Raw genomic sequence first — 72,089 nt, forward strand, 5'->3', positions numbered from 1 at the left:
CAGCTGCAAAACACAGGTTCATTTCTAACGTGCTTGTTCTAATACGTTTTCGTTTCTGTAGTAGCAGCTCATTCACAGGGTCTTGTGGATAAAAATGGAAAGCACGGTTGTTGAAGTTTCTGTAAGGAGATGTTTATTTAACATTTATGGAAGGAGTCTCCAGTGCCAGAGCTTGGTTACAGTAATCCCCTTTTCATTCCCTGACATTTTCTTTCACGGGAAAGTCTCATTTATTTATAGCTGCCATCCATGACGGAAGTGATAACCGGAACGAACTTGTTCGCCGGAGGTACGACAACGTTAAAAGTAACCATAAATGGATAATAAATAAATAAAATTTTAAAAATGTAAAAAAGTATGAACGCGTTGTCCATTACTAACCAATGATATTCGCTTGGGTCTGTGAACGTAGTTTCAACCGACGAAGGAGAAAATTCCGCTCCTACGAATACAACAGCATTAACACACAATAGAAAACCCAGTGCATTTTCTAATAAGGTTACAGTCGTTTGCAGAATTATTGGCACCCTTTGTGAAAATGAGCAAAACTTTACATCACATGCAATGAGAGACATTTTTTTTTTAAACATGCATTTTATTGTTTTCAGCTTGGTTCAATAGTTTAAAAAATGATTGGCACCCTTAGAACAAATACTTTGTAAAATCTCCCAAGAGAGAGAAAGAAAACTGAAAATCTTCCTGTGATGGCTAACAAGGTTGGAGACACTTACAGAGAATCTTGTTGCAGAACATGTCAAGCTCCCTTTTTTTTTTCCTTTTCGGTGCGCGTCTTTTTTTTTTTTTTTTTTTTTTTTTTTACATTCAGACCACAGGTTTTCACTAGGGTTGTAATCCAGAACCTAAGACAGTCTTTCCTTTAAAAAAAAAAGAAAAAAAAAAAAAAAAAAAAAAAAAAAAAAAAAAAAAAAAAAAGAAAAAGGGGATGCTTGGCTCATAATCTTGTTGAATGATCCATCTATGGCTCAGTCTGAACCTCCTGGCAGAGGCAACCAAGTTATAAAACAAAATATTTTGGTAGTACCAAATGTACGTAGCACCCACCAGCTACAAAAGAACCCCAACATCATGAATAATGATTTGCCACCATCTATTAGGGGCATTGGGGCCCTTTTTTTGTCTCCAGTAACCTTTTTTTTGTCTCAAGAGGTTTTTGTCCCTTTTGCAATTTTGTTCTCATCTGATCACAGCACAAGTGTAGATCCAATGAGGTTTGGTGATGTTCATTTCCCCCCCGAGGTTGCTCTCAGGATGGAGTTACAGAGATGGTCGCATTCAACTAAAGTGCAATTCTGAAACTGATCTTTGGGGGTTTTGTCTCTTTTACTACATTTCCTATTTTTTTTTTTATAGAGTATCTGGGGTGAACATGTTCATGCATCCTACTTCTGGCTATTTTTTCAGGCTTTTGATACTTTTCCATTATGACCCCCAGTGCACTTAATTGGATTTTTAACCGTTTATGCATTTTCCATATCCAATACCTGACTTATGTATGTCCTGACCATCTGTCTCTTGTGTTGAAATCTTTTCATCCTTCACCATAGTGATCCATCCATCCATTCATTTTCTGTACCGCTTTTCCTACACAAGGTCGTGGGGAGCCTGGAGCCTATCCCGGGGGACTTGGGGAACAAGGCGGGGGACACCCTGGACGGGGTGCCAATCTAGCACAGGGCACAATCGCACACATACTCGCACACCACAGACAATTCAGAGATGGTAATCAGCCTATAACGCATGTCTTTGGACTTGGGGAGGAAACGGTGGTACCCCCAAAGCATGAGGAGATCATGCAAACTCCATGCACACAGGGTGGAGGTGGGAATTAAACCCAGGTCCCAAGGGTGTTGAAGGATGCCAATAATTCAGAAACATTTTGACTGTCTCGGATCACAAGACTCACCGTTCCCAGTTGCTTTGCAAGAGTCTGATCCTGATGCCTGGTAGCTGTCGTCAAATAATCTACAAGTCAATGAGAACGCTCTTCTCAATCACTATAAGTTACAGCATCAGAAAACAAAAAAAATCACAGAATGGTCTGAAATTTAACCATTTGTTATTCTACAAACTATATGATTTTAAAGGGGGGGGGGGGGGGGTTATCAAACGGAGACATTCGTCATGTAGAAACACCTGTATTCCCCCCCCATGTGTATCTCTCACCCGTCCTGGCTGCACTGAGCGATCCAATTCCTCATGGTTGTGTGAAACGCGTCCCTGTCGATGGGTGGATCTCGGTCCTCTGGGTCCAACATGTGCTTCAGGATGATCAGCTTGTCCTGTCCACCACTGTGGCCCGTCATGGCCTGTAGAAACTGCACCACAGTGGAGGCCAGAACTTCTCCTGTTGGCGAGAGAGAAATTCTCAGAGGTTCGTCTCTAAAAACGTCTTGTCAATTTCAAGAGATCTAAAAAAAAAAAAAAAGAGAGAGAGAGAGAGAGAGAGAGAGAGAGAGTCTCTACCTCGTCCTGCAGCGTCGCACGCCTCAAACGTAATGTTCAGAAGCTCTTCTTCCGAAAAGCCATTCATGTCATGGTGGTCGCATATATACCTGTCGCCGAGTCTGAAGTCTAAAACAGAGAGCGTTGAAAATAAGAGAGCGATGCAGCGGCGCTTTAGTCCTGTAGTCTGAATGAATTGAATAAATGTGAATGGTGTCAATTTAAAAAACAAAAACAAACCTACTTTCATCATCAGAGCGCAGTTGGGAAAATTCAGCCGAGGAAATTCCAGACAAACTGGAAACGCTGTATCCGTAATGTTCACCATCCCGCACACTATCCTGCTGAGAAGGTGAGCCGGACTCACCGTTTCCAGTTTGCCGACAGGCCGAAATGTCAGGAATACTCCAGCCTGTGTTCACGTTCCCTGAAGCCATGATCACTGAAGAAGTCATCAACAAATGTTTTAACACCATAATAAATCAATCCACTTTGACAAGTCGCCATGAGATGGAAACGAGATTGCATTTTATCTCAAACAAAAAGGGATCGATTAAATGCCACTAGTCATCTTTTTCACACTCTCAAGCCTCACTGAAATGGAAACGAGGCTTTAAGAACACCCAAGGCAAAGCCACAACTTCAGTATGATTTATTTCAGGAGCGTCATCCTCTGCAGATATCTAGAGAGGAGCTGACACGTAAGAGTCGTACACAAATGAAAAGAACCCCCATGGTATCAATTCTGACCGAGTTTGTGTTTTCTCGCTTAACTAAACCCCAAATTTATCTCAGGAAGGGCTTGGTAATTAACCGATGAGTCGAATCAGGTGTGTTCAATGAGCAAGGTGGATAAAGTTTACATCACTGTGGCCTTCTACACTTCTGTTTTAGTCCAAAACACCTCTATAAAATCCAAAAAGCCATGGAGCTCCATGGAAGTGTGTATACAGACATGCCACTGAGATTCCCTGCAGGAATATATAACACTTTGATGCCAAGGGGGAATAAAGTCTATACTCACATAGCTTTTAGTTGACCACCACTATCCACATGAAACCTTCCATTTCAGCATCTTCAGTGCACTCTGTCCGGTCACCAAAGAATGATATATCAAATATATACACATCCCGTCTTGACTGATTGTGAAGGCAGAGTGTGAGCAGCATCCTGTCTGTGCTATTAAAAACAGAAAGCTGATCTGGAGAGACGCTTTGCTTGTCCTCATCTCGGCACACACATCAAGTCCAGCTGACATGACCACCCCCCTCCAACACCACCACCACCACCACCACCTTCACCCCCCCACCGATCCACTTATTCCCCCTGCCTGCAGACTCATAACAGTACACAATGTCATAATGGACCATTGTAACGAACACAACCGTGGTTTTCCATATCAAATGATTCCGCTTGGAGGATGCTGGGCAGTAATCAGGCTCCCACTCAGGGCTCAAAGGCAGAAATCAACTCCAAAGAATATTGATGACGAGGAGACACGTGAGATGAGTGATGGATGTGAAGCTAATATCTAACATGTCAATCTAATCAGTAGTATTAGAATGAACCTATTAAGGTTGGGCTGAAGGGTGGTTGAAGGGGTTAACACGTTTGCCTTGCACTTCCAGGGTTGGGGGTTCAATTCCTGCCTCTACTCTGTGTGTAGAGCTTGCATGTTCTCATCGGGGTGGTTTCCTCTGGGTACACTGGTTTCCTCGTGCAGTCCAAAGACATGCACCGTAGGCTGATCATTTCCTATTTTGTTTGTAGTGTGCGAATGGGGAAAGCTTTGATGACGTTTGGGAACACCGAGGCAGTAAATAAGAGGGCCATACAATAAGTCACTAGGTGGCTTTGGATACAGAGGGCGAAGCCATAGCTAGATGGGACTAGTAATGGGAAGTTCGGATCATTTTACTGACTCGGATCTTTGAATCTTGTTCAGCAAAATGAACGAATCTTTTTTCGAATCATTTCGTTCATTTCAGAGGATTATAATTAAAATGTTACACGTTAAATTCCTCAACACATCTACTACTTACTTAAGCAAACATTGATCACATTTGGAATAAAAAATAAACTACAGGCTAATGCAGCCAAGGCCAAATTATGAGAAGCACAAATGATTCATTAATTGCTTAGCTGGGTCTTCAGGCTATGTTATGTCTGATAGTTCACCTCACCTCTCGTTCGAGTCATTCGTTCATCCCGTGACTGCCCCATAGGCTGAATGCAGTGGGGCTGTGACGTAATGAACGAATGACTCGAACTGAAGACTCGAGAGCTGAACTAATCATTTCTGTTTCCTGTCCAGAACCTATGCGGATGTTGCAACACATGCGCGGTCAAAAATGAAGAAATCACTCTATGAGACAACTCGTTGTTCCCGAGTCATATTAAAGATTTGTTCAAAATGAATGAATCGTTGACAAAACATGCCAATGCTTTGAAGGCTGTGAATTGGAACAGAGTAATGTTATTCAATCGCAAATCTGTTTTTAGAGGATTTAAACCCAACATGGTGAACAAATTATATTATAGAATTCAGGCAATTTTACTGGGGTTATCTCCTACAGTGTGGCAAGTAATAATCTGGAAAGACCTTTGTAATATCACAGTCTAAAACTGGATTTAAAGAGAAGCAAATTAGTAAATGAATCACATGTAAATGAATCACATGTGAATGAATCACATGAAAATGTATCACGTTAATGAATCACATGAAAATGAATCACATGAATATGAATCACATGTAAATGTATCATATGAAAATGAATGAATAAATAAATAAATAAATAAATAAATAAAATGAACGAATCGTTCATGAACGACACATCACTAGATGGGACTCCATCAACTGAGGGAGTCTGATGTTGTTACCAATCCACCTACTGATATATTTTTGGGAGGAAACCAGAAAAAACCAACATGGACACAGGGAAAATCTATCTTTTGCCACCTGTCATCATATCTCAGGGGAAAAAATCAACACAAAAAAAAAATGACTATCCTTCTTTTAAACAGTAAACACCTAAAATTACACAACCTTTACAAAAATATTAATTAAAATGAACGGCAGAACATGTACCTAACTATTCCGAGCACTAAAGGACTGTTTTGAGATTTGTGCTTCCGTTCGAGTGTGTGCGTGTGTGTGTGTTTGTGTGTGTGTATATATATGTGTGGTTTTTTTTTTTCAGGACCTTTGCTTTGCTGCGTTTAGCGCGCGGAAGTCGTGACACCGGAAGTAAAAGACTTTGTTGTTCACATGAAAACCCATCTTCAATCCGTAGCGACGAGAACATTAGCGAGTTAGCCGAACTGCTAATCTGACGGAAAAATTGAAGATTTAAACCGTCACCATGTCTCGGGGATCCATTGAAATCCCCCTGCGGGACACAGACGAGGTGCGAAGACTTTTATACTCACTATAAATGTCACATTTCTCACAATTTATGTGTCGCAAAAGGAGCTTTGTTGCTTAGCAGACCACCCATGCTAACATGCTAACTGCTAGTGTCATGTCAGTATATTTCTATTTTCATTCTAACGCAAGGATTATTATGGTATAACTGATTCGTCTGAAAGGTTTTTACACTTTAATAGCAGGATCAAGTAATATTTGGTTACTTAAAGTAATTCAGTAGGTCCTTAATATTTATAATATCCTAGTCAAAGTCACTTTAATTATTATTTCAATATGCATTTGTATGCAGTTACATCCTCAGTTATATAATGAGTGTTATTATTATTAATTTCTTAAATAATTGTAAAATAATATCATCTGGACACTTTTTTAATAAAAGAAACGAGAAAAAAAGGACAAATGTGACTTAAAATGTTTAAAATCTGCTCTGTTTTATTTCCATTAGTAATATTAGTAGTAGTAGGAATAATAATAATAATAATTAAAGTTCAGGAATATGAATTGTTTAACGTACCTGATATTTGAATAAATTTAAGTATTGTTATTGTCAGAAATGTTTGAAGTAAACCCGTGCCGCAGTAATGAAGGTGTCAGCTAGGAGTGAAGTGATTATAATAATATTAATTAAGCAAAAATATTAACATTGTGATAGACTTTTATGAGTTTTATGGGTATTATCAGTTGTGTCGTTGCTTTGTTTTCCCTCAGTTTCCTCGTTAAGTATTTAAAACAGGTAAATAAAATGGAAACGTACTATGAACTTCGGTTTCATATTGTTGTCGTTATGCATGTTTGAATAATGAGCCGAATATTTGAGTAGTCGGAGCATAAAATAAGGGGTCCGTTGTCCATCTTTAGGGAAAGCGAGGACGCTTTTATCCAGTTGTATTTTTAATAGAAATAAATCCGCCGTAGTGTTTTGGTGCTTTCCGGTAAATCGCTGTCTACCTGAAACACGACATGACTGACGGCTGATTGGACTTTCATCCCTGTTTTTGTCCTTCAGGTGATTGAGCTGGACTTTGATCAGCTTCCTGAAGGAGATGAAGTGATCAGTATCCTGAAGCAGGAGCACACACAGCTGCACATATGGATCGCGCTTGCTGTGCGTATTTCATTTCATTTCATTTTTGTGTGAAAGAGAAAGTGTGAGTGAGAGTGTGTGTGGAGGACTTGGAGGTTACACACTTTCTTCCTCAGTCACTTGACTTGACCTTTTTCTGTTGGTGATTGAGGTCATGTTGGGAATAAAAGGTAACACTGAAGAAAGTCATTATCGGTGACTCTGGGTGTCTGCTAATGCTAGCGTGCGTATGACGTCATGCGCCGTCGACTAGGAAGCGGCTTATACTTCCGGTTATTAAAAAAACCCGCTAGTGTTATATTTGAGACGATATTACCGTTCTGATATCCACACACTAGATGGTAGAGTACACAGTGCATAGTGTAAGTGTATAGTACTTCATTTGTAAGGGTGTAGTACTTCAATTAGTAAATCTCCCCCGTGCCACGCGCAGACCAAACAATTGATAGAGATTCGTTGACAACGATTTTCATAATCGATTATTATCGATTAGTTGTTGCAGCTCTAGTTGTGTGTAAAAGTCTGATTAATCTCGTGTGTGTATCGGATGCGTTCGGGTGAGTTCATTAACCCGTTAGTGAAGCGCTTCAGTTTACCGCTGTTCATTCACTGTTCAGCTTCAGCCGACACGGCTCGTTCTTATATAAACAAACACGAGTGTAAACACAACGGGCGATATCCAGGTCGGTAAAAGCGAAAAAGGTCGCGTCCGAATACCATACGATAAGGTAATTACGTAGAAATGTCGTCTCCTGAGGTCATAAAGACATTTCGTAGACTCTCCTGCCTCTCTGTGTAGCTGGAGTACTACAAGCAGGGGAAGACGGAGGACTTCGTGAAGCTGCTGGAGGCAGCGCGTATCGACGGAAACCTCGACTACAGAGACCACGAGAAGGACCAGATGACGTGTCTGGACACTCTCGCTGCGTATTACGTCCAGCAGGCTCGCAAAGAGAAGAACAAGGATGCAAAAAAGGACCTCATCAATCAGTCGACGCTCCTGTACACGATGGCGGATAAGATCATCATGTACGACCAGGTGAGAGCGAACGCAGAATTACACACGGGACAGTTGTTTGTCCTGCAGATGATGACACACCGTTTCGCTTGTTGTTGTTTTTTTTTAACGTAACAGAACCACTTGTTGGGACGAGCCTGTTTTTGCCTGCTGGAAGGGGACAAGATGGATCAGGCAGACGCCCAGTTTCACTTCGTCCTGAACCAGTCCACTAACAACATCCCCGCGCTGCTGGGTGGGTAACTCCTGCAGGACGCCACTCACACGGTCTAGAGCAGGCGTTCGCAAACTAAATGTATTTATTTATTTTTTTTAAAACTGGAAAAAATATTTCATGCACCCTCTTTGTAAAATAATCCAACTATTCAAAAATCACACACGATGCGTCCGTCCCCGTGACGCAGCATGAGCAGCGGTTCGACAAGACGCAGTTGGCTGGCTTCACCCTCCTATTATGTTGGGGGGAAAAGTTACATCCATTATGTTATGGGTCAGAATGACTTCCACAGTATAAACACTCACAAAGAAACAGCTTAAAACAGTAAACCTTTATAAGAAGAAATATTTGCATGAAAGTTCAATGACCCGAAATGAGGAAAGTCAAAACATTTCAAAGAGAAAAGGAGAGATTAACCAGTATTTCGGACGTCTCATATGTGGAAATGGGTCAATTTGACTCGTAGCATAATAGGAGGGTTACTCGGAACATCCAACTTAGAGTGCTGTTGAAACGGATCTTTCTTACTTGTTCACGAACGCAGCGTTGGTCGTCACATTGCCTGGTCGGTAGCCGTCGTGTGATGACGGGGAGCCGACCGGGTGGTGGGTGGGAACCGGGAGAAGAATTGCTTCACGGACCTCGCTTTGAGAATCTATATTATCTTCAAAAATGCACACGGTAATACGCGATGAGTCCGTTTGTAACTATTATCTTGTTCCTCCCTCACAGGTAAGGCTTGTATCTCCTTCAACAAAAAGGACTACAGAGGATCTTTGGCTTACTACAAAAAAGCTCTGCGCACAAACCCCGGGTGTCCAGGTGAGGATTTCTTTCAGCTCCAACCCCTACAGGATTAAATAGATGCGATCGTGACGGACACGACGGAAACGTCGGCGCTTTCTTTGGTGCTGAGAAATGAACAGTTCAAGTCGAGTGGGGTTTTAAAATCGTCATTCCTCTATATAGCTTGTAGACATCGGAAGGAAACTGGAATGTCGTTTCTTCAGGACCACAAAAATGGTCCAAATGAACTTTTCCACGATATTCGAATTTTCTTTAGATGCACCTGTATCGTGTAACGTAGCAGCACAAGACCACAGAACACAAGACCTGCTTACTTTACTTTACTTAAAATATACTACATAAAATGTATAACGTGAGTGTAAAACTACAAGCCGTTACAGCGGAACGATAAACGCGACTGTCGGATATCACCTTCCTGTATCGTAGAACCGATTATCGATGCTTGCCGGTGATATCGTGAAGTTGTTGTTATGATTTATTATTATTTTTTGCAGCTGAAGTGAGGCTTGGGATGGGTCACTGCTTTGTGAAGCTGAACAAGCTGGAGAAAGCTCGTCTAGCCTTCAGCCGCGCCCTCGAGCTCAACCCGAAGTGCGTGGGAGCCCTGGTCGGTCTCGCCGTCCTCGAGCTCAACAACAAGGAGGCTGACTCCATCAAGAACGGCGTGCAGCTTCTCTCCAGAGCCTACACCATCGACCCGAGCAACCCCATGGTGCTCAACCACCTGGCCAACCACTTCTTTTTCAAAAAGGTAACGAGATTATTCCGCGAACACCGCACGAGTAACGTTTTTAGTTTACGTAAATGGAGCTTGCGCATTTCAGATGTCTTACCTTTTTGTTTTTATTTTTTAAAAAAAATAAAAAATAGGATTACAGTAAAGTCCAGCATTTGGCCCTTCATGCGTTCCACAACACGGAGGTAGAGGCCATGCAGGCGGAGAGCTGCTATCAACTGGCTCGTTCCTTCCACGTTCAGGTGAGAACCGGGTTCTTGCTCTCCGAGGCCTGTGAGATGTGGGTTCAACGTGTCGAAGCATTAAAAGTCTTTCTTTTTTGGTGTAGGAGGACTACGACCAGGCTTTTCAGTATTACTACCAGGCTACACAGTTCGCCTCGGCCACCTTCGTGCTGCCGTTCTTCGGCCTGGGACAGATGTACGTGTATCGACGAGACAAAGAAAACGCCGCCCAGTGCTTCGAGAAGGTCTTGAAGGCGTACCCGAACAACTACGAAACCATGAAAATTCTCGGTTCGCTTTACGCAACGTCAGACGACCAGGAAAAAAGAGACATCGCTAAAGTAACCCTCGGTTTCTACGAGTGACGTGGATTGTAAGTTAGTTTACAATAAATGAGCAATTAGATGTCGATCTTTTTTTGTCTTGGCGTTCTAGGGCCATCTAAAGAAAGTTACTGAGCAGTATCCTGACGATGTAGAAGCCTGGATCGAACTTGCTCAGATTCTGGAGCAGACAGACATCCAGGTATGATGGAGATGCTTCTGTAGGACTGTACATGGATTGACGCTTTTAAAATAAAAAAAAAAAAAAAATTCTAATCACTTCCTCCTTATATAGGGTGCTCTGTCGGCATACGGCACAGCCACACGTATTCTCCAGGAGAAGGTACAAGCTGACGTCCCCCCTGAGATCCTTAACAATCTGGGGGCTCTGCACTTCAGACTGGGGAACCTTGGAGAAGCAAAGGTAGTAATGGGTGATGGTTTGAGTGTAGAATAGCTGTTGCTGTGTGAGTTTGACCGAATATACATTTGCCTACATTTCGCGTTTGAGTTTCAGATGTTCTCCCAGTGTCTGTATGTGTTACCTCGGAGTTGCCTGTTTTCATCCCATCTCCCAAAAACATACTATGACTTTGAATCGATGGCTCAAATTTGCCCCTAGGTGTGAATGTGTATGTACGGTGCACTGCCATGAACTGCCACTCCATCTTGGGTGTATTCCTGCACTCAGGGTTCCTGAGTTCCTGATAGGCTCCGGACCCACTGAGATTCTGACCAAGATAAAGTGCTTACTGAAGATGGAGTGATGGCACTTGGATGGGATAGGATTGCATTGGGCAGGATTGGATCTGACGGTTTTGGGATTGGATAGGATTGTGTTGGGCAGGATTGGATCTGACGGTTTTGGGATCGGATAGGATTGCATTGGGCAGGATTGGATCTGACAGTATTGGGATCGGATAAGATTGCATTGGGCAGGATTGGATCTGACAGTATTGGGATCGGATAAGATTGCATTGGGCAGGATTGGATCTGACGGTTTTGGGAACGGATAAGATTGCATTGGGCAGGATTGGATCTGACGGTATTAGGATTGGAAAGGATTGCATTGGGCAGGATTGGATCTGATGGTATTGGGATTGGATCTGATGGTGTTGGGATTGGATCTGATGGTGTTGGGATTAAATAGGATTGCGTTGGGCAGGATTTGAATGGCTTGAGATTGGGATTGGATTGGGCAGAATTGGAAATAATGGGATGCAGCAGAATTGGATAGGATTAGATTGTTTTGGATTGGATGAAATGGATTTGGATGGTTTTGGAGGGGATCGGGCAGCATGGTGGTTTTGATAATGTCGTATAAATTTGAAAAGGTTTAGGGAATCTACAGTTTCTAATCTGAGTCATGATAAAGATCTATGCATTTTAAACATATCCATATATTTTTTTTCTAATTTATTTATTTATTTATTTATTTATTTAATAAATATTTTGCCCATAACTTCTCTCTATGGTTCTTTTATGTAATAACAGAAATACTTCCTGGCCTCTCTGGAGAGAGCCAAAGCGGAGGGTGAGCACGATGAGCATTACTACAACGCCATTTCCGTTACCACCTCCTACAACCTGGCGCGGCTCTACGAGGCCATGTGCGAGTTCCACGAGGCTGAGAAGCTCTACAAGAACATCCTGAGAGAACATCCAAACTACGTCGACTGTAAGAAATTAGAATCCCCCCCACCCCGTATATTATATACCTAGCAGTTCTTAATGTAATTATCATCATTTATAATTTATGATCTTTAATAGGTTACTTGCGTCTCGGAGCAATGGCCCGTGACAAGGGCAACTTCTACGAAGCCTCAGACTGGTTTAAAGAAGCTCTTCAGATCAACCAGGTAGTTATTCACTGATCTTATTCATCAGAAACTAATTAAGCCTACTAATTAATCAGCTTGTCTTTGGTTGGTTGTCTGACGTGTCGAGCGAACGATCTCATCCCGGTCACGTCGATTACCGAAACGCTCCAGACTGTCTCACTTTGCGCGAAACACGACTCGTGAGATTCTGCTCGACTTTCTCGTCGCATCTCTGAATGGTAGCTCCGCCTCCTATCGGTCTAGATCGCCAGCTCTCGTTGAGAAGTAACGATGTGTGTACGTCGCAGACCGCGTGAGCTCCGGGTTAATAACGTGTCTATGTCCTGGCAGGACCACCCAGACGCTTGGTCCCTGATCGGAAATCTCCACTTGGCCAAGCAGGAGTGGGGTCCCGGCCAGAAGAAGTTCGAGCGTATCCTGAAGCAGCCGTCTACTCAGAACGACACGTACTCCATGCTGGCGCTGGGTAACGTCTGGCTGCAGACGCTACACCAGCCCACGAGGGATCGAGAAAAGGTTCGAGATGTGGTTCAGGGTTTACGGATTAACGCTGGAGTCTTCTCGGCTCATCTTTTCTCGCTTCTCGTTCTAGGAAAAGAGGCACCAGGACAGAGCTTTGGCCATTTATAAACAAGTTCTGAGGAATGATTCGAAGAATCTGTATGCTGCCAACGGTATCGGTATGTATCCACCAGTTACTCGGTGTACATGTGAGCAGAGTGTTATTAGTCTTGTTGTTCAACTCCTAGCGAAATAGTCAGTATTTATTTATTTTTTTTAAACGAGCGTCGTTTTCTTCAGTACTCCCGAGCGGAGAAGAGTATTACGCACCCACACTGCTCTTGTGTCTTACCCAGGAGCTGTTTTGGCCCACAAGGGTTACTTCCGTGAAGCACGTGACGTGTTCGCGCAGGTCCGGGAAGCCACAGCGGATATCAGTGACGTCTGGCTGAACCTGGCGCACATTTACGTGGAGCAGAAGCAGTACATCAGTGCTGTGCAGATGGTGAGAGAGAGAGAGAGAGAGAGAGAGAGAGAGAGAGAGAGAGAGAGAGAGAGACAGACAGACAGACAGACAGAGAGACAGAGAGAGAGAGAGAGGCAGAAAGTGACAGACAGAACTGACCGACACAGAGAGCAACACAGAGAGAGAGAGAGCAACACAGAGAGAGAGAGAGAGAGAAACAGACAGAAAGAGGGAGAGAGAGACGGACAGAGAGAGAGAGACACAGACAGAGACCGACACAGAGAGCAACACACAGGGAGAGACAGACAGACAGACAGGGAGAGACAGACAGACAGACAGACAGGGAGAGACAGACAGACAGACAGGGAGAGACAGACAGACAGACAGGGAGAGACAGGCAGACAGACAGGGAGAGACAGGCAGACAGACAGGGAGAGACAGGCAGACAGACAGGGAGAGACAGGCAGACAGACAGGGAGAGACAGGCAGACAGACAGACAGACAGGGAGAGACAGACAGACAGACAGGGAGAGACAGACAGACAGACAGGGAGAGACAGACAGACAGACAGGGAGAGACAGACAGACAGACAGGGAGAGACAGACAGACAGACAGGGAGAGACAGACAGACAGGGAGAGGGAGAGAGAGAGAAGGAGAGAGAGAGACAGACAGAGGGAGAGAGAGAGACAGTGAGAGACCGACACAGAGAGCAACACAGAGAGAGACAGACAACGAGAAAGAGGCAGAAAGAGAGAGAGAGACAGAGACCGACACCGAGAGCAACACAGTGAGAGAGAGAGCGACACAGAGAGAGAGAGAGAGAGACAGAAAGAGGGAGAGAGAGAGGGAGAGAGAGAGAGAGAGGAACAACGAACATGATTTCAATGATTGTGATCAGAACCTGAAACTTGTGTCTTCAGTATGAGAACTGCCTAAAGAAATTCTACAAGTACCAGAACACCGAGGTGCTGCTGTACCTGGCCCGAGCGCTGTTTAAGTGTGGAAAGCTGCAGGAGTGCAAACAGATGCTGCTGAGGGTCAGTCATAAGTTAATACTTTTTATATAATACGGTTTCTAGAACGGCGTTCACGTATTGAAACACAGACCGTTAAACGTAAAAAATCTTGTATTAATATTGTGATAATAGCAATTCTTCTGTTATCTTATACACCACCGGTCAAAAGTTTGTGGACACTCGACTGAAACGTTTCTCATGATCTTTAAAAAGCTTTTGATCTGAAGGTGTGCGATTAAAATGTTTGAAATCGGTGTCGTAGACAAAAATATAATCGTGCCGGCACATTCGTTTCCTTCATTAGTAAACGAACTCGGAGCGAAATATTCCGAAAAGCAGCCGATAAGAGTCCAGCGTCGGTGTGAACTCCTTTAATACTGTTTAAAAATCATCTCAGGGAAATTCCTCAAGAAATCGGTCGAGAAAACGCCAAGAATACATTTCTGGAAACTCTACGGGAAAAGCGTGTCTACTTTGAAGATGATAAAATATTAAATTATTTTTTTATTTATTTGGGATTTTTTTTTTATCACAATATAATTCCCATAGTTCCCTTTGTGTTACTCCAGAGATTTGCTGACTTTATTATTATTCTAAAATGTGGGAAAGTAAAAATAAAGAATGAGTGTGTCTAAACCTTTGACCTTGTAGTATATATTTGCATATTAGTATTTGCGTTTGCATACTGGAAGCTGATTGGCTCTTACATTTAATGATACAATAACACGTCAAAACTGATGACTGAATTCACGGTTTTATAAAGTTTAAGGTGATTTCACGTGCAATTTTACGATGGTAATTAACGTCACGACATGATATAATAGCATAACACTACGCTGATATTTATCAAATGAAAAGATTTATAATGGTGGTTTATAACGAGGAGCCGGGATGGTTCTAGATTGTCGGAGCACGAAAAGAAGCGAACGGCGGAGTAATTATAAATCCGTACGCGCTGTTTATATAAAACCACGTCGGTGTGTTTCCTCAGGCCCGTCACGTGGCTCCCAGCGACACGGTGTTGATGTTCAACGTGGCCTTGGTGCTGCAGCGGCTCGCCACACTGGTGCTGAAGGACGAGAAGAGCAACCTGAAGGCCGTCCTGAGTGCGGTGAAGGAGCTGGAGCTCGCTCACAGGTACACTCACGCCACCAAATTTACAGCACAGATTTACGACAATTATTTCATATTCCGATATCCCAACGGTTCAGTATAACGCGTCTGTTTTTAACGTCTTTATGACTTATCTAAGTATTTCCATGCTTTTAGCGATTTAAAGGTGCAGTCTGTAATATTTATGGCAAAACATATCATAGTATTTTTCTGCAATAGATTTATGGTTTCAGGCTTCTCAGTCTTGTATCTCTCTGGCCTAAAAATGAGTTCCCCCCCCCAAGCCAAAAAAGAGCTGCTGTACCCTGACCCGCCCCCTTTTTCCTTATAAGGCAAGCGGGGTGGGTGAGATGCTAAGAAGGCTTTTCTTAGTGGATCCATTCTAATTGTAATTTCACCTCGCAGGCAGAAGAGGGTGTTACAGCTCGAATAAATATCCAAATCGAATCCGTATCCGTGACTCTAAGCCCGCTCTGTCCTCCTGCAGGTACTTCAGCTACCTCAGTAAAGCCGGAGACAAGATGAGATTCGACTTGGCGCTGGCTGCGAGCGAAGCAAGGTGGGTTCACATGGTGATTAATCGCGGTCGCGTGACGACCCCCCCCCGTATGTTTTATTAGAAGCGCCGAGATGCAGACCGGGCTAAGCTGACCTAGAACATGTGTTGCGATTGTAGGCAGTGCTCTGACCTGCTGAGTCAGGCGCAATACCACGTGGCCCGCGCCCGTAAACAGGACGAGGAGGAGAAGGAGCTGCGAGCCAAGCAGGACCAGGAGCGAGAGCTGCTGAGGCAGCAGCTGCAGCGCGAGCAGGAGGAGAAACGGATCAAGGAGGCCGAGGAGCAGAAGAAGCTCCTGGAGCAGCGAACGCAGTACGTGGAGAAGACCAAGAACCTCCTCAACTTCACTGATGAGATGAAGGAGTCTGCGAAAGAGAAGAAGAAAGGAGGAGGCGGAGGAGGACGGGTCAGTCTCGGCCATTTTACCGTTTCTTTGTCATTTATATATGATTGTATAATTTATTTATTTTATTTTTTAACGATGACGCTGTCGTTCCTTCACTAGCTACTGTTTTCTCGTAAATGTATTTGATTGAAGTTGATCGGACCAAAAAAAAAAAAACCCGCAGCGTCACGTTACTGAGAAACCGCGAGGATAATCAGACTCGCGCTAAATAAATAAGCCTTCGGTTTTCTGCAGCGTGGCTCCACCCACTTTCTTAAACTACACGTGGCATGCGAGGACCTGTGCAAGGAAAAGGGGTGGAGTTATTTATTTATTTATTTATTTATTTATCTATTTATTCAAAGTCAGTAATTCCTCTTCTTCTTCTTTATTATCGATCAGCGTAAGAAAGGAGCCGAATACGACGACTTCGTCAACGACGACTCGGACGAGGAGCTGCCCATCCGGAAGAAGAAGAGGAAGGCGCCTCGCAGCGGGAGCGAGCAAGAGGAAGACGACGAAGATGGAGAGAAGAAGCAGCGCAGGAAAAGGAGGAGGTGAGGAGAACACGATTTATACAAGTACACAAATAAGCACGAGGTGATGAACAGGAACAAATTTTCAGTTAAACGTCAAGTTAAAGAGAGACGCTTTGAAAGCGCAGAGCTCCACGGTTCTGAGACGAGCTTCCGTTTGTTTCTTCAGACCGAAAGGTGGTGACGACGGAAGTGACGAGGACGAGGGCGGCTCGAGACCGAAAAAACAGCGCAAACCTCGAGAGCGCAAGAGGATCGAGAAAGTACAGACTTTTTTTTTTTTTCCCCCCTCCACTGTAAATACTGTACCTTCTACTTGATGTATCCGTACTGAACGTGTTTTTCTCCCGCCAGTCGAAACCCGAGCGTCTGCCGGCGTCTCTTAAAGGAAAGATCAAATCCAAGGCCATCATTTCCTCCTCGGATTCCTCTTCGGATGAGGACGGGCTGAAAATAGCCGAGGACCGGTGAGAGTCTGTGTATTTGTGATCAGTGCAAAACAGGAAGAAACCGTTAAACGTGAAAAATATTGCGATGATAGTAATTCTTTTATCTTATACACGGCCGGTCAAATGTTTGTGGACACGCGACTGAAACGTTTCTCATGATCTTTAAAGACCTTTTCATATGAAGGGGTGTGATTAAATGTGTGAAATCGGTGTCGTAGGCACCATTTTATTTACAAAAAAGTATTTTTTTAAATTGATGAGTCGGAGTGAAATAGTGCAGCGTGTTAAACTCCTTTAATACTGTTTAAAAAGCATCTCGGGGAAATTCCTCAAGAAATCGGGAGAGAAAACGCTGAGAATACATTTCTGGAAATTCTCGGCGAAAAGGGCGTCGACTTTGAAGATGCTAAAATATTCAATTATTTAGGATTTTTTTTTTTTATCACATAATTCCCATAGTTCCATTTGTGTTACTCCAGAGTTTTGATGACTTGATTATTATTCTAAAATGTGGGGGGGGGAATAATAAAAATTAAGAGTAAGTCTAAACTTTTGACCGGAAGTGTACATCCCGCTTATTTTCTTGGTCTCAGGCATCGGGACAGCGGCTCGGGATCGGAGGACGGAGGCCACCAGAAACGCATCGCGTCCGACAGCGAATCCGACGAAGAGCGGCGCCGCTCGGCCAACTCGGAAGAGGACGACTCCGGCAGCGAACGGCCGGTGAAGAAGAGGAGGCCGCAGCCCCAGTCCGATTCCGAGCAATCGGACAACGAGAGCAAGAGAAGCCGCTCGGACGGTTCCGAGGACGAATCCCGGCCCGGTTCTCCAGCGCCAGTCTCAGAGCAGGCCTCCGAAAACGAAGGATCGCCTCAGCGCTCCGATAACGAATCCGAGCCCGAGGGATCCAACAACGAGGCCTCAAACAGAGGCTCTGACGAAGACAGTGACTGAGTTTAACACACTATAAATGTGTGTCATGAATTATCCCCCCCAATGTCCTTTTGTTCTTTGTCCTAGATTAGGTCATGATCATGTATCTTCTTTGGACACCTTTTATCTGCTGGTTGAGTAGATGATACTTTGGTAACTCCTTTTTTTTTTTTTTTTTTTTTAAACCCCCCCCCAAAAAATGGTGGAACTTTTTTTTTTCCCTGGGTGGGGGAGGAGGGGGTGAGTTAAGTTTTGAGTAAAAATGTTACTTTTGTGTTTTTCTCGTGCGGTGGATATTTCAGAATAAATCAAGATGGAGCCCAGATACTTCACAGAAATGAATTGGTTATAAACATGTACATTTGTACCGAATTAAAATAAATCCTTTTGAATCAGGAATCCATGTTTTCTCCGTTGCTAAGAATAAAACATTTCATTAAATTGGAATTTAACCTTTCAGCTAAGGTGATCAGCATTCCCACGGGTCATGGAAATCAGGGAATATTGGCTGTAAAATTTTCAAATCTTCTAGCTAAAATGTGAGGTTTTTTTTTTTTTTGTGCGCATTTGCTGAATGTGCCACGGTGTTATGGGTTAAAAATGTACTTAAAATGGCTTACAGTACCTTGTAAATGAATTATTTCCATTAAAGAAATATTGTTTTATTAGGACCATTTTGTTTATGAGGTGTAAAGACTAGTCATAAGATAAGTAGATGTTTTTAAGCACTGAAAATGGCTGTTAACCAGGAAATCGAGCTTACAGATATAATGGGTTAAAATAGGTAGGGTTTTTTTTTTTCTGCTCAGTACCCAGGCAATACATTGTACCATTCTTCATAGAGCAGGTCAGGGAAAGGACCTTTTAATTTAACGACTACCTTGTTTAATTTAGTTACATCCCTGAGTATGAAGTATGAAGACTCTCCAGTGTCTGAAGATGGTGTTCTGGTTTTAGCTCAGTGACCAAGTGCTAACACTGGAGACTCCTTCCAAAAACAAACTTTAAAATCTGCATACACTATTACTATGGAAAGGATAACATTTTAGAACTAAAACACATTAAGAATATAAATAAATGAACACCTTCTGCCCAATCAGATTCGAGAACTTAAATAAAACCGAGGACTTGTCCATACAGAAATCCACAGCCGTGGCCAGACGATTGTGATGTGTAACTTTATTGAAAGTTAAGCGAGTGGTACACAACATTCAGCGCTCTTACATCTTACAGTAACACTTTAAATAGCAAGTAATTCATTGTACAGGCGTATACCACGTGTGCGTCCGTTTTTATTGTTCTACCTACAGATAAAGCATCAGTCGTTTTCTTTTAGTCATGATAGAGTTCAATAAATATCTGTATTAGATATTATGGAAACAGTCTTAGGTTTTCATAAGCCGAGTGGTTCTCAAAGTCGACGGCGGTTCCGATTTCCTTTTACCTTTATTTCACGAATTAAAAAGTTTATTTTCCCCCCCTCCATTTTTCTTTTTAACGTCTAAAAATGTATGCTTGTGTGTCGTCGAGTCGCTCGATGGTTGCTGCATCTGAAATAGGCTATGTTTGGTAAATCCCTGAACATGCTGTAAAGAAGGTGGAGAGAAAAAAACAAAAAAAAAAAAAACTTTCAAGTATCAACGTTTGACAAGTAATGGAGGGGACAGATTGGCTTAAAAAAAAAAAAGGATGTGAGAGAGAGAGCGCTGTTGAACTCATCTCCCACATGGCTTTCCTTTGTCACAATCAGATCAGAGATGGAGGGAGGTGGGGCTTCCCCCCCCTAGACTCAAGCACTGTGCAGGTTTGGAGAACTCCACCTATTTGAAGGAGGGACTTGATTCAACCCAGCGTGCTAAACCCATGGCTAAAGAGGTAGAAACAAACTGCATGATGATTACAGTCGTGGGATCCTTGTAACAATCGGGGGAGCGTATTGCAACAGCTCATGACACTGAGCACAAAGTGCGTTTCTGCGCTTGTGTTACAGCAGCAGGAGAGAAGAAACGAAGAAGAAAAAAAAAAAAAGGCTTTAGCAAATACGTGGTCTTTAAAAGCAAACACGAGCAGGATCACGCCGCTAATACCGTTTCTTAGGGGTTTGTTTTAAACCTAGTAAACCATTACATACTTTAAATGACGAAGGTGCGAGGATTGAAGTGTTGTAAATCAGGGAACGAAGCAAAGGGTTGATAGAAAAAAAAAAAATTAAGATGAAGGGGAAGAAGAAAAAAAAAAAAAACCCAAAAACGTATACATGATGACAGCGGGTTCGAAAGGCGAGTTCCAGGCGAGATCTTAAGTAGACCGTTAAGGCTTTGGGCTGGTTTGTCAGCTCAGTCAGCCTCTTCTTCAGACTCCTCTTCCTCAGCAGTCTCCAACCAGGTCAGCCACTGGTTCACCTAGAGAGAGCGTACACGACATCACTACTTTACGAAGAAAAAGGACAAAACCCATAACTTTCGAAACATTTCTGCAAAGATCACGCGAGATAGATAAGGAGCCAGTTTAAAACAAAACTACAGACTGTGAATAAAAAGTGGGTATAAAAGATAAATCTGAGCTTGGAATTAAGGTTTTTTTTTTCCTTTTTTTTTTTTTTTTTTTTTTTAAAAAAAAAGCACATATATATTAAAATCAATTAAAAGTGTCTTATGGAAACTGGAATCTTACTATAAACCCCCATTTTAAACTACTCACTGAACTCACGTATTCATATAAAAACGTTCCCATCCGAAAGGTTTTCTGAGGCCGCCGCACATTTAAACGACTGGTTAGATAGAAACGTGCGACGGTGTCGTAACGTGCACGAACGATCAGTACCTGGAACAACGCTTTCCCTTTGCCAGGAAATTCTTGTGTAATATCTTCTTTCCATGCAAGGAAGGCTTCTTCTTCAATTATTTCCATATCATAAAAGTTGACAAAGTAGCGCAGCAACATTCCTGTGAGGAGAAAAAAAACCAACAACAACCAGTTATTCATAATTACTGTGTGAATCACTGAAAAGATTCCCCCCCACACACCCCCGAGTCTCGCACAATAATCGGTGCAAATCAGTGTAGCTTCGAGTTACAGACCTTTGGGGAAGGCCTTGGCGTTGCAGTGCACTTGCAGCGCGTACAGGGCGCTGACCTGCAGCTCCACGTGATCGTGCAGGAACTTGTGCATCACTGGTTTGAAAGCGAACAGCAGCTGCTTCTCCTGGTCCAGCTGTTCTTTCGAAGGTGAGGACAGCTGCTCGTCGGTTTCGTTCAAATAAATCTCGTGGAAAATGTACTGCAAAAAGCTGAATCGGGGGAAAACGCGAAGAAGAGGTTCAAAACACACGAACGATAAACGGCAGCAGCATACGAAGTGTTTTATTCCTCTAACAACAAACACTGCAACGCGCCAGAGCGAACAATTTCTTAATTATTAAAACGTACAGTTCATCTGTTTATATGTAATGTTGTGGAAGGTCTTCGAAGGTCTCGAAGTTATTTATAAACGGCTATTCCCTCAACAGCCTCAATCCCCCCTCCCTTTTTTTCTTGAAGACAGGTCAAAATCATGCAGCTTTCATGGTGCTAAAGCCCTATCTAGACAGGATATAAATGAATAAATAAATAAATAAATAAATAAATAAAAATAAAAATAAAAATAAAAAAATACAAGCGGGCCCTGGGATAGTTTCTTATTTTACAGGTGCTCCTCTGATTTTATTTCCATCCAGATTGGCCATGTTGGTATGTTTATTCGCCCTCCTCGGAGAACCGTTTGGATGCCATGCTGTGAATGGAGCGTGATGGTGAAAACACCACTCGCTAGGAACTCGCCCGTTATGTGGCCGTTTTATTGTTCGCCCAATGCACTGAGGGAATACTTTAAAAATATATTTATTACCGATGTCCCCCCTGATAAACTGATCCAATCCGAATAGGGCTTTAAAAAAAAGATAATCACGAAGCGTAAAAATCCCTGCTCATGAAGACTTGCTGAGCTGAGAGCTCAACAGCCGCTGAACTAAACCGCAAAAGCGGTTACCTGGTCATCAGAATGTTGACGAAACCCTTATCGGTGTGAAGCTTGGGTGAAATGTTGTCCTTGATCCACTTGTAGATGGTTTGGGGTGCGGGGTCTGCTTTGATCTGCTTCAGCAGCTCCTTCTCCAGTTTCATGAGCGGGAACAGGAAGCTCAGACCCTTCCCTTCCAAAATCTCCAACATGCGGTCTTTGTTTTGGTCTATTTCTGCACACATCACAGGGTTGTAAGTTATTGATGATATAATAGCAAAAAAGGCTGCGGGAAGCAGTGAAGCGCTCATGTGAAAACGACGCATGGGAGGATTTATGCGAGGATGAGTGAGGTACCTGGCAGCATCTTCTGCATGTTGACCTTGCTCTGCTGGAACAGGTCGGCGAGCCACTCCTTATCCTTCAGCTTGGCGGTTTGCTGCAGGCAAAGCAAGAAGAGAGGGAAGTGCACACCGTTCTCCAGAGGATGGGCCAAGTCTGCGATGCTCATGAGGTCGGCGATGACGGCACGTGCAGCAAACTGAGCCAGATAGGACTTCACCAGGGGAATGTCACCCTCAAGCTTAGGACACTGGTCCAAAACGTTAAGGAAAGCCTGTGGTAACGCACACAAAAATGGCACCATGGTTTCTTTGATATGGGGAGGAAGGCGCGATCAGACATACAGTCATTTAAATAAATAAATAAATAAATAAATAAATAGATAGATAGATAGAAAAAAACACCACACCTGCATGAAGTTCTCCCCGGTGATGAGGCCCTCAGTACGCAGTGCGTGGAACAGACTGCTAACATGCTCCTTATCTTCATCCATGCTGTCCAATGAGCACACGATGATCTTACTCAACATCTCAGGCAGGAAGTGTTTAGGCGCCCTCATCTCCCTCACCCCGTTCACAGCGTCGCTCAATTTCTTGTTGTTCAGATACTCCTTAATAATAGTCTCCTGAAAGACAAAAGTGGTGTGTGAAGTGTTTAAGAGGAGGTCTTTTGATCAAAAATCATGGACCACGACACTTTGGGCATTCTGTTAAAAGAAAAAAAAAAAAAAAAATCTTATTTTCCAATAAATGCTTTATATACTACTTGTACCACAGCAATTTGGCACGTTATTAATTAATAAATATAATTTGATGGGGAAGAAAGAAAGAAAAAAGAAAAAAAAAAAGGCAAGTGACCGCTCATAATTAGATACATACACTCATCTTCAGCAGTTCCTCTTTAGCAGGAGGTGGTTTCTTGCTCGCCTTCTGAGGTTTCTCCTGAATGGGAGGTGGATTTGTCTTCAGGCCAAGCTGTGGAGGCTGAAAAACAAGGAGGAAGAAAAAAAATTTTAATTAATGAACACTACTCCTTGGTTGTGAATATTTCTGGAGTGGAGGATTATGGGAAGACCAGCACCTGTCCAAGCGGAGGGGTGGATGTGCGGGGAGGTTGAGCGCTGGGAGGAATCATGTTGGGAATCTGTGGCTGCAGCTTTGGCACTTGGTTTTTGTTCAGCAGAAACGATTGAGCCGGTCTCAGGCTAATCTGTATTGGCACACAAGAAGGGAGCATGTGATTATTTTTTTTTGGGGGGGGGTCGATAGAGGAATATTTAGTGCATCGAGAAATTTGCATTGTTACAAGCAGATCTGACGTTTTCCAAACATCTTTTACCTCATCGACGTTGAGCTGTCCTTTCTTGCTGAAACGTGGTGGCACGTCCTTGGACTGGGCTTGCTGCTGAATCTGGTTCTGGAAAAGCAGATTCTGTCCCTTCGGAAACAAAGTGAAGACTCAAACGCCAATTCAAATAAAATAAAAATAAAAGTTAATGCAGACAGATTTAGAGATCAGTTGGTACCTGATTGGATTTCATGAAAGGCTTGTCAAACTGAGACTGAAGAGCGGGAGCTATGTGACCACCGTGGCCGTTGAAGAGCGGGTTTGTGCGATGACGTCCCATGGTGGGCGAATACCGGTCTTGAATAACCCCAGGTCCAGTTCCAATCCCACAACCTGAGATCAAACAGGAAAAAAAAAAAAAATATCCTGCCATATCCTCTGATTTTGGTCATCAATGCGACATTTGCAAAGCGTTTCACTGTCCAACCTTAGCATGCATTGCAGTGTGACTACAAACTAAAATCCACTAGCAAAATATCCATTCAAACTTTCCTTATAATTCTCGATTCTGATTGGTCAGAATGAGCTGATTCATGTTCTATAACAGCACTCATTCTGGCATTTTATTGTTACTACAGTAACAGCTTACTCACAGGGAATCGCATAGCCGACATTCCACATGCTCTAGGCCTAATAAACAAATTCTAAAAAGTCATTTAACAAAGTGAAATTGTTTTTTTTTGGTAAAAAGATTTAAGATTTATGGAAGGAGTCTCCAGTATCAGTGCTTTGTAACAGTCAGATGTCAACCTATGACAAACGCTTCCAAATGGTAAAGTTATTCAGGACAGAGGACTTTAGGCTTCGAAAGGAAAGGGAGGGAGAGGGAGAGGGAAGGAGGGAGAGAGAGAAAAAAAGATTTAGCTTCTCTAACATAAGCAATAACAGGAAGTAACTTGTTTCCCCCTAGGCTTCTCCAGAACCTTAAATGTAAATAAGTATAGCAGGGTGCGGTTTAACCCTTAAAGACCTAGATTGATGTTTGGGAAATCTGACTCTCCTGTATTTTTTTTTCTTTCTTTTTCTAACCCTATTCTAGTGGTCAGCATCAAGCACCATATCTCATTCTAAACATGAGGCCTTTAAATTTTCAACTAAGCAACGCTTAACGACCAAGAAATCGACGTCTAAGCAACAACCGTCGTTTCCTCTTTGGTTCAGGAACAAACTGCACGGGTTTCATTGATGAATCAAAAAGCTGAGAATCTCTGAGAATCCCCACTTCACAGGACTATTTAAAGCATACAGAAAATTTATTAAAACATTTTAGAGCAGTTATTTTTAGTTCCGGTCTTTGAAGGTTGATAAATAAATTAAAGTTTGCTGTGTTTTAGGAGGAGTAAAACAATACCACACCAACTCTGGTTATGGTAACAGTAACTCACTGTTGATTACTTTCCTGCAAATCCACACCCTAAATGTTGTATGCCTTACATTAATCAGCATTATGGATGCATCACGACGAGTGTTTCTGGGGAAACCGTTCCAACAAACCGTGTTGCCAGATTTGAAGTTTTTTGGAATTCAAAACACCCAGACAACAAAGACACCGGACAGAACGAATCGGTGTACCTGGCATTTGTCCAAACATATCAGCCAATCCCCCGAGAATCTCCCTGGTCAGTCGTGTTTGCAAGAAGGCGGCATCTTGAAATAAGTCAGACCTCATTCCTGGAGTCATAGCTGGAATAAACACACCCAGATCCTGAAACAAAAGAAAGAAAACCATGAGTCACCGGTTCTTTTAAATTGTGCTTAAACAAATTAATCAGAAGTTTTCGAAGGAGCGTGAACCTTCACTGCATCCTGACGGATCTGGTTGATGGTCTTAGGTCCGTTATCGATGAAAGCTTTCCGAGGCACCCAGTTGTTCTCTCGCAACTCCACGGTATCCTGCAGCAGGAAACGAATTCTCGCAGGCAAGTCCTTGTTGTTCATTAAGGATAGCATGCGGCTAAAATATTGATCCATTAAAGACTGCGAGAGGGGAAAAAAAAAAAAAAAAAAAGATTTATACAGTTACAATGTGGTAAACGAGTAGCACAAGCTGTATTATTCTACCACTTTTTAAATTTTTTTTTTTACCTTTGCTTTCTCATGATCAAGTCTAGGCCCCACAGTCCTCATTATCTGACAGAGGCACTCCAAATCCTCGCCCATATCTTTAAGCTGGACTCTCTTCTTCTTTTCCAGAAGCTGAAAATGTAGCAGGTAAAACGTTTCACCACGAGTTCATCACCGGCAGGAAACAATATCAACCGCTCGATCGTCGTTTCGCCCGTAAACTTACTGTTTTGATGCACTTATGAAGGATAGACTCGTGAATGAGATCGAGCTTGCCAAGCTCCCCAATGAATTTGATGTTGCCCAGCATCTTGATTTTGGCAATGGCACGCTGCTCCTCCTCTTCAGAGGTAAGAGGGTTGTCGTTTTTGTCATAAACTGAAAAAGAAATGCAGTACATATTAGGGTGTTTTCACATATAATTTGTTTTATGTGAAAAGAACCAAACCCAGTTCACTTAAAGTGGACTAGAAATTGAACCAGCCAAAAGTGACCCCAGTCCTTTTGAGGTTCACAATATAGTGGACTCAAAAGAGAACCCGGTTCTTTTTTGGGGTCCTCTTCAGCAATGAAGTGATCTCAGACCCTTTCTTGTTCACACCACAACTTCATAAGAACCTCACACCCCCGCTTGCACCGAAAATTTCATCCAAGTCGTCATAGAAGCGAGACGGACCCTTCATTTCAGCGGACTCTCCACTTCGACGCATTTTGTCACGGGTGCATGTACTTCTGTCGTATTTTTTTTTTACTTTACGCAGCATCGTAGTGCTGTTCTGTTATTGCCTCGTTCCTTCATCTTTTGAGAAATGAAAAGAAACACTTATGTTCTTATTTGTTGAGGATACTTGGCATTTAACGCAATCCTCTTTCCAAATTTCCTGAGCCCCACGACCTGACAGTGAAATGTTTTGTGTTGTTTACAGCAGTGACGGAACATGGTTGCAGGTATGGCAAGCCTCCAGGTACATGGCAAGCCTCCAGGTACACGTCAAACGCAAAACGGACCCGGACCTCACTGCTTTCACATATCACAAAGAAATCGAACCACAAACGGACCCCGTACTCCGACCACCTCTGCTTTTGGGTACTTTTTTTTGGGGTCTGAGATCACCTGGTTTGTTCACATATACACGTTGAACCGCTCCGAGAGCGTCTGGAGGGCTCAAACGAACTAGGTTTGCAAACACCCTTAAATACATATTCAATAACAATAAAAAAAAAAAAAAAAAAATATTTTGTTAATGTGCTGTTTGGGATCCGACTTAACCCAGGTGAAAGCTAAATATCACGCAATACTTCCTGAAAAATGTTAACTATTACAATTATTATACTTAATTTCTTTGCCAATGCAGTGCAAGCTATTCTTATTTTCCTTTAAAATAACAAAAAAACCTTACTACAACTTACTATCAACATTTCTGGTGCGGTTTTCAAATTCATCCTGAAGCTTTGAGATCAGAAGTCTTCTGAACGTCTGGAACAAGAGCACACCCGGTGAGTCAGAATCACTCAGAAATCTTCACAAGTGACATTTAAAAACAAAAATGGTTCTGAAATGCGATTCAATCTAATGTAATTGTAATAAATAAATACTTACAGTGTTCTGCTTTTGTGATGACTGGATCTCAGATGGTTGGGTATCAAAGTTTGGAGCATCCTCTGCCAAACGCAGACATAGCTGAGCATATAGCGAACTATACTTGGGCTCTTCAAGGGCTTTGTCTACAATCTGTTTGGAAGAAACGCCAAAGTAAGACATTCGTTTGTTTTTTTTTAAACTACTTGGTGACGAGGACTAACGAGAGAGGCGAATACTCACCAGCAAGATGATTCCTTTGAGGACGAGCTTTGAATCCACGCCCACATTCAGAAGCTCAAGGCATAGCTTGTCAAACTTATCAGGGGTCAGTTTATTAAGTATGCTGTGAGAAAAAGAAAAATACGGCAGAAAAATCAGATGAGCTTAGTAATTCTACAATAAATTCTTGGGGACAGGTTAGACTTACTTACCCTCTCACTTTTCTGAAGATTGCATCGTGGTGTTCTTTTTCGTTTGAGGAGCTGACATCTCGTCTAGTGCTTCGTGAAGGAACCCATCTCTGAACGCTAAGCCCTGGGGTTTTCCCCAGGAACTCGCTGTCAAAGCAAAGCAGGGAAAAACAAAACAAAAACAAAAACATTAAAATCTATGTTTACTTGATACGTCTACACCACGGTACTGCCTAATTTTAAACTTCTGACCTTCAGGACAGAAGATTAACAGTTTCTCAGTAACATGACGACAAGCTGAACCTTTTCTGTCCTACTAACAAACAGCTTTTATATTTATAGCCGTGAAAACAAGAACTACGAGAACATTAACAGGTTGAAACAGCACGGCGACTTTCTTTAAGGTCCCTGTGAAATCAAAATCGAAGCGGTGTTACTTTTAGCGCTAATATGTTCGCCTTTTGGTTTTCTATAAGCTAGTGCGCTCCAAAACGATGGAGAAATCCTAATTTAGAAGATATACGCGTTCAAATTATACAGTCTCTCTCTCTCAACAGTTTTGATGACATCATTCTGCACTTCAGCTTCTCATCAGATTTGCTGTCCAATCGAATGTGCTCTAGAATCTGAAGTGTCCCGCACCCGACACTATAAAAACCATTTTCCTAAAGTCTGTTGAGCGAGAGAAATTGTATCCGCAAGGACGGGTCGTAAAATCGTCTTTGGCTGTTCGACCTCTCACAAGTTGGTTCAGAAGGAATTCCTTCATACAAGGACGCATTTGTGACGGGCATTTCGAGGCACGCCAGAAAGGTCGTATTTACGAGCGGAACACACACGAACACCACCACAAGGCCATAATTAAGAGTGGAAAACAGCTTTCTTTGAGTGCCGAGCTCAATAAGAAAACGTGATTTGGTAAGAAAACACGGTGGAATCAACATCTGTACGCATTCTTTGTTCATCATTTTCTAGAATCAGAATGAAAAAAACCCTGCTGTATTTTTTTTGTAGAAGGTACGCCGCCATCTTGCTCTGACCAAAGTCACTCGAATGCACCTTAATTATGACTTCCCAACTCGTAAACACAAACTTCCCAGGAGGAATTGAGGGCATGGTAATCGTCAAGCATGGCTTAACCCAGGCTGCGGGGCAAGCTAAATGCCATTGGCTATTTTGTAACAATGGGAAGAGCTACTGTACATGTCCCACCCCGATTTCCTGTTTCGGCAGAAATTACCCCAACCCATCAAATAACTGCACGTTTTAAGGCGCTTCACAGGGTATTTAATAATAATTTAAAAAATTAAAAAAAATTACTGTCTGCAAACTGCTGTAGTATAAGAGGGGGAAAAAAAACATCTCAGAATGTCCTGTTATAAGAAAAATCAACTTTGGGGTGGTAACAAGGACATGACACTTCATCACACCGCACATTTACACGGACAACAATAATCCCATATTAAACCCGATTAAGACGATACTCTGATTTAAAAAACTAGCATGTAAACAGCGATTTTTATCACCTTAATCCGATTAAAGTCATACTCAAAGTAAACAAATCGAATCAAGACATGTGGAGTATTCATGTTTTAGTCGCATTATCGAAGTGCATTACAGACACGTACACACCTTAATCGCACGATTAACGTCGTGTGGGAGTTTTCACTGCATTTTGTGACGGGACGCGTACATACACGCGGCAGCGCTCGACCATTCGACGGCAAACAAGAGAGCACGTCCGTGTCCGAAACCGCGTACACGAAATACACGCACCTCTATATACTATATAGTAGGCAAGTATGCGTTTTCGGACGCAGTCGTCTCTTTGCACGTATAGCATGAAAACGAACTGCTCTTCAAGCTTTCGGAAAATTAAAAACGAAACACCCAAAACCGTATACGGGGCCATAACGAAGGTGAACTGTATGTCGATACGTGAGATTCTGGAGGGAACGTCGGACGGCGTGTGCCGTTAACCGATCTATATTCGATCACACGTAAAACAGGAACATGAGGAATATGTAAACACCTTAATCAGAATATTACATGTCTTATTCAGAATAAGGCCAATAATTAGATCACCGCTGTCCATGCAAACGTAGTCACAGATTGTGTTCCAAAAACAGCACGTCGACGAGTCGGGCGAAGTGATGCGTACCTGTTGCCGACAGTAGTGGGATGATGCTGAGGCGCACCCCGACCTCCTCCTCCTCCTGCCGAAGAAGCACTGCAAATTCCAAGCACAAAATCACATCAGGATTTTTTTTTTTAAAAAAGGAGAGAAATAATTCACCTCGGATCTGCACGACGACACGCAAATTCTTTCCACCTGCAAAGCTTGTAGAACAAATAAATCTAAAACGTTACCTGAAACGAGAAGCACCCCCCTCTGCAACCACACTCTCCACTTTGGCGGCTTGACAACGAATGACACTCAAAAAAGAATAATGTTGAAAGGGTGGGGTGGAGAAACACGATCTGGAAGAGAAATAATAAAAGAGGCAGAATATGAGTAAACAACTGGCTGGTTGAGTTTTTTTTTCTTTTTTCCCCTCCCTCCCTCCCTCCATTCTCCCCACAACATTGAACGCTTACTAAGAACCCTAGTGTTTATAGTGAATGCTTTTCAGATTACAGCTTCCTATGTTACAGTAACCTGAAAATGATTTGGTCGCACATGATAAGACACGAGATAAAAATGTTGTGTTTATCTGATCTAAATGAAACACAAGGCCTCCTAGGACCAGACAAAGACTTCTGCCCTGTTGTAGCTCAGATGTTGGAGGAAGTACTACGGAAATTAAGACATATTTGATGCCACAGACACTGAGGAAACATGGCCTACATGACGTACTGGATGTTACACTATCTTTCCGTCGGTGTGAGATATTACCAAACACACACAATAAACAAATAAAGGAGTGAAAATGGCCGGCCTCTGATTAGCTTTTATGGGAGAAGAAAAAAAAAAGAAAAAAAAAAACCCAACAAGCTAACAGGATGTTTAGAGCCTCGACGGTTCTGATCATTTACACACAAACATATACATTTTTTAAAAGTCAAATAAATAGCCAGTCAATCAATGAATGGTTTGATGAAGAAAACTTGAAGTCAGATGAATATATACACAACCTTTAAGCCGAAACTGTTAGGCTAGTGAGAGCTAGCCTTACAGCTGAGAAGGAGGCTAGAGCTAGCCGCCATTTTCTTCTTTAACAATCAAGAAAGGGATAAAATTTCACAACGTATTCGAGGACGAGTCAGGAATTCGTCTCGTAAAGTCGTGTGAAAATAATAACACTTAAAAAAAAACAATATTAACGGTAAGCGACAATATGTTTAAAAAAGTTTTTATAAAAAACAAATAAATGAAACGAGCTTTCTTTGTTCAGGCGGAGGAACCGAGCTAACGGCCATTTCACAACCCTGCGCGTGCGTTCAACAAGCTAGCGACGGTTTAAAACTTAACGAAAAAAAATATATTTACCTTTCCTAAAAGACCTTCAGCTTTATCGTGGTTCTGCTTCCAAAGAAGATGAAAAAAATAGACAGGAAAGGGGAGGGAAGGGAAGTGAAGTTGTTTAAACGTTAACTAGTTAGCACGGCGCTCGTTTAACAATGCGCCCGGAGCTAAGCTAGGCTGACGCTAACGTTAAAGGTAGTTAAATGCTAATGCTAACTTCACCGGTAAGGAGGCCACCATGCACCGTCTGCGACCTGACGTCAGCGATAGGCGCAATTTTATTCGCCAGACCTACCGAAAGTGCTGGTGCCTACGTCATCATCATGCTTGTACGTGGCGGCACAGTGGGCGGGGCTACCGACACATTATCATTGCAATAATGAACCTCAGTTTGTGATCAAATCTGTGAGGTTTGTTTATAATCTGGGAATATGAAACTATTATTATCATATAGTCAAGTGTCACACAGAATTGTTCAATAAATGACGAGATGTGATTGTTTTATGTCAGTTATTTTAATTAAAAAAAAAAATCCAAACAGTTTTCCAACCTAAATATTCTATTTATTTATTTAGCTTTGTATTTATTTGTAGGTTTAGGTTTAAAATCTCTGACACACTGAATGCAATGCAGTGCAATGCAATCTCATATTATGATCACCAGATGGCGCCACAGGTCATTCAAATACAAATTTTATTTGTCTCTCTCTCTCTCTAACACACACACACACACACACACACACACACACACACACACACACACACAAAACCATACACAGTTTGACGTGTAGTAAAATGTTTTTAAAAAAAATTTCACATATCCCATCTTGTTAGGAAGCTGGGGTCAGAGCACAAGGTCAGGCATGATATGGCACCACTGGAGCACACAGGGTTAAGGGCCTTGCTCAAGGGCCCAACAGGGACAGCCCGGTCTTGAAACCCTGAGCTTCTGATCAATGACCCAGAACTTTATTTGTTCAGCCACCACTACCCTTCATTCATCTTCAGTAAGATCTTTATCCTGGCCAGCATTGCAATATCCTGGGAACACTGGGAGTGTTGCCAGGAATATAGCCTGAATGCAAGGGTGGATTATTGAACAGACCTACAGGGCACAGGCGCAGGGGTGTAAGGAGTCATAAAGTCACTCTTATTAAGTACCCAGAGCCAAAGGGGCAAAAGTCTCCCTGAAAAACGGAAGAAACAGCCTACACATTACCTCTGAAGATGTCACAAGAAAGAAATCATTACTAGGTGTGTCAGTAATATTACTCTGCCTGTCGGTAACATCAAAGGGGAGCAGTTGTTCCTGCTTCTGTCCAGAATTAAAAATAAGCAAAGGGCTAGAATGACGCAAATTATAGTCCCTTTTATTCAGTGAGGCCCAATGGGCCCTCAAAATCGGTCCCTCACTGGATGGGACTATATGCACACAAATTAACACACTGTTCATTTTAAGTACCCAGTCCATCTACTGGTATGTTTCTGGAAGGTGGGACCCCAGGAGGAACCCGGAGGAAACCCAGGCAGGCACGGAGAGAACATGTGAAACGCTACACAGACAGTAACCTGAGCTCAGGATTGAACTGCAAATGAGTTAAAGCCAATAATTTGATCAGAAAAGCAGCTCTGTTGCTTCCTCTCCAAGAGTATGAATTTTGATAAGATATCTGATGAAACCATTTCATTGCTTTGGTGAAGAGACACAGACACACTCTATTCCGGTCCAGTGATTTCACAATCACCAGGCTGTAGAGGGAGGGAGCGTATTTACGCCTGCACCCACACTCTGTTTCGAAAGCTGGTTCCGGGAATCTTCGTCTGTCATCTTAAATCATGCCATCGCTTGTTGCTCACGCAGCCCGGTCTTGCCCCTGTGGCCTACGGTTTCTGGTAAAAGTACACTTGGCTCCTTAACAAGAGATCGTCATTTTACACTCCCATTTGTCCTGATGCTTTAAAAAAAAACAACTGTTTTTTAATTTATTTATTTTATTTTTTTTTAGGATTTATGAATATCAAACAAAAATACTGTAACTCTATTCCAGGTTAGCACTAGTTACCATTCATCATCTCAACGGAAAACAAAACATTTAAGGTCATTTAAAGTGATTTAAGGTCACAATAGCTGTGCTATTTAGTTTTTTTTTTTTTTTTTTTCTGGTTTTGAAAAGTTTACCCACTATTAGTAATTAAATTAGCACACAAATCCATAAATCTTTGTATGTAAGGACTTCAGATTTGAATGAGACTCTAAAAGACTCCGCTACCAGACAAAGGCACGTTTTGCGATCGCAAATTTGACGCAGAAATGAACACAAAACGAACACAAAAACTCCGCAATATTTGGAGAATTTAAAAAAATCACTGCCGATTTTCCACAGATCGGGGCCGAGAAGCGTCATGTGACGTCATCACGACACGTATTCAGCCAAAGTCCTCTTCGATTCACGTGCGTTGAACATGACTGCAGCATAAAGGTCTCGTTTACTAACAAACATCACCGAGAAAGACAGCGCAAAAAATTTACTCTGATTGCAATTTCGCCAATCCGAGTAGCTTTCCGCAAAAAAACACAAAACTCTGCAATTTGCTTCACAGATTTTGAAAAAAACTCGCAGCAAAATGAAGCGTTTTTGGCCGCAACGATCCCAAAATAAACTCCACGAAATCCTGTACGAACCGAATAACTCAAATATATGTTTGCCTAATAAAAGTGATCCAGATCAGCATTTTATAGTGAGATCATGATTTCTTTCCAATTAATTAAAAAGCCATAAACATCTCAGGTCACTTATAATTATTTCTTATTTATTACTTACAATCTAAGTCTAGATGATTTAACCTGAACCCATTTGTTAACCAAAAATGTTAATACAGGGATTTGAAAAAACCTTTGACTGGCAGTCTGCGTTCATTAAAATAAAAACCCGGTTCCTCATTTTATTAAATACCACTGTTCGTGTTTTTTTTTTTTTTAATATTTATTAATTATTTATTTTTTTTATAAATAGAAATCCATTCACTGTAGGATAATTATACATGCCATTCATTTGGAAAGCAAATTTGACTTTCCATTATTACTTAGAGATTTAGATAATGTGAATACATTCACATCATTACCATGTAATTATGTATAATTTTTCTCTCATGGATTAGAAACATTATCTGTAATTGTCTGTTATTGTAATTGGTTTCATCTGCTGCTTTTCTTAAAGTTCTTAAAAATCTGTAACGGTATGACTTCACCTGAACATTATGTCATATTACTACTTTACTTTACCGCCTACAGGACAAACCAAAGCTCTTAAACGTGACAGATCTAGTGGTATTTATTCAGCTAAAAAAAAATAAAAAAAATTAACATTTAGTAATTACCATAAATTATTCTTTAACCGAAGCTAATAGGGGGGGGGAAATGTGTGTCGTTATGATTCAACTGTAAAAATTTGGAACCCACAGACAGATTAAATTCTATTTATTTATTTATTTCTTTATTTTGTCGTCGCCGCTTTGATGCGAGCCCTGAAATTATACCTGTTTTCGTGAATGAAGAAAATAAAAACAATAGAAAATAGCAAAATATCAAGCAAAAATGCGTTAAAAGATCTGAAAATCCAGTTTATTTAATAGAAAGGTATTTAGTATTGAAGTTTACACCCACAGTATAGAATATGTTACAAACAGTGTCCTACTCCTTATTCCGTACAAACACCTCAGTGCATTATGGGTATTTGGGCGCCTCTAGGGAACATCATTTGGACCCTTAATTACTGCCGTGCCTAATGGGAGGTCCTGAGTGCACTGGTTATTCCTTGTTATCCTTTTGGACATGACTAGAAAATGGCAAAATAGCGCACTGTATAGTGAATAGGGTGAGATTTTTGGACATCACCTTGGACTGCCTAAATTATCAAGCTGCAGCAGATCAATCTGGAATATTTTCTACTGACCTCACTTTATTTTCTCATGACTGGCGATGCTGGTTTACAGAGACACCTCTGCATGACAAACAGCTGTGTATGGAAACGAGGGGGGAAAATAATAATTCACTAGCCTTATAGGACTGCGAGTAAATAATGAAATAAATGAATCGGTTAATTATGTATGAGCTGAATCGATGAATGATCACACTTCACTGGTTTTTACCAAATATGTTTGCTAAAAGTCCCGAGAAAGGAATTCATGTGAGTATAAAATGCAGAACCTTGAGGTGTGATGATAACAGCTTTGACGTTAAAAGCAGGTTGAGCCTCAGGCTCCGTGTTCACACCATGGAGTTTCTTGGAGAAGTTTGATTCCAGTTACTCATCACACACACACACACACACACACACACACACGCGCGCGCGCACACACATAGATCCTCAGGCCTGTGAGAATAAGATGTGAATAAATAACTCTCACTATTCTGTTCTGCTCACTGCTATAGTACCCTTGAGCAACACACTCCAACACCATCTGCTCCGAAAGTTCCAGATTACAGCCGAATCTGTCACACGCTTTTCGCAGATACCTGGCAGGTGTGTGGAGAAGAATGAAGACCTCCATCTTCTACTCTGTTAGAGAAGCGCCGTGAGAAAAGCTGGACCACATGAGATCTCTAGGTGCTTACAAAACTCCTAACACATCTCCTGTACACTTGCTACAGCCAGTAGTTGCAATACGTGTACATGCAATGGAAGTTCTTTGGTTCTTCTGTTTTCCCTCTGGAGGAACCCTTACAAGGTTCTATGTAGACCCCTTTAGCAGAGTGTTCTTCCATCAGGACTAAGTTGAAGCCTTTTTTGTAAGCTGTGAATTCTCCAATGAACCCTTAAAGAACTCTTAAGAACCAATATTTTACAGTAGTGTAAATGTTTTGGGCATGTGTAAAGAAATTCTGTAACGCAAAGATACCTTCAAAAATAATTACATGAAATGTTTCAAAAGATAGAAATGGACTAAACTAAAGCAAATCAATATTTGGCCTGAACACTCTTTAACTGCTTCACTTCTGTCTGCTACACTGTCATATGAGAACATATGAGACCCTTTAATCTGTTTTAGGATTCTACATAGACCCTTTGATCTGTTTTAGGATTCTACATAGACCCTTTAATCTGTTTTAGGATTCTATATAGACCCTTTAATCTGTTTTAGGATTCTACATAGAACCTTTGATCTGTTTTAGGATTCTACATAGACCCTTTAATCTGTTTTAGGATTCTACATAGAACCTTTGATCTGTTTTAGGATTCTACATAGACCCTTTAATCTGTTTTAGGATTCTACATAGAACCTTTGATCTGTTTTAGGATTCTACATAGACCCTTTAATCTGTTTTAGGATTCTACATAGAACCTTTGATCTGTTTTAGGATTCTACATAGACCCTTTAATCTGTTTTAGGTTTCTATATAGACCCTTTAATCTGTTTTAGGATTCTACATAGACCCTTTAATCTGTTTTAGGATTCTACATAGACCATTTAATCTGTTTTAGGATTCTACATAGACCCTTTAATCTGTTTTAGGTTTCTATATAGACCCTTTAATCTGTTTTAGGATTCTACATAGACCCTTTAATCTGTTTTAGGATTCTACATAGACGCTTTAATCTGTTTTAGGATTCTATATAGACCCTTTAATCTGTTTTAGGATTCTGTATAGACCCTTTAATCTGTTTTAGGATTCTATATAGACCCTTTAATCTGTTTTAGGATTCTACATAGACCCTTTAATCTGTTTTAGGATTCTACATAGACCCTTTAATCTGTTTTAGGATTCTACATAGACGCTTTAATCTGTTTTAGGATTCTATATAGACCCTTTAATCTGTTTTAGGATTCTGTATAGACCCTTTAATCTGTTTTAGGATTCTATATAGACCCTTTAATCTGTTTTAGGATTCTACATAGAACCCTTAATCTGTTTTAGGATTCTACATAGAACCTTTGATCTGTTTTAGGATTCTACATAGACCCTTTAATCTGTTTTAGGATTCTACATAGACCCTTTAATCTGTTTTAGGATTCTACATAGAACCTTTAATCTGTTTTAGGATTCTACATAGACCCTTTAATCTGTTTTAGGATTCTACATAGACGCTTTAATCTGTTTTAGGATTCTATATAGACCCTTTAATCTGTTTTAGGATTCTATATAGACCCTTTAATCTGTTTTAGGATTCTATATAGACCCTTTAATCTGTTTTAGGATTCTACATAGAACCTTTGATCTGTTTTAGGATTCTACATAGACCCTTTAATCTGTTTTAGGATTCTACATAGAACCTTTGATCTGTTTTAGGATTCTACATAGACCCTTTAATCTGTTTTAGGATTCTACATAGAACCTTTGATCTGTTTTAGGATTCTACATAGACCCTTTAATCTGTTTTAGGATTCTACATAGAACCTTTGATCTGTTTTAGGATTCTACATAGACCCTTTAATCTGTTTTAGGTTTCTATATAGACCCTTTAATCTGTTTTAGGATTCTACATAGACCCTTTAATCTGTTTTAGGATTCTACATAGACCATTTAATCTGTTTTAGGATTCTACATAGACCCTTTAATCTGTTTTAGGTTTCTATATAGACCCTTTAATCTGTTTTAGGATTCTACATAGACCCTTTAATCTGTTTTAGGATTCTACATAGACGCTTTAATCTGTTTTAGGATTCTATATAGACCCTTTAATCTGTTTTAGGATTCTGTATAGACCCTTTAATCTGTTTTAGGATTCTATATAGACCCTTTAATCTGTTTTAGGATTCTACATAGACCCTTTAATCTGTTTTAGGATTCTACATAGACCCTTTAATCTGTTTTAGGATTCTACATAGACGCTTTAATCTGTTTTAGGATTCTATATAGACCCTTTAATCTGTTTTAGGATTCTGTATAGACCCTTTAATCTGTTTTAGGATTCTATATAGACCCTTTAATCTGTTTTAGGATTCTACATAGAACCCTTAATCTGTTTTAGGATTCTACATAGAACCTTTGATCTGTTTTAGGATTCTACATAGACCCTTTAATCTGTTTTAGGATTCTACATAGACCCTTTAATCTGTTTTAGGTTTCTATATAGACCCTTTAATCTGTTTTAGGATTCTACATAGACCCTTTGATCTGTTTTAGGATTCTACATAGACCCTTTAATCTGTTTTAGGATTCTACATAGAACCTTTGATCTGTTTTAGGATTCTACATAGACCCTTTAATCTGTTTTAGGTTTCTATATAGACCCTTTCATCTGTTTTAGGATTCTACATAGACCCTTTAATCTGTTTTAGGTTTCTATATAGACCCTTTAATCTGTTTTAGGATTCTACATAGACCCTTTAATCTGTTTTAGGATTCTACATAGACCCTTTAATCTGTTTTAGGATTCTACATAGAACCTTTAATCTGTTTTAGGATTCTACATAGACCCTTTAATCTGTTTTAGGATTCTACATAGACCCTTTAATCTGTTTTAGGATTCTACATAGAACCTTTGATCTGTTTTAGGATTCTACATAGACCCTTTAATCTGTTTTAGGTTTCTATATAGACCCTTTAATCTGTTTTAGGATTCTACATAGACCCTTTAATCTGTTTTAGGATTCTACATAGAACCTTTAATCTGTTTTAGGATTCTACATAGACCCTTTAATCTGTTTTAGGATTCTACATAGACCCTTTAATCTGTTTTAGGATTCTACATAGACCCTTTAATCTGTTTTAGGATTCTACATGGAACCTTTAATCTGTTTTAGGATTCTACATAGACCCTTTAATCTGTTTTAGGATTCTACATAGACCCTTTAATCTGTTTTAGGATTCTGTATAGACCCTTTAATCTGTTTTTGGATTCTACATAGAACCTTTAATCTGTTTTAGGATTCTATATAGACCCTTTAATCTGTTTTAGGATTCTGTATAGACCCTTTAATCTGTTTTTGGATTCTACAAAGATGCTTTAATCTGTTTTAGGATTCTACGTAGAACCTTTAATCTGTTTTTGGATTCTACATAGACCCTTTAATCTGTTTTAGGATTCTACATAGAACCTTTGATGGTCAAATCAAGTAACAACTCTCAACCTAATTTAAACAACTATAAATAAAATAGAATACAATAAGTATAGCAAGAATACACAATATATTCTAAATAAAACAGGGTTCCCCCAGAGGGACAACTGAAAAGTAGAGTGTGGAGGAATAACACCATAATAAATATGTTGTGATGAACTACATAGTTTCCGAGCCAGTACTGTGACATTTACCAATGCAGCAAACTGCAAGACCTTTTTTTTTTTTTTTACAGTCCTGCCATCGTTCGAATGAGACACCTTTTCAGTATAATAATTATCCAGCAGATGGAGTAATGCAAAATCTTTTTTTCTACCTTTCACACTTCATAAATCTGTGCATGTCTGGAGGCAATGCCGAAATATCCTCTTTTCCCTAAAATAAACTGCGGAACAATCTGTTTCTGTCAAAACTCGCTCAATCACACGGCTATTTACACACGTCTTCAATTGAACACCATCGAAGCGCTATGCTTCATTAGTTTTCTTGGAAATATTTCTTCCTGACACGAGCAAAGATTTCTAGTAAAGCCTTTAAGCTTCCGACACGATCCGATCCGAACACGGTCCGACGGTGGGGAAATGATGGTGCTCCATTTTGCACCTGAGAGATTCATTTATTTTTCACCTGTCCTTGCTTTAGGAAGCTTTCACGACTGATGCAGAGCTATCATTAGCAGGGACTGAGTATCTATCGCACCTACGTAATGGACTGTCCTCCTCTTGTTCTGGTTTCTGGCTCATATTCAGGTCCATAAATACAATAAGGAGACAATGTACGATTATAGATTAGATTAGAAATCCAGGTGCGTGTGTATGCGCAGAAACCAGGAGCAGAATTATTTCCCTGTGCAAAGAGAATTAATAATAAAATATATATATATATATATATATATATATATATATATATATATATATATATATATATATATATATAAAGACTGATTTTAGTGAAAAGTCTTATGTAGCTTCTGAAGGGGGGGGGTACTAAATGAAAAAAAAAATCTTTAAACAAAATAATAACTTCACACAGGTCATCCTGTTCAAAAGTTTAGCCCCCCCCCCCCCCCCCGCCGCCTTTGTTCTTAATGTATTGTATTGCCTTCTTGAGCATCAGTGAATGTTTGCACCTTTTGTAATAGTTTTCTGAAGAACAGGGGTCAAACAAGGGACTCATGGAGAACTCTCACAAAACATAAACACAGTCGTTGATCCAGGTCACGACACACGGTATTAAGAATCGAAAGAAATTATTGTGTCTTGTGGACTATATGTAAACGTCTGTTATGTGAAATAGCTTATTCTGTAAATTTATGAGTACAACTGTATGTGAATGCACTTGATTAGACATAAAAATGTATAATGGCTTAGTGGTTAGCAGGTTCACCTCACACCGCCAGGGTCGGGGGTTCGGGGGTTCGAGTGGCCCTGTGTGTGTGGAGTCTGCATGTTCTCCCCGTGCTGTGGGGGTTTCCTTCCCCAGTCCAAAGACATGTATGGTAGGCTGATTGGCGTGTCCAAAGTGTCCGTAGTGTATGAATGGGTGTGTGAGTGTGTATGTGATTGTGCCCTGCGATGGATTGGCACCCTGTCCAGGGTGTACCCCGCCTCGTGCCCGATGCTCCCTGGGATAGCCTCCAGGTTCCCCCGCGACCCTGAAAAGGATAAGCGGTATAAAAGATGGATGGATTTATATGGTGACGTTTTCTGTTTGGAGAAGTTTTGAGCGTCGATGCTTTGAGGTAAAGAGGCTAAGTTTTTCCCCCCACAGTAGGAAAGTCTTTAGGAGGAGTCTGTGGTTTCTTGGTAACATGGCAAATTTGTTTTATTAAATTAAAAATAGAGACTGGTACGAGAATGTTATAATGTAAGTGGTAACAGGAACTAACTCGATTGGCAGATGTTCCAGAAATGAAATGTAACACTAAATGGATAAAAAGTATAACGTGTCGTTGTTCAATAAATTGAAAATGGTAGTTATTTTCCTATGTAACTTGAAAAAGAGGGTTCTAACTTTGACATGACAAAAAGAAAATGCCACGTCACATGACCAGGAAGTGTTGTTTGCTCTTCCTTTTCTACAATCACAGGGAATGTTAAAGGTCATCATCGGAGGACTCTCAAAATGTGATTAACTTTTCAAAATTTAGGCAAAACTACTTAAAGAAAAACACTGAAACACTATCTGAGAGAAGTTAACATTTATTTTTTTATGATTTAGACAAGTGTATATATATTTCGAGTTTTCTGTTAAATGGTAAACTGTAATTGTTGCCATACGGCAACAACATACGATAATGGAACTGTGGTACAGTATGTGCATTCATGAATTGAAACAGGACTACATGATTTTTAAAAAAAGACACTAGGCTTCTCTAATAGTATATTTTCATTTTTTTCCCACATTCAAAGTAAGAAAAACGCTTGCAATTTCAGATATTTTACAATCTAACCATATTTTCATTATATACGTCGGTAAACTAAGTATTACTTGATTATAAATCATTTATTACCGGCGATTACAAACGAACTCCTTGCTCTCCAGGAGAAACTTTTGAAACAATCAGGGGATTTCAGACTTTCTTTTCCTACAGGTTGCAGTCTGGCACTTACAGTAAGATTTACCGTGCATTTGAAGCATCGCACCTGCCGACAAACACTGCATGCGCAATAAAATCCGGGTTTACATCCTCAACGCCGCTCAGTGTACTGACTCCACTACTTGTCGGAAAATAAAGGCTTGTCAGCGTGATACAGAAGCGCAAATTCCTTTGGCGTGTAGGACAACTTTCCTGTCACGGCAGAGGAATGACAGCAATTTGTTCCATTCGGTTCTCTCACCAAAACTATTACGCTCTGATTTAGGCCTCGGTGGCAGCACAGCTGGGTGTTTGAGCTGCAATGAGAGAAACATGGCTGCCACATTGGGGAAGTGATAATGGGAAATATTGTGTGTGAAGTTTTATGAGCTTTGTGATACATTTTCTTGAAAGAATGCTACGTATTCCACGGTCGGCGGTAAGAAGCGCTATATTAGAACCATTTATCCAAGAGATATGACACGGAATGACGATAGACATGATACAGTTATGGCAAACATGGCCTAATTTGTTAGTCTTTAATATTTGTTATGTTAATGTTTTGCTATGAATGTATAAATGCATGCATATCAGTTTCTAACATCGCCGTTCCTTGGAGTACAGGCACAAAAGCCATACTTCACATTTGAGTTAATTTCAACGCTCACAGAGGATCAGGCTTGCAGATAACTGTATCAGTTCCTGCCATCAGAACTAAATATTGGACTGTCAAGCCGTGGTTGATCGATGTTTTAGACCCCCCCCCCCCTCCCCCGCCATCCTGCTATAACCACTGCTATTGATTCTGAGAGCTTGTCTCTGTGGGAAAAGCAGCGAGGAGCTAGCTCATCCATGAGAAATGAGAAGAGTGCAATCTTTAACATATTCTTATACACTTCTCAAATGATTCAAGAGTGATTTTGCTTTTGCACGCAAAACGTGTCATACGCAGTCTGGCCTAGAGACCTGCACTTTCCAAGTGCTGCTGTCTTAAGACCCCTGTTCACTGATAGATACACCATATGGCCAAAAAGTATGTGGACACCTGACCATCACACTCATATATGTGGTTCTTCCCCAAACTGTTGCCACAAACTTGGAAGCACACTATTGTATCGAATGTCTTTGTACTTTGTTTTAAGATTTCCCTTCACTGGAACTAAGAAGCACTAACGTGTTCCAGCATGACGACGCCCCTGTGCACAAAGCAAGCTTCATGAAGACATGGTTTGCCAAGGTTGGACTGGAAGAACTGGAGTGCCCTGCGCAGAGCCCTGACCTCAAGCCCACTGAACACTTTTGCCATGAACTGGACCTTCTTGTCCTACATCAATGCCTCAGGTGTACATCAACCTCATGAATGCTCTTGTGGCTGAATGAACACAAATCCCCACAGCCACGCCCCAAAATCTAGTGGAAAGTCTTACCAGAAGAGTGGAGCTTATTATAACAGCAAAGAGAGAATAAATCTGGAGTGGGACTTTCAACAAGCACATATGGGTGAGATGGTCAGGTGTCCACATACTTTTGGCCATATTGTGTAGATGATAGAAAGATAGATAGTAAGGATGTAACTGAATATGAATACATTATTAGGAATAAACAGATACTTCTTAACAAATACAAGTACAGATACGGATAGGAGGCAGACTGCTAAATTTTTTCAGTGTTTACGGACGCTTAGTAGTAGGATTCATAATAAAATAAACTCTTCCGCTTTAGGCCACACCCACTTCTGTTTTAATGCTGCCATTAAGTCTGAGGCTGGAGGATAAGGGCGACTGCCAAATGCCAGAAATGTAATGTAAATAGGAAAGAAGCTTAAAGGGAATAAAGAGGAAAAGTAGAGAATAAAGGACTGAACATTTAACATGCAAAACTGACATTTAATATGACCATCTGCTGTAGATGTCACGTTCGTATTTGGGGGGGTGCCAAGATTTTTTGTTATTGACATAGAATGGCTTGGAAAGTCAGGGCTAATGGAAAAATACAAGTTCCCGGTTTGTAATCACGACATTGTGGTGGCATTCGATACAGATACAGATAGTGTCATCGTGTTTGACCCCTAAAATATAGATAGATAGATAGATAGATAGATAGATAGATAGATAGATAGATAGATAGATGTGTTATATTGGGTTTATTATGAAGGAAACATTCCTATAGTAGGAAACTATTACATTGATATGTGCAAAATTAGTGGGAAAAAAAACTATTTGTAATATTTTATAATAATATTCTGTCCTCATATTCATTCCGAGAAACATGGCGCAGGGATGATTTGAAAAGATCTCCAATAGCACCTTCTCGAGCACCTCAGTGAAATGAGCCGGTCGCTAAAGAAGCTCCTGGGAATCACACCACGCCATATATCTTCAGTATTTTCTCTACAGTATATGACTGGACACTTGGAACCTTCAAGGCATCGCTTCTCAAACTGGGTGTCCACAGAGAGGCGCCAAAGTTGCATCTCTTCTTGGTTATCTTAAATTTTTTAAAACTGCAAACGCCTTCTCCTGCAGGTCGAAAGCTTAAAGTTACAGCTTTCCTTCTGACTGTTATAGAGTGCTGGCACTGGAGTCCCCTTCCATAAAAATCTCCTTATAGAAAACTTCACCATGTCATCGATGACACGCTTTTCTTTGTAAAAAAAAACAAAAAAAAAAACAAAACAACAACAACAACAAAAAAACGTTTTTAATGTTTATGCGGCATGTCCGCCATGCAAGTACCAGCATAAGTTGTTACTAGAGAAACGCTATAGAAATATACACTTGTGATTTGTAGTTGCGCTATTGACAGAGCTGCTGTTATAGAAAATGAATCAACATCTTCTGACCAATCAGAATAAAGACTTCATCAGCACTGTGGTATGACTCATTATATAGGATCCATAGGAACGGATCCTTTATGAAAACTTTCACTGACTGTCAGATGAAACGGAAAACCCTGTGGAGCTTTTCTGCGGTTTGTTACGAATGAAGGCTGTCAGCGAGACGTTTAAGTTTGAATTTAAAGTGATCTTTCCAGATATTTATATATAAAACGATGATTATCTTCGTACCTTTGTTGTTTGTGCCGGATTTATAAAGGTACAAAACCTGCTGAAAATAACTCTGCCCAAATCAAAATCTGCTCCATCCTTTTATTATTATGTATTTTTTTTTACTTTTAGCAAACAAAGCAGGAAAAAATGTATTCTGCTTCAAGTATTGCACATCCCACGTGCTTCCTGTGAATGATGCTTTCGATATTTTTATCGGGCAGTGATTCAGTAAGGAAAGCAATGCGTTCAAAATAAGAACCGATACAATGATGAGCAAGTGTTGAAGTATTTCAGATACTGTTCACATGCATGCAGTCAGCCCCATTGATCGGTTTCTTTTGGAATTAAAGTCGAGTGTAAATGTTCTTCATAAGAAAATTCCTGTCAGATTAATAAAAAGTTTAGCTAATTTTCTACATACTCAAGCATGTATGGTGAGAAACGCCAATGATACGCCATAAATCGCAGCACAGCTGATTTATATTTAGCCACACATATAAAACTCAATGAACGGCAAAGCTTACAGACAGCTGAGAACACCAAAATGATGGCTAAACAGTGAAAGAATGCCTCCTAAGTGTGGCGAGAGCTAAATCTTCCAGTAATGCAGCTCAGCCACTGGAACAAGTTGGCTACCACAGACACACACTAATTCTTTCTCCGTCAATAGAGTGCCATTACTTTTGTCTTAATTGAATAGCTACCCATATTTGTCTTTCGGGTCTTAGTGACCTCACACCTACATTGACACAAATTCCAGAGCTGTTTGTAGGCTACGAGTGTTTATTCCCGAACTGGGTTTCCAGTACGAGCACTCCGTTTGATGAATGTGTTCGCGATCCAGTTCCGGTCAATGACCACTGGAATCCTAACGAAGCCGTAGGCAGCGAGACAAACCTCCTCGAGACAAGAGTGAAATGTTTGTCAGGGAGCTGACAGAATGGGTTAGTGCTTCTCCATCTTCAGGCTTTGTTTAAATCCGCCGGGCGTGAAGTGAGAGACGAGCTGGGAGGGGAAGGAATACAGACCTTCTGCATGAATTGTGACAAACAGAAAGGAGATAAAAGTTCAGCCAGAGGTTGTTTGGGAAATGCAAAGCCTTGTGTTAGTGAATCTAATCCATCTGGACGGTCAGAGGTTAAAGTGTATAAAGTACAAAACTTCTAGTGACAGTTCAGGACACACCACGTCGACAAGTCACAATTACAACGCAATGCCAGCATATTATACATTATATCTGTACACTTAAAAAATTTCCCAGCACACATTTTTCCCTTCCTTGGCTAGTTGGAGCTGTAAATGCTCAGCCCTACTGTCTTTCAAAGGAAAAAAGAAATAAATACATGGTTTTATTTTTTTTTTATCATACATATCAGATTATTTGCTGTTAGCAAAAAGGGGATTTTTGTGGAACCGAGCGCAACAGCACCACCGATGGCTATAAGAAAAACATGCAGAACGGAATGAAGCCAGAAGACAGAAGCGAGGCTGGGACTGATTTCTTTCTAGCCCAGACTGTAGAATCATGTAGCCTGTGATCAGTGACAGTTGTATCAGGCAAGTATACACCCTGTGTTTGATCTCTACTTGCGTTGATATGTTTCAGACACATCCGTAACACATCATCAGCAGGGATTGAGAAGGAGGAGAAACTAAATGATCAAATCAAAAGCTAAATTATACAAAAGGACAGATGACAGAACTGTAAGTTTAGTGTTTTTTGGGTTTGAATGAAAGGGTTATAATGTGGGGCACGGCGTCTTAGTGGTTAGCATGGTTGCCTCATACTTGCGGGTTTGGGGGTTTGAATCCCATCCCCGCACTGTGTGTGCGAGGCTTGCATGCTCTCGCTGTGCTACAGGGGTTTCCTCTGGGTAGTCTGGTTTCCTCCTCCTGTCCAAAGACATGCATTGTAGACTGATTGGTCTCACCAAATTGTATGTAGTGTGTGTGAACGTGTGTGCGATTGTACCATGGGATGGGTTAGCACCCCGTCCAGGGTGCATCCCAAGGAACTTCACCTCCAGGCTCCCGGGATGGCTGGAAAATCACTTTTCTGTCTAGTATTTGGAGAAATGCCAATAAAGCCTTACAGCCTTGAAACACTTCTGAAACACAAAAAATCAGAAATCATTAATCTACTTATTTATTTTTTAAGTGTCTATGTGTAATAATTTGCTTTACATCATTCTTATCGTGTCACTGATGAAACCTCGTGACGTAATGCATTGCTCAAAACGAATAGCTTCATTGTTGAGCTATTGATATATATTCGATTTCAGCCCTCGCCTCTAACACAATGACGAGTCATCAGTCTGTACTAATATTATTACTGACATTGGTAGTCATTAGCGTGGTAATTAACATGAACAAGTGTTCTTATTTGATAGCTAACATCATGTCCTCATCATTTTAAGGGGCTGCAAAAAAAAAATCTGATCTTTACAAAGGGTAATGAGACAACTATAGGAGTTTACCACAAATCCATGGCTTTAAAATGAAGACGTACTTCTCTTCTTCTCTAAGAGATGCTCTTGAGGACTTGTTTAAAGCATCATTGATCTTTTTAAGAAGTTCTCTGGCTCAAGGCTTCGATGATGCCTTATATCTCTCTCTCATTTGTTCTGCCAGCTTTGTCTACTTTCTGAGCTCCTTCACTGTCCTTCTGTTTGTTCCCGACAGTCCATCTGTCCTGTTCTGCTGTGCGCTAAAATAATTTAACCCTTGTAACCCTTGTGTTCGAGTCAGTCTTCCATCTGCAGTGTTTGAAGTCAAAACCAACGAGAGCCCTTAAAACTATCTATAAAGCTTTTTAAAAGGCAGAACCCAGTGAGAACATGAAGAGGGAACGTGGTGCGGAAGAGCACAGTAAGGAAGAACCTGGTGAGAGAGAATGTGAAGCGACAGCAGAACGATGGAAAATGTAGTGAAGGAGAATACAGTGAGTGAGAGTATGATGAGCGTGAACATGGTGAGGGAGAACACAGTGATGGTGAACAGGATGAGGAAGAACATAGTAAGGGAAAACATGGCGAAGGAGAACATAGTGGAGGAGAACATGGTGAGAGAGAATGCAAATAGAATAAGGGATGGTAAGGGAAAACGTGGTGAGGAAGAACATGAAAAGAAAACACTATGAGAGAGAACAGTGAGGACAGCGAGGGAGAACATAGTGAGGAAGTAGGTGGTGATGGTGAACATAGTGAGCAAGAACACAGTTGGGGATAGGAGAGGGAGAATGTGGGACATGGAGAGGAAGCATGTGAAAGCAGAACATGATGATGATGATGGATAATGTGCTGAGGAAGAAAGACGTGAATGAGATCACAGTGAGGGAGTACTTGGTGAAGTAGAACATGGTGAAGATCATGTGAGGAGGGAATCTGTGAAGGGAGAGCAGTGAGGACAGTGAAGGAGAACATGGTAGAAGGAGGAGAATAGAAATATTAGATTATAGAATATTAGAATATGCGTGTGTTGTTATGAAAGAAGGGAATGTAAGTGTGCGGGTTTAGTGGATTGTTACAGTCTGGATGTTTCAGCCATTAATCCGTAAGAAACATACTCAACAGCAAATTGGCAGCATGCATCATTGTGCAAATGGGCAAAGGTTCTTGAAGTGCTTGTGGTCTGTGTGCAGAATAATGAACTGCAGACAGGAACTTTGCACACTGAGTCTCAAGAGTCAGTTAATTAACCACATTCCATATCAAGTGTTTCACCTGTTGTGACCAAGAAGCACATCTCAACATTGCAGAATGCCGGGGCAGTGATCTGCATTTGTATATCATAATTGTTGAATTCAACAACGTGTCCAGCATGAAATTGCAAGAACATCACAGATTGTCCTACTTTGTCTGGCTTTTTTCTACTCCAGCCAAAAACCAAACCCAGAACTCAAGCCCGAACTCAAACCCCAAACACAAACCAAAACACCAATCTCAAACATAGACCCAAATCCCAAACCCAAACAGAAACCCCAAATCCCAAACACAAACCAAAACACCAATCTCAAACCTAGACCCAAACCCCAAACCCAAACAGAAACCCCAAATCCCAAACTCAAACCCCAAACACAAACCAAAACATCAGTCTCAAAACTAGACCCAAACCCCAAACCCAAACAGAAACCCCAAATCCCAAACTCAAAACCCAAACACAAACCCTCAAAGACAATCTAAAACACCAAATTCAAAGTCCAAGCCCAAACCCAAACCAACCACCAAACCTAAACCAAAACCACAAATTCAAACCCAAAACCCAAACCTAACCCCTAAACTTAAACCCTAAGCTCAAACACAAACCCCAAACCATAACCCCAAACCCAAACCACAAACCATAACCCCAATCTGAAAACTCAAGCCCAACCCAAACCTCAAACACAAACCCACAAAAACACAAACCAAAACACCAGTCTCCAACCTAAACCCAAATCCCAAACTCAAACCCTCAATGACAAACCGAAAGACCCAATTCAAGGTCCAAGCCAAACCCCAAACTAACCACCAAACCCAAACCACAAACTCAAACCCAAACCTAAACCCCAAACTCAAACTCCAAGCCCCAAACCATAACCTCAAACACAAACCCCACATCCAATCACCAAACCATAACCCTAAACCCAAAACTAAAACATAAATCCCTATTTGAAACCTTAAACTCAAACCCCAAACCTATCCCCAACCCAAACGGAAACACCAAACCCATTCCCCGAATCCAAACTTAAATCCAACCCCCAAATCCAAAGTAAGATAGGATTTAGAGATGGACAATAATACATCTCAAGGAACCAAGCGCATACATTCACAAAGTAATGTCACCAATCCAGTTACTGGAAGAGATGAGAGCTGGAGGAAAGCCATGCAGACATGGAGAGAACACGAGAACCTCCCTACAGACAGTAACCCGAGCTCAGGATCTAACTGGGAACCCTGGAGCAGCGAGGCGACAACGCTACCTGCTGTGCCGCTGCGGTTAAAGCATATGAAAGAAAATCCATTTGGCCTTATGACTATCCACTGTCTATTAATATTGTTTATTGGCAGACCATATGGCGCGTGAATGAAATTCAGCAGATGGTGCTGATATCTGAGTATAATTAATTAAACCCGGCATTTTGTACCGAATACATTTTCCAATCTGTCACTATTATTTTTCTCCTTTGCTTTTACTTAATGATGGTGTTCTGGCCTGCCTATTTTTTTTTTTTTTTTTTTTTTTTTGACGTTTTACAGCTTCACAGATAGCAATCTATAAGATCTTCTTAATGGACTCGTCTTATTGATTATACAGCCAATAGAGATAAGAGTGACGACTCAGGCATCATGTCCCTTATATCCTCTGTCTCTTGAGAGGTTTTACTTTACTTTAAGATGTACTACCTTTAAGCCAGCGTTTTCCATAACTTCCTTTGTGTTATGAGTAAACTCAGTGACGGGTCATTATAAGGGATTATAATTGCATTGTAAAGGTAATGCGTTTTTATTTGCAGCCGTGCAGCATACAACGCTGTACACGTGTAAGCTTTACTTAAGGCATGTAACTGATGATTGATCACCTCAGGGAATCTCAGCTGTTCTTACTCCGTCGTCCATCATCTCGAGGCCGCTGTCGTTGTACAATATTTTCACCCAAATATGTGTGCAATACAGTGTGTTAAAGGAACGGCTGGTGAAATGAGAGCAGTGATAGATCACCGGTGCTGTTCTGCCTCTGGAATAACATGGCGGCGTGACAAATCCAGAGAGCTGTAATATTCAGGCTCATTGCTCTGACTGCTGGAGCGATCACATCCTTGAGAGGAGCGTTTACTTTTCTGCTATCTCTCCCAGTCTGATACTTAATGCTTCGGTTAAACATGTCAGTTTGTTTGGACAAGCTTTATTTAGCCCGTTAGTTTGTGCGTGTTATGTTTATTCGGCACTTAAGGGCAAACGTGGGAACGAGTCAACTTTAAATAAGGGTTCATTGATAAACATTGATTAATACAGTAATACGCATTAGAGGTCGAGCAATAGTGGATTTTACAGATACCGATAACTGAGTCGGGGGGTACCTACCTGCCGATGACCGATTAATCAACCGATTCGATTCAAATTGATACTGAATGAAAACATGACACTCAAAGTAAAATATTACTGAACTTTTGCTGATATGTTTATTACAAAAATAAACAGTATTGAAAACGTACTGTATTTTAAAAAAATTAAATATACATATATATATATATAAACTATTAATGACTATTACGGTAAATGACGATATACAGGTGCATCTCAAAAAATTTTGAATATCGTGGAAAAGTTCATTTGTTCCTGTAATTTAATTCAAAAAGTGGAACTTTTCATAAATTCTAGATTCATTCCACTTAAAGTGAAATATTTCAAGGCTTTTTTTTTTGTTGTTTAATTCTTGATGATTATGGCTTACAGCTCATGGAAATCAAAAATCCAGTATCTCAGAGTATTAGAATAAAGAATTTATCATACAGAAATGTCGAACTGATGAAAAGGATGTTAATTTATTCACTGGATACTTGATCGGAGCTTTAATCCTTTTGTATGAATTACTGCATCGATGCGGCGTGGCGTGGAGGCGATCGGCCTGTGGCGCTCCTGAGGTGTTCTGGAAGTCCGGGTTGCTTTGATAGCGGCCTTTGGCTCGTCTGTATCGTCGGGTCTGGTGTCTCTCGTAGATTCTCTATGGGGTTCGGGTCAGGCGAGTCGGCTGGACGATCAAGCTCAGTAATACCACGGTCAATAAACCGGTTACTAGAAGTTTTAGCACTGTGGGTAGGTGCCGAGTCCTGCTGGAAAAGGAAATCAGCATCTCCATGAAGCTCGTCAGCAGATGGAAGCATGAAGTCCTCTAAAATCTGCATCGACTCTCGACTCGAGAAAACGCAGTGGACCAACACCAGCAGATGACCTGGCAACCCAAATCATCACTGACTGTGGAAACGTCACACTGGACTTCAAGCAACTTGGATTCTGTTCCTCTCCACTCGTCCTCCAGACTCTGGAACCTTGATTTCCAAATGAAACGCAACATTTACTTCCATCTGAAAAGAGGACTTTAAACCACTGAGCGGTGTTTTTAGTAAAAATGTGTTTTGAGTTAATTAGCTGATTGGAGCTGTTCTCAGGTCGACAGTGCTGTATTATTAATTCTCTAGAGGTCGCTCTCGTACTGTATTATAACAGCAGACGCTTCTCAGCCGCTCCTGGGAACGGCTGAGACGCAACGGACGCGACTGGGAAGAACGATAGGCGTGGATAGTTCCAGCAATCGGTTATCGCTGCCGATTCATCGGCAAAACCGATCAATCGGTCGACCTCTAGTATGCATTACTAAACAGTAAACAGTCTTATAACCTTTAACCAATGATAGTAATGTATTAATGAGCGTGCATTAAAGTAAAGAATAAAACATATTAGAGCATATTATTATAGGAAAATAATCAACAGAGTGCTGTGAGCAAGTAAATTTATTACTACTACTTCAGTTCAACGTTGATTACTTTCCTGTAACGGCACATCGCAAAGTGTTTAATTCCGTTCATACTACGGCAATTTGCAGACAATCATAATTTACGTTTAGTAAATAAATGACGCCATTTATAAATAAAAATCCATTAAATCCATTTATAGTTACATTTGTTGTTGTGGAGCATCCACAAAACAATTTAGTTCCTGTTATCACTTACGCTATATAGCAGCTATAAGCTGCTCTTCCCTCATCAGCTAGGTACATATTTCATTTTCTTCATTAAATATCCATATTTTTACACATTTATTATATACGAATCTGCGCTATGTAATAAACATTAACGCCAGAGTACTTTAATATTACCCTGTGATTTGAATTTTTTCACAAACAGCCCCAGTCCATGTTTTAAACCCTACACATACACACAAGACTTTTGTCTGCTTACTGTAATGTGTTTTATCGACTCTGATATCACCATGGAGTGCATTTAATTTTCATTAGTTGGTTTCATCCAGGCTGTTGTGTTATCCAGAGCAAACACAGTCCCCCAGGGCCTTACAATAGCAATGCAGGGGAATTTAAAGCATTAGGGTTAATTAGAAGCACAAAAGCACACTCTATAGTCCATATTAGACTCAGTAACACCAGCAAATGGCACTAGGCGAAATGTAATAACATGAAAATAATGTTCGAGGGCTTTGCATGATGGTAGTAACTTTGAGTCGTTTGGATGCTTGGCCAAATCCCTTTTTCTTTCATATAGGATATTGCATTACGGAAGCCAAAGCAAATGCGCTTCTTCTTAAATTCCAGCTTGCCATCAGATCCGATCAGTGTGAGCTGGGAAACGTGGATATCTGTTCTGGCTCTGCACATCTCAGTGCATAATAGGACATGAATATGGATGACAGCATGGTCCCCGAATCCCCCGCAAGCCCCCCACCACCACCCTTCCCCACTCTTGAAGACCAAGTTTAATATTTCACTTAATTTTCTGAGAGGCTCAGGAGTGTCACAACAGGTTACGCTAGGGTGAGAAAGATTGCTCAGGGAAAGAGGCTTGGGGAGTGGAGGGTACGGGTGGGCGTATAACAGATACTGATATGTGATCTTGCGGGCACGTTGTGTAAAGCTGATAGAAAGGTACTGAACCCGTCTGACCTCGTGGATGATTTTCCTCTCGCAGATTTCTCATACAGAACGCTTCGAACTGTCGATGCTGTCTGAATTCAGATACATGTCTCCTTCTGTAGAGATTATATTCATATTAGTCGTTGCAGGACTATTGGATTGTTACATTTCTAGCCTATTTTTAATAGCGCAGCAAAGAACGCATCAGACGGCATTTCAATTAACAACCACACCCAGGATACAGTTAACATTTCCGGCTTCTGTGCTTCTTTAGGCTCCACAGTTATCGATGGATATAAATAAATAAGTGTAATAATTGTGCAAAATAATAAACGTGTATGATATTACACTATTTAGTGATTCTCCAATTTTTTTTCAAACGCACCAGTGAGGAAAACCTGCTCTCGGACACGGCTCAGGTGAAACCATTTACATTTATTCATTTAGCGGACGCTTTTATCCGAAGCGACTTACAAAGCGATATATATCAAGTGGAGAACAATGCAAGTAGCGCTACCATGCGAGATTCATAATGGAGTTCTAGAGAAGCAAAGTGAGCAGAGCAGAGGTGTAAGAGCCAGAGTAATTTGTTTGTTTATTTATTTATTTACTTATTTTTAGGATAATGTGGGGGGTTGGCGTTTCAGGGGTTAGTTATGTGCTCACGGAAGAGGTGGGTCTTTAGCTGTTTTTTTGAAGATGGTGAGAGATCGAGGTCGGAAGTTCGTTCCACCACTGAGGGACAGTTAGTGTGAAGGTTCTGGAAAGGGACCTCGAGCCACGCTGAGTAGGCAATACTAAGCGTCGGTCGTTAATCGATCGCAGATTGTGTGAGGGAACGTAAGCCTTCGGGAGAGAGTTGAGGTAGGAGGGGGCTGAAATCCTGGATTCTGAAACTGAGTGCGAAGCATGGAGGCTCATGTCTGTCAGTATAGACATCCTTATATCTCAATTACAACCTTCCTTAGATGGAGGATGTGATTTCTGCAGCAACTTTGGGAGGTTTTTCTGCCATTTTCAACTCCGATCTCCAGGGCTGTTTCTAAACACGTCGTTTCCTACCATTGTTTAAGGTCCATTTCTCCTCTTCTGTTTTTTTTTTTTTCCTTTTTGCATTTTTCCACCCTAGAGATATATGAACGCTTCATGATCTATGCTTCTTCGAGATCTTCATATGCTGCTTACCTTTTGTGTTCACACAACAAGGTGGCCCCTATTACTGGGGCGGCTGTGGATCAGGTGGTAGAGCGGGTTGTCCACTAACCGTAGGGTTGGCGGTTCGATTCCCGGCCCACGTGACTCCACATGCCGAAGTGTCCTCGGGCAAGAACCCCAAGTTGCTCCTGATGGCAAGTTAGCGCCTTGCATGGCAGCTCTGCTACCATCGCTGTGTGTGCGTGAATGGGTGAAGGAGACACAGTGTAAAGCGCTTTGGATAAAAGCGCCATATAAGTGCAGACCATTTGCCATTGAAAAATATCAGACACAAAATCCTCTTTGGCAAATTATTGCATGACTACAATATTTAAGAAATCATTGGTGGTCCTAAGCGACCGCTTATACCACTTATAACAAGGTGTAAAGCCCTGTCAACCTCAATAACATTCGAATACGAGTCTGGATTGGCCAAAGTCAGCTGACGTGCACCGCTCTAAACGAGCTGAGTGGGATTGAACCGTACTCTTTCACACTACTCCGGTTGTGACAGAATTCACTCTAACAAAGCACATGTAGCCTTCTTCCTTTACTTCTGTCTCGCAATCATTCCACCACGCTAATACATTTATTTATTTATTAGTCGACACGTCTATGCAACTCCTAAATCCTACACAAGCCAATATTTTCCTTTCTGACTGTCGCTTTCGTACACTAATCCACCTGGAATTAATATTTGACGCATTTGTTTGTTTGTTTGTTTTTTTTTTTTATGACACATTGCCTTCAACTAACGCTGAGGCAGCAATAAAAACAAACACAAAGTGCTTTGATTTGAAAAGAAGCCGCACAAATAGCATTAAAATACCTCAGAGATGCCGACGGTATGGTTGCAGTTTTACGAGGATGACAGATCAATCAGTCAGTGAATGTAAAACAATGCGGCAGTGCCACACCGCTGTGTGCACAAAACCTCAATGGGTTCCCAGTAATGCCTTCAATAAACACTCTCATCGAGTTTGGGGATCATTGCTATGCAAAGTGCTCCTTTGAGGACGGCAAATGAAACAAAACCCATTTTGCCCTTGAAACAGCCTCAGCTCCGGACTGATTGATAAGCTGTCCGTGCATGACCTCCGTGTTGAAGCGGGAACACGGGAAACTGAATATTTCATCAGTATGTTTAGAGGATGCAAAGACATATTTAGCGGGTTTTTTTTTTTTCTTCTCTCCCTCTGTGACGTTAGTAATGAAAGCAGGCAGGTGCTCCTGGGAATGCTGGGTTTAGATTGGGCTTCATGATGGTTTTGCGTGAGAGGTTCCCGAGGGCTTCATGGCTAACTTCAATTTGCCGTTGTAAATGAGCGCCCAATCAACAGCCTCGCGTCGGTCTTGCTTTCGCTCATGGCAGCTTGCGGAAGCTGCAGGTGTAATTCTCCTGCAGATTTGTGTCTTCACAAAGTGGATTATAGACGTGTGGCTCTTGTGAAGAGACCCGAGTCCCTCGGCGGCTGTGTTCAAGGTCGAACGGCTCCTGATTACGTGGACCTTCATGCTGCCATATAAACACATTCGAATAACACAATTCCAAAAAGCTATTCAGTGTATTATGTGTTCAGATTAGCATTTATATCCTTGGGAGCATGCGTCTATCAAATCGAAGCTGAGCAGTGGAGGATTAAGGGACTTGCTCTGAAAGCCAACAGTGAGAGCTGCCACTCCTGCACGTCCGCGGTCGCTGAGCCGACACTGCCCTTCATTCAAATGCTGTATTTAATTGTACAATTTAATACTCCAAGAGACAGAGTTTTGTACAAACTATTTGGTTGCGTAGACTAGTCGAGTGACACGTCCACTAAGCGACGTGGACATCACGCAGGTGAAAATATAAATAAATAAATAAATACAATACAATACACAGACGCTACTGTTTTTCAGTGTGATACGTTTTCTGCCACTAAATGAAAAGCATTTAAAATCAGCCTTTAAATCCCCGGCTGATTGCTGTTCAGGACAGAGATCAAGCGACACAGTGTAGTGAAAGTTTTGCTTTTCAGTACGCCATGTTTCCTGCGTGTAATGAAAAGCAATAGGGCTTGTGTATTGTATTTCATACCATTTTTTTTTTTTTTTTTTTTTTTTTTTTACTGGTGTGGTCACGTTTTCCTCTGGCGCAGAATCTTCTTCATCGTAAGAACATGCACATTGTTAGACTTTGCTTGTCTGGAAATATTTCAGGATAGATGAAGCAAATTGTACAGTCAACCACACATTGCGTGAGACCACACTGGGAAAAGAGGTGTCTGTGGGACTGTTTAAAAAAAGGCAAAACCCTCAAAGGAATTCTCATCAATTGCTCCCTCTTCTGCAGTTATTTCCAAAAATATAAACAAATAAGTAAACAACCCTGACCGTGAATGAATGAACAAATCCCAATTTACTCCAGGCACTATAAACATTTGTTCAGCACCGTCTGAGCAAAATGTCGTGACAGAAAATACTGCCTACTCCCATAACTAGCTCTGTGCTCTCTCTCTCTCTCTCTCTCTCTCTCTCTCTCTATATATATATATATATATATATATATATATATATATATACACACACACACACACACACACTACCAGTCAAAAGTTTAGAGACACTCATTCTGTATCTTCATTTTTTTCTCTCTCTCCATATTTTAGAATAATAATAAAGTTAATATTTTAGCATTTTAGCATCAACGCCCTTTTCGCCTAGAGTTTCCAGAAATGTATTCTTGGCGTTTTCTCGACCGATTTCTTGAGGAGTTTCCCTGAGATGTTTTTAAACCGTATTAAAGGAAGTTCACACCTACGCTGGACACTCATCGGCTGCTTTTCGGAATATTTCGCTCCATGAAATGTTCGTTTACTAATGAAAGAAACGAATCCGTCGGGGCGATTATATTTCTGTCTACGACACCGATTTCAAACATTTAATCACACGCCTTCAGATCAAAATGTTTTTAAGATCATGAGGAACATTTCCAGTCGGGTGTCCACAAACTTTTGACCGGTTGTGTGTATTGTACTTATACTGTATATAAGGTGCTCTTTGTGCATTTTATATATATATATATATATATATATATATATATATATATATATATATATATATATATAAACAAAAAAACAATAAAAATGTAGTTCTCCTCTGCTACAAGGCCATGGATTTTAAAAGCACTCTTCTATGAAGGAAGTGCGTGGACATTTTTTTTGTTGACCTGCTAAATTAATTTACACACTTTATATAACTGTGATGTGCGGAGGCCAATTAATCACGAATCATGAACATGACGAATCCAAAAGCGACAACCTTGAATTGCATAAAAGATCTTTTTTTATGACTGAAATGTACTTTGACATTATGTATGTCGACTGGAAAGCAGCTGAACTCCGTGGCTGACGTCCGTTCGGCCATCTAAAGCCATAGAAAATATTTGAAACAAAATTGGAATCAATTATAATGAAATCATTCACATGAACATTATTTCTGATATTGTAAAGATTGTATTAAAAAGATTTTTTAATACTGAACTGGCCAGTAGAGACCTGTTGTTGGATGCTTTCATTGGCTTGGTGATCCATCTCGAAAACCTGTCCCAACAAGTCACAAGGGAACGAGAGATGTCTCACTGCTGAACCCAAGAAGATACAAACAGTCAAGAGTTGGAAAGACTTCGCAATGAATATTAGATTGAGTAGTGTGAATGGGTATTATTTTGAGTAGTGTGAATGGATATTAGTTTGAGTAGTGTGAATGGATATTAGATTGAGTAGTGTGGATGGATATTAGTTTGAGTAGTGTGGATGGATATTATTTTGAGTAGTGTGAATGGATATTAGATTGAGTAGTGTGAATGGATATTATTTTGAGTAGTGTGAATGGATATTGGTTTGAGTAGTGTGGATGGATATTAGTTTGAGTAGTGTGGATGGATATTATTTTGAGTAGTGTGAATGGATATTGGTTTGAGTAGTGTGAATGGATATTATTTTGAGTAGTGTGAATGGATATTAGTTTGAGTAGTGTGAATGGATATTATTTTGAGTAGTGTGGATGGATATTAGTTTGAGTAGTGTGGATGGATATTATTTTGAGTAGTGTGAATGGATATTAGATTGAGTAGTGTGAATGGATATTAGATTGAGTAGTGTGGATGGATATTAGATTGAGTAGTGTGAATGGATATTATTTTGAGTAGTGTGAATGGATATTGGTTTGAGTAGTGTGGATGGATATTAGATTGAGTAGTGTGAATGGATATTATTTTGAGTAGTGTGAATGGATATTGGTTTGAGTAGTGTGAATGAATATTAGTTTGAGTAGTGTGAATGGATATTAGATTGAGTAGTGTGAATGGATATTAGATTGAGTAGTGTGGATGGATATTAGATTGAGTAGTGTGAATGGATATTATTTTGAGTAGTGTGAATGGATATTGGTTTGAGTAGTGTGGATGGATATTAGATTGAGTAGTGTGAATGGATATTAGATTGAGTAGTGTGAATGGATATTATTTTGAGTAGTGTGAATGGATATTGGTTTGAGTAGTGTGGATGGATATTAGATTGAGTAGTGTGAATGGATATTAGATTGAGTAGTGTGAATGGATATTATTTTGAGTAGTGTGAATGGATATTAGTTTGAGTAGTGTGGATGGATATTGGTTTGAGTAGTGTGAATGGATATTGGTTTGAGTAGTGTGGATGGATATTAGTTTGAGTAGTGTGGATGGATATTAGATTGAGTAGTGTGAATGGATATTAGTTTGAGTAGTGTGAATGGATATTGGTTTGAGTAGTGTGGATGGATATTATTTTGAGTAGTGTGAATGGATATTATTTTGAGTAGTGTGAATGGATATTAGTTTGAGTAGTGTGAATGGATATTATTTTGAGTAGTGTGAATGGATATTAGTTTGAGTAGTGTGAATGGATATTAGTTTGAGTAGTGTGAATGGATATTGGTTTGAGTAGTGTGAATGGATATTGGTTTGAGTAGTGTGAATGGATATTAGTTTGAGTAGTGTGAATGGATATTAGTTTGAGTAGTGTGAATGGATATTAGTTTGAGTAGTGTGAATGGATATTATTTTGAGTAGTGTGAATGGATATTAGTTTGAGTAGTGTGGATGGATATTATTTTGAGTAGTGTGAATGGATATTATTTTGAGTAGTGTGAATGGATATTAGTTTGAGTAGTGTGGATGGATATTATTTTGAGTAGTGTGAATGGATATTATTTTGAGTAGTGTGGATGGATATTGGTTTGAGTATTGTGAATGAATATTATTTTGAGTAGTGTGGATGGATATTATTTTGAGTAGTGTGAATGGATATTATTTTGAGTAGTGTGAATGGATATTGGTTTGAGTAGTGTGAATGAATATTGGTTTGAGTAGTGTGAATGGATATTGGTTTGAGTAGTGTGGATGGATATTGGTTTGAGTATTGTGAATGAATATTATTTTGAGTAGTGTGGATGGATATTATTTTGAGTAGTGTGAATGGATATTATTTTGAGTAGTGTGAATGGATATTATTTTGAGTAGTGTGAATGGATATTAGATTGAGTAGTGTGAATGAATATTATTTTGAGTAGTGTGAATGGATATTATTTTGAGTAGTGTGAATGGATATTGGTTTGAGTAGTGTGGATGGATATTAGTTTGAGTAGTGTGGATGGATATTATTTTGAGTAGTGTGAATGGATATTGGTTTGAGTAGTGTGGATGGATATTAGATTGAGTAGTGTGAATGGGTATTAGTTTGCTTCTCTTTATATTCTGTGGAAACAGGATGTGCATATGAAGTACCTAAGTACTCATGGGATGGGGAGTATTTTTTTTTTGTTAAATAACAGAATGTTTATTAATCTATATTTGTGTCTATTATGTGGAGGGTCTTCATACAGTTCCCCGTGAATCATCTCTTACTCAAAAAAACATTGTGCGTTAAAATGAGCATATGAACCAGTGATTTGCAGCTGCACTGTAAATCTATATATTGCGTACAAATGCACTTGATATTTTTTATGTACACAGCGCAACAGTTATACTGTCACACTCAAGTCATACCGTCATACCCGACTTGTGACACTAGCTCACACAGGATTCAAATAGAGATTTTTTTTTTTTTTTATGTGTGCGACGTGATGGATGCATGCACATTGCTGTCTTGTAAACCCTGTACGTTTGATGAATATCAAGTTTTACCTAACATTCTATATACGGCACTTGCTATAACACAGACAGAGTAAAAGAACTCACGTTTGTTATTTGTTTGGCCAAATGTAATGGGTTGCCATGGTTATGATTTAACAGGATTCGTGTGAAGAAAAGAATTCAATCTCTAACCTCTGCTTCTATGTGGAAGCGCTATATAGTCTAGAGTATTATTTATTTATTTATTTTTTTAACCCAGCAACCCAGAATAATACAGCTGACTGCGAAAGGACATACTGTTATCCTTCGAGCAGCTCAAATAATTCATGAGAATTCACAGTCCATGTTTTCTACCCTACAATCAAGAGTGGTCCACATGTTTAAATGACTCAAGATTACTCAAAATGGCAGAAAGAGTCGGGATTTTTTATTTTTTATTTTTTTTTGGGGGACCAAACTTTGTAACAGGCTATTCAGCTGAAAAGACAGAATAGTGAGAAAATCGTTTAATATATACTCAAACACTTGTTCAGCGGTGTGAGGAGCATCATTAAAGGTGTTGATGCCTTTTTTCTGAGTGACTGTCACTTGTTCGGCTCCCCTGCTGTTCTCCTCTCCTTCTTTATAATGAGATAAAGAAAGAGAGAGAGAGAGAGAGAGAGAGAGAGAGAGAGAGAGAGAGAGAGAGAGAGAGAGAGAGAGAAGGAGATGTGCTCTGATGCACAATGAGGACAGTGACTGCAGCGTGACTGTATTTCTTTATCTGGACCCAGATATTCTAATATTTATTGTAGACATCATGATATATTTGTTTATCATTTATACGTGTTCCATTTTTAAGGTCAGAAGAAGACATACAAGCACTGATACTACTAATATAACGTTTACAATGAATGAATAACCCATCCTTAATGAATCATTAATCTTTCGTTCTTAAACTGCGTATTACTTGCATATAAATCGTTTCTTAACAAACCTTAAAATGAAAGTGTTACCAAATTTATTTCTGGATCCAAATGTATTTTTAATACATACCGTAGACTAGCTGGCCAAATGTATGTGGACAGCTGACCATCGTTACCATATGTGATTCTTTCCAAAATTTTTGCGACAAACTTGGAAGCACTAGTAGAATTAGAATTTCCCTTTACTCGTACTAAGGGACCCAAACTTGTCCCAGCATGACAATGCCCCTGTACACAAAGTGAGGTTTATAAAGACATGGTTTGCCAAGGTTGGAGCAGAAGATAGCCCCTGACCTCAACCCCATTGAACACTTTTGGGATGAGCTGGAATGCCGACTGCACCCCAGACCTCCTCAATGTCCCAACATCAACGCCTGATCTCACTAACGCTCTCGTGTCTGAATGAACACAAATCCCAGCAGCCACTTTTCAAAATTTAGTGGAAAGCCTTCCCAGAAGAGTGGAGCTTATTATAACAGTAAAACACGACTAAATCTGGAATGGGATGTTTAACAAGTACATACGGATGTGATGGTCAAGTGTCCACAAACTTTTATAATATTTTATATTATATATATATATAATTTAGGAGAAACAGCCAGAAAAATGCTCTGCCTATTTGTGTAAAGCAGAAAGATATAGCCAAGGTTGGATTTATTGACCCAGTAGATAGTTCTACGGGCAATGAGCTATGTATGAAATATGCATGAACACCTGTTTGACAGCCTGTGATGCATAAAATCACCCAAATTAGCACAACCAGAACAATATTTGCAGTAACACATTATGTGAATAGCCAGCAGTCAACAGTCGACAGTCAGCTGTCTACAGAACAATGGCAAAAGCGACCGTACCTGAGATGTTCTGTAGCTTTAATAATCATATAAGATGTAATAAATCAACAAAACAATGAAGAAAAAGGTTTAATAGTCATATAGTGCAGGCTATATTTGCTTTCCTGTAATGTTATAATAGAAAATACTAGAAACATTTTATTCTGGAACCTTCCACCAACAGAACACATGCGGTCCCCTATTTTTATAAGACGTTATTTACAGGGCGACTGAGGTTTGGATTAAAACCCATTCAAGTGACCACTCAGACTGGTTATTAAGTAAATGAAAATAATAATAAATAAAAAAAACTTTGGTGGATTGTGATTTCCGCTACTGTAGCGAAGTTAAAAGTCTGCATGTTCTGCATGTCACATAGTATAAAAGAACCTGCGGAATGAATAAATGTAACAAATGTAAATGTAGATGTGAATATAAGTGGACACACATTCAGGGAATTTACGCTGCCGCTGTTCAGGTTCAGGACCATCTCCAAAATTGTGTTTTGGCTTTGCAGCTGTATGACCCTCATGAAACTCTGATCCCAACATCAGATTGGCACTGGAATGAAGGATGAGTGTGTACAGAAGAGCAAGGCCTGGTCCAAAGCCCATCTGCTAGGCAGCTATTTATCAGTTGCTGACAGCATTGTGTGTGTGTGTGTGTGTGTGTGTGTGTGTGTGAGAGAGAGAGAGAGTTGAGAGTAATGGGCACTGTCCATTCTTTACCTTTCTGAGTGTTTTATCTGCTGAAGGCCAGCTACAGCCACATCAGCCACCACAAATTTAACCTGAGTGCGACTATATTAATATATCTATGTATATATATATATATCTGTATCTCTCTATATCTATCTATCTATCTATATATATATATATATATATATATATATATATGTTTGGCCAAATGTCTTCAATATCACTCTTATATGCATTTAACCAGAGAAGGAATACAGGCAGGATTCAACATACTTTAATTTATCCAATTATGATTATGATACTCAACGAATATAATTAATATGTAACTAATTTATTAATTTATTCAGCTATATAAACATGTCACAAAAGTCCTATGTAGATACCTTACCTTACCTAATCGAGCCGTTTTCTATGAATAAAAGCTACAATATAGGTTATTTGACATATTCTGAGAGACATGCTGATACCCTAAGAAAGTGTCAATGAAATGAGCAGCTATTCATTTGTTAACGATTATGCAATTATTTTACACTGGCTAGTTATTGCTACAATTCAAACTATTAAACATTTTTACACTAATTACAGAGCCGTGCGTTGTGCCACAGTTAGGAAGGAGGAGATATACATGCACATGTACATGTACATGTACAGATAAGAGCTTTATATTAAGAAAACCGTGACACAGCAGCGAATGGTCAAGTGAACGGCAGACAGGACAAACTAGGCTAAGACGGGAATCAAATAACGAGGACGAGAACCGGATCAAAACCATGAACCACAAGAACGAGGAACAAACGGCTTGGTATTTAGTAGACACGTACACGCAATACTTCGCGCTGAACACGGGTTTCAAATAACAAACCCGATCGATCGTGAACACAAAAGAGCTGAGACTAGTGACACCATGTGAGGGAGACGTCGGATGACATAACAGGGGCGGAGTCATGACAGAAACCATAACAAACACATGCGCTGTCGCACCTCGAGCGTGTCCCAGCGCTCCACAGAGACTGGAAATCTCTGACACTTTGTCTCCTTTTAAAGAAATACCGTAAGTCCTTAACTGTTTACGTATGAGCAAATGAATAATATACTCTATAACCCATCAACTGCTCACCCTCATTAAATGGTCTTCTATTATAAGGCTTACTAATAATGTATTAATAAATATACTATTGATTATACTTTAGATACATTTGGTAAATATCATGGCTTGTTTTAAAGCTTAGACTAAATAACCTAAAACGAGTTCTTGATATTTATTCATTATACAGGATATTCTTTTATGAACCCTATAACAATTTTTAAAACTTTGTTTTTTTTAGACAAAGTTTGAGATTTAGATTTTGTCCGAACGCAACCCTCATATCCTGCATAAACACACAATAAAAAAAAAGATTGTCCAGCTCCTCATAAGTACTTGCTCAGAGATGAATATGTGAAATGAAACCTTGCTACATATTTGACCCAAAACGATGCTGACAGGGGTAATACGAGTGGACAACGAGCGCACCGGGACCTTTGGCTGTCTAAAATCTGTGTTGGAATGTATCGAAAAGGACGAGCAAATGGTTCTACGTCGGTCTTCACACTCGATGGCCTGATTTTTAGTGCGATGAAGCAGGTGGGCCCTCGTGGGTTCCAATATGGAGGCTACAGCTGGTCTCTGAGCTGAAGTGGAGCTGCTTCTTTGGGATCAGTGCCACAGGCTCACGATTACAGCTGACTTCCTTTCCATAAATTCAGCTCGTTTCACGTCAGGCATCACGTCTTCCGTCCCCTCCTGCTTTCACCCAGGAACTCGGGCACAGACACAATTAACCCTCAGGACTGGACTCACGTCCTCTATGAGGTAGGCCCGTTTTCCTTCCTGTGTGTCACGCAAGCTCTAAATGGAGTGCAGATGGTCTGGCCTTTTCACGCCGATGCCTCGTTTTTTTCTGAGCCGTTTCTCTGCTCTATGTGCCAGTGTGCAACCATCTGGGGTGATAGAACATCCTGGCTTTGGTTACTCTTTCAGCTGCCTGTAAATTTCCTTTTAATGCACAGAACAGACGAATGTATGCTTCGCTAATCGTGGTGTCCATTTTAACAGCTAATTTGAATTTGGTTTTAGTCTTTTGAAAAATACAGAATCGCGTCAGTCATATTTGAATTATTTGCTTATTCATAGCCTAGATATAGTTGACACAATTTATAGTGACACATAATAACACGATGTGATTGACGTGTAGACTTTCAGCTTTAATTCGAGGGATTTCAATTTTTTTTTTTTTAAGTGTCCCTCCATTTTCACAGGCTCGAAAGTAATTGGACAAACGGACATAATTACAGATATGAGGATTATTTTTAATACTTGGGTGCAAATCCGTTGAAGTCAATGGCCCCCTGAAATCGGGAACCCATAGACATCGTCACATGCTAAATTTCCTCCCTTGAGATGCTTTGCCGGAACTTTACTTCAGTAGGTGCTTGTTTGCATGCCCAATCGGGTTGAGGTCAGGTGACTGACATGGTCATTTAAGAACATTCCATTTCTTTGCCTTAAGAAGCTCTTGGGTTGTTTTGGATCGTTATCCATCTCTACTCTGAAGTACTGTCCAATCAGCTTTGCAGTATTTGACTGACTCGACACACTTCAGAATTTATCCTGCTACTTCTATCAGCAGTCCCATCACCAATAAACTCCGGTGACCCAGTTCCATGGCATTCCTTCTTTTTAAGAATGTACCAGATTGACTACGTTTACATGAACAGCAATAATCTAATCACTGACCTTATTCGGAATAAGATAATAGTGTGATTAAGGTGTTTACATGTCTATAATGCGACTAAAACAGGAACACTCCACACGTCTTAATTCGATTTGTCTTTACTTCGAGTGTGACTTTAATCGGATTAAGGTCATCAGAAATCGCTGTTTACATGCTAGTCTCTTAATCAGACTATCGTCTTAATCGGGTTCATATCAGATTATCGTTGTCCGTGTAAACGTACTGACTGTTGATTCGGTCACTCGTTCTAATATCTTTCTGATAGGGCTCGGTTTGCAGCCTAATGACGGCCTTCTTCACTCGCATCTCTTTGGGTCGCGTATCGAGAGTTCCCATGAAGAGCTACCACATGCAAATTCAACACTCGGAATAAACGTCAGACTTTTTTATCTCCTTAACTGGTCGTGAAATAATGAAGAAACGGGCGACACAAACTGCGTAGCAGGCAACTGTCCAATTAATGGAGCTGTGTGATGAAGTAGAGTTGCTGTTACCACACTGAAGCTGATTATTTTTCTACTAAAACATGTACTGAAATGTTTTATTCCTCTTGTACCCTAGCAATTTATTAATGATCGCAATCAAAAGATGGCACATCGTACATTTACATTTATGGCATTTGGCACAACATTGGAAGAACATTGTGGGACGTCTGCAAAACTCATTCTGTCATCAGCGTCTCATTTTTCTCGGTTGAAGTTAATAAGCAGCTTGTCATGTTACCAACAATCTGCAGAATGCGAGCTACTTTGTCTTGAATACTTTCCAGTGGTGGAAAACTCAAGGCTACAGCTTTACCTCTGACTGATACAAAGCACTGACACTGAGGACTCCTTTTGAAAATGGCAAATAAAGCATCTACTTAATGAAAATTTCACCCTAACAATGATTTCACTGGGTTTTTTTTTTTTTTTTAAACCCGTCCACCATCCCTGCGTAAGTCTCCGTGTAAGTTGTTACTAAAGAAATAACTTTAGAATTACTTTCAAACAAACACATTAATATAAACGCTGATTTAAATTACAGCTGGACGTACTATCAGAGCTGCCGTTATAGAAAATAACCAGCTTCTGGTCGATCAGAATTGAGAATTTGACAGGACCGTGGTATAATTTTGAGGACGACCCCAAGCAGTGCAGAATGGAGATCGCTGAGGATGGTTCTGCTTGAAGTACCATGAAATGGTGATTTCACATGAACAGTTGAGCTGCGGTTGCTGGAGCTACGGTTCCTGCGATGGCCTTGGGACTGCGATTACCACATACGATTTTGCACTCGGGTCTCCTTTAGTGAACAGTGGACTAGTTCAACAAAACAGACTTCATATTAAAACCATAATGAACTTTCTTTTTACTTTCACACTACCCGTTGTGACCCAGATGAGGACGGGTTCCCTTCTGAGTCCGGTTCCTCTCAAGGTTTCTTCTTCGTATCATCTTAGGCTTGCTCAATGGGGATAAATTCACACGCTTAAAATCTGTATCCGGTGTTTATATGTTTCTGCAAAGCTGCTTTGAGACAACGTCCCTTGTTAAAAGCGCTCTACAAATTAAACTGAAAAAAATGGAACAATATTTCAGTTGTCATCTTAGATTTTGTCAACAAAACGATCACGGGGGTACATACTGTCGTTCTTCAATAATACAATCTTTGTTATTTGAAAGTGCTATAAAGCTGAGAAAATATTATTGGTTGGCATTTTTGGTTTTACAGGGTGATTTCTTGCTGATTTTAGGGTGATTTTAGTTTCTATGAACTGGCACCATTTTTTTTTTTTTTGCAGTAGGTGCTTGGACCCCTTTCTTTATTACCTACCGAGGTGGCCTTGTGTACATGTGACAACATTTTACTCCAACCCGCTGAATGCTTCTGAAAGCTCAGCGCTTTTAAGCTCATCTTCCATAACGTGATAAATGCTTTTGTCCTTCTTCAGTTTAAAGCATGTTTCCTGCTCATTATAGTCCTCTCCATGGCTCTGGGAGGCACAATACGAGCAGAAATAAAGAAATAAATTGGTGCCCTTCGTTCTTATATAATATATATATATATATATATATATATATATATATATATATATATATATGCACATGTAGTATATTTATTTATGATAACTGTTCACATTTGAAATACCAGGGAGAATAACACAAGGCCGTACCTTCATTTAATACGTGGACAGAAATGGCCATAGGCTTTCATTTGCATTATAGAAGGAAAGTCAGATAAGAAGCAGAAAGACAGTCAGCCACTTTATTAAGCTAGTGTGTGTGGCTGCTTCCTGTCTTCGCCAGCTGATAATATGAGCGGGAGCAGAGGCGTAGAGCAGCCTGGCTCCAGTGTAATTACCGCTACGGCTAACTAAATCAGGCTGGACTGCGGCTAATAACTCCTGATAATGCATGTGTGGCTCATTCAATTTGAAACTTGAATTTGAAAGCCTTGGCACTCACATACCTTGCACACTATACACTCCTTTCCACCAACCCCCTGTACCATGGTTTCTGATCAAATATTCATAGGATTGTAGATTTGCTAAATGGCAGCACTCCACTTGAAAAAAGAAAAAAAAAAGAAAAAAACCTCGTCAAACGTCCTTGTCACCTGAGAGTAGGTGCAAATTCAGAATCCTGACAAATTCAGCACTGGTTAAATAAAATTCCTGTTTGATTTTGTACCAAAGATAATTAATTCATTTCTTCTTTTACTTATTTTGTTGTTTTGGTCTACCTGAAGTAGCATGTGTACATGCTGTATGAGTGGTGTCCGAATTAATTCAGGGTCTCCTCTTATGTCTGTCAGGTTTCTGGGAATGGGAACACGTGGGCGGATCAATTACTGAAAATTTATTTTAAAAAAGGCAACACCGAAAGATAAAAATGTAGCTACCGGCGAATGAAAGAAGGGGAAGGACATCATTGTAACAAATGTATTTGTAAAATGTATTCCACCCATCCATGCATTTTATGTACCACTTATCCTACACAGGGTCGTGGGGAGCCTGGAGCCTATCCCAGGGGACTCGGGGCACAAGGCGGGGAACAGCCCAGACGGAGTGCCAACACATCGCAGGGCACGAAAATGTATTTAAAATACAAAATACTATTTTCCAATGTTTATTTATTGATTAATTTAAAAAGACTGTTCACAGTCTGATCAAAGACAAAACAAAGACTGTTTATAGACTAATCACAGACTGCTGAAGGACTGACTTAAAAACTGATCACTGATTGATTACAGACTGATCAAAGACTGAATGCAGAGCTATAAAAGACTGATCACAGACAGATCAAAGACTGAAAAAAGGTGAGAGATCACAGAATTTTCAAGGACTGGCCAAAGACTGGTCACAGATTAATCAAGGACTGATCAAAGCCTGATCAAAGACTAACCACAAAACAAAGACTGCTCAATGACTGATTACTGACTTATCAAAGAATGGGCAGAGACTTATCAAAGACTGATAATATATTGATTACAGACTAATGAAAGACAGAGTAAGTCTGATCAAAGACTGATCACAGACTGATCAAACATTGATCATAGACTGATCACAGACTAATCAAACACTCATCACAGACTAATCAAACACTGATCACAGACTGATCAAACACTGATCACAGACTGATCAAACACTGATCACAGACTGATCAAACACTGAGTAAACATTGATCAAACACTGATCACAGACTGATCATAGGCTGATCACAGACTGATCAAACACTGATCATAGACTGATCAAACACTGATCATAGACTGATCAAACACTGATCATAGACTGATCAAACACTGATCAAACACTGATCACAGACTGATCAAACACTGATCATAGACTGATCAAACACTGATCACAGACTGATCAAACACTGATCACAGACTGATCAAACACTGAACATAGACTGATCACAGACTGATCAAACACTGATCACAGACTGATCAAACACTGATCATAAACTCATCAAACACTGAACATAGACTGATCACAGACTGATCAAACACTGATCACAGACTGATCAAACACTGATCATAAACTCATCAAACACTGATCATAAACTCATCAAACACTGATCACAGACTGATCAAACACTGATCATAGACTGATCACAGACTGATCAAACACTGATCACAGACTGATCAAACACTGATCACAGACTGATCAAACACTGATCATAAACTCATCAAACACTGATCACAGACTGATCAAACACTGATCACAGACTGATCACAGACTGATCAAACACTGATCACAGACTGATCAAAGAGTGTGTGTAGACTTATCAAGGACTAAGCAAAAATTGATCACAGCCTGACCAAGGAATGCTCAACAGTGAATGTCAGAGCAGCTAATCAGACACCGACCCCTTCATGGCTCTTCACCAAGGGAAGACTCTTTGTAGGTATTAAACAAAATAAGCAATTCTTTCTCTTCCTTGTATTCTATCATTTGTTTATGTACTCCTGCGTTGCCATGTTTTGTTCTGTCTACACAGTTCTTCCAGTAATCATAGAAATGGTCATGAAATTTTAACAGTGCCACCTGCAGTACTGGAGGTCACTGCAAAATGGCTAATACGAAACCGCATACTACCCTAGCTTGTAAGCTCGAGAAGATGATGTCGTCTGCTTATTAACTACGCCGAGGTCTTTACTGAAGTACTGTATTAATTTCACAGTTTGTCTTTTAAAGACCATATTGAGAAGTCAACATCTCTGTGCTGTGTCTTTTTGGGTCAGACTCCCGGGAGCCGCTTATAAAGCACCTAGTTTAGCACGAGACCTGAATTCCGCACTCCTTATAGCACAACACCTGAGGGCTACAAGCACTCCATTTAAAGCTGATCTATTTGTCCTCGTGCAGAAACAGTCTCCGTCTCTGATGGTTGACGAGCTTCAAGCGAATGTTGACACCCCCATGAGACAGACACAGACTTTACATAACACTTTAATGCAAATGTCTACATTCAGAAGCACCATGCAGACAGATATATGTGTGAGAGCATTGAGATTTTATTCCCTTCATATAGAATTTCCTGGTTCTGTGTTTGATTTTCCTCGGGGCAGTCGGCTAGTTGATATCGCCTGCAGTTAGCAGACATGCTGCTCTGCTACTGTCAATCTCAAAGTCTTTGAGTGTCCTTGGTGAGTCTTTGATTGCCATCAAGATTAGAAGTGAGCCTCTGGATGTTTAAAAGGAAAAAAAAAAAAAAAAAAATCCACCCTGAATGACTTAGCCATATTTATAATTCACATATGATCTTTATTTTACGATGTTGATGTTTTCAGTTTATAATTCTCTCTCTCTCGAAAACAAAAAAAAAAAAGGTTAATGGTTTCCTACATTAAGCAAAACCTAAATTTGACTCCCCGCTGATTTAGCCCTAGCATCATCGCTAGCTAAACAGAGCGGCGGCGCTTTAGTCCTTCAGTCTCTCCAGCTGTCTTAGCTCCTCACTTGTATAGGCGACTCCGCTCAAACATATCGACTTCCAAAGCTACAACTTTCAAGCTAATACCACCGTCAACGGCGTTGCGCTCATCATTTCGTAAATCGCTCACTAGCCGAGCTACTCGGCGCTACTACGTCGTATAGCCCCATTGCACTCTGGCCGACATTTGAGTTCAACGTTTGCATCAACGTCTCCACTACCTCATTATATATCACGTTGAATATGGCGTTGTTGGGAAAATGAGTTGAAAAAGAAAAGACGATTTTTCTCTCTTGTTTTTGGAGCTAACCGCAAAACCTGATCGCTTGGCTGTTTTGCTTTCACATAAAACGCCACTGTATCTGTACTAGCGATAACGACATCCCCACCGTGACATCAGTGCGACACGCCACCGCTACCTTCTGACTAGAAGGGCAAAAAT

The 72,089-nt window shown here is 40.4% G+C and overlaps 3 protein-coding genes across 4 annotated transcripts in view; 1 reads left to right on the plus strand and 2 right to left on the minus strand.

The window, feature by feature from the left end:
* The window catches only part of mrvi1 (murine retrovirus integration site 1 homolog), a 53,278-nt gene extending 50,008 nt beyond the window's left edge, over positions 1-3,270 (minus strand). The window contains exons 1-5 of one of the 2 annotated variants that reach the window (XM_017477866.3): positions 2,708-3,270; positions 2,485-2,592; positions 2,185-2,365; positions 1,925-1,983; positions 382-442 (exon numbers count right to left, since the gene is read on the minus strand). In XM_017477866.3, the coding sequence (XP_017333355.1) occupies positions 382-442; positions 1,925-1,983; positions 2,185-2,365; positions 2,485-2,592; positions 2,708-2,939 (641 nt within the window). In that variant the 5' untranslated portion in view covers positions 2,940-3,270. The remainder of the gene's footprint in view (positions 1-381; positions 443-1,924; positions 1,984-2,184; positions 2,366-2,484; positions 2,593-2,707) is intronic. The other variant, XM_017477865.3, reaches the window with a different exon arrangement.
* Positions 3,271-5,688: 2,418 nt separating this feature from the next.
* On the plus strand, positions 5,689-18,498 carry ctr9 (CTR9 homolog, Paf1/RNA polymerase II complex component). The gene is made up of 23 exons (XM_017477870.3): positions 5,689-5,870; positions 6,897-6,995; positions 7,774-8,013; positions 8,110-8,227; positions 8,942-9,031; positions 9,511-9,767; positions 9,887-9,994; positions 10,081-10,317; positions 10,412-10,501; positions 10,595-10,723; positions 11,794-11,977; positions 12,070-12,158; positions 12,471-12,656; positions 12,733-12,820; positions 12,998-13,146; positions 14,029-14,145; positions 15,116-15,261; positions 15,725-15,796; positions 15,914-16,202; positions 16,584-16,738; positions 16,887-16,980; positions 17,072-17,184; positions 17,760-18,498. The coding sequence occupies exons 1-23, from the start codon at positions 5,826-5,828 to the stop codon at positions 18,118-18,120; spliced, it is 3,456 nt and encodes a 1,151-aa protein (XP_017333359.1). The 5' UTR covers positions 5,689-5,825; the 3' UTR covers positions 18,121-18,498.
* Positions 18,499-19,263: 765 nt separating this feature from the next.
* On the minus strand, positions 19,264-35,856 carry eif4g2a (eukaryotic translation initiation factor 4, gamma 2a). The gene is made up of 21 exons (XM_017477440.3): positions 35,741-35,856; positions 30,211-30,321; positions 30,002-30,070; positions 27,862-27,987; positions 27,671-27,773; positions 27,449-27,580; positions 27,259-27,325; positions 26,075-26,226; positions 25,870-25,980; positions 25,579-25,761; positions 25,357-25,489; positions 23,963-24,117; positions 23,776-23,874; positions 23,518-23,646; positions 23,316-23,420; positions 22,847-23,062; positions 22,453-22,711; positions 22,126-22,330; positions 21,180-21,388; positions 20,923-21,044; positions 19,264-20,501 (listed from the first exon to the last, which is right to left on the minus strand). The coding sequence occupies exons 1-21, from the start codon at positions 35,854-35,856 to the stop codon at positions 20,436-20,438; spliced, it is 2,868 nt and encodes a 955-aa protein (XP_017332929.1). The 3' UTR covers positions 19,264-20,435.
* Positions 35,857-72,089: the final 36,233 nt, after the last annotated feature.

The sequence above is a fragment of the Ictalurus punctatus genome, chromosome 10 (genome assembly GCF_001660625.3).
Source record: "Ictalurus punctatus breed USDA103 chromosome 10, Coco_2.0, whole genome shotgun sequence".
In the NCBI taxonomy this organism is placed as follows: domain Eukaryota; kingdom Metazoa; phylum Chordata; class Actinopteri; order Siluriformes; family Ictaluridae; genus Ictalurus; species Ictalurus punctatus.

What these genes read in the sequence shown, in the direction of transcription:
- eif4g2a (XM_017477440.3), bottom strand. Translation starts at nt 35,856, where the DNA reads ATGGAGGTCTTCATTCTTCTCCACACACCTGCCAGGTATCTGCGAAAA. An exon ending in GACAGCTCAACGTCGATGAG is followed by an intron (nt 23,647 to 23,775) that starts GTAAAAGATGTT and finishes GTGCCAATACAG; the next exon opens with ATTAGCCTGAGACCGGCTCA. An exon ending in CCGGGGAGAACTTCATGCAG is followed by an intron (nt 22,712 to 22,846) that starts GTGTGGTGTTTT and finishes GCGTTACCACAG; the next exon opens with GCTTTCCTTAACGTTTTGGA.
- ctr9 (XM_017477870.3), top strand. Translation starts at nt 5,826, where the DNA reads ATGTCTCGGGGATCCATTGAAATCCCCCTGCGGGACACAGACGAG. An exon ending in ACATCAGTGCTGTGCAGATG is followed by an intron (nt 13,147 to 14,028) that starts GTGAGAGAGAGA and finishes TTGTGTCTTCAG; the next exon opens with TATGAGAACTGCCTAAAGAA. An exon ending in CAGCGCAGGAAAAGGAGGAG is followed by an intron (nt 16,739 to 16,886) that starts GTGAGGAGAACA and finishes TTGTTTCTTCAG; the next exon opens with ACCGAAAGGTGGTGACGACG.